The sequence below is a fragment of the Prionailurus viverrinus genome, chromosome C1 (genome assembly GCF_022837055.1).
Source record: "Prionailurus viverrinus isolate Anna chromosome C1, UM_Priviv_1.0, whole genome shotgun sequence".
NCBI classification, from domain to species: Eukaryota; Metazoa; Chordata; class Mammalia; order Carnivora; family Felidae; genus Prionailurus; species Prionailurus viverrinus.
The window spans coordinates 49025322-49094254 of NC_062568.1; the positions used below are offsets into that span (position 1 = coordinate 49025322).

Consider the following 68933-nt stretch of genomic DNA (forward strand, 5'->3'; position numbering starts at 1 on the left):
TCATTCCCACTGACCCATAGGGAGACATAGTGGTCCCCATACCTGCAACTCTGACCTTTTTGGAATCAGAGGTCCTAGTCCCCAAAGGTGCTATATTCTTGCTAGAGGACACAGCAAGAGTCCCATTGAACTGAGCTTCATCTGCTGCATAGGCACTTTGGACTTCTTGAGTTCAGGGAAAAGGAGGCAAAAAGAAGAGTTAACACCTTGGGAGGAAAAGCTAAGTCTTATCATCAGGAGAATGTAGGCTTGATGTTACATAACAGGAACAAGCAAGACAATGTGTGACACTCAGGTGATCTATTTGGACAACTCTTAGTGCTACCTTGCCGAATAGTGAGTGTTAATAGCCAACTGCAGCAGCACCTGCATGAGAAGGTGATTATTACTAAGGGTTCAAATTTCTCAGGAACTAGGGTTTTCACACAACTAGTGTAACTACTAAGACCAGCAGAATTGGTAGCTGAGAGTGTGGGGAATTTAGAATGAATAGTGGAGGACAAAGGCAATGGTTCAGCTGTGGTTCAAAACCAACTGCAAAGATGGGGACTACAGTTTGTCCCACTAACTTCTCTCTACTAAGTTTCTTTTCAGGAAAAGAAGCCACTGGAACCCTAGAGGAATTGTTCTCTGAATGTGTATACAGAGTGGATCTAAATGGTGCAAGGGATTGACTGTGACAGAGAAATTCTGTTCAGATACCCTTTCAAGAAAAGGCTCTTTGCCTAGCTGCTAGGAGTAGTTAGGTAACACCATTCAAATGTTAATACTTCCAACTGTATATCAGGTTTTGAATGGTGGCCACATTTTTCTTGGGGTGGCTCCAGCCAATGACTGAGCAAAACTGTGTTACAAGGGCCTAGCCATTTTTATCCCAGTGTGGGACTCTTCATCCCAGCGTGAGACTCTTCATCTTTGCTCTGAAGTTACCATACCCAAGCCAGTTTCCTCCCTTTTACTTTTACTGTTTTACATTCTTTTTTAAAAAGGTTATTTATTTATTTATTTTTGAGAGAGAGAGAGAGAGAGAGAGAGAGAGAGAGAGAGAGAGAGTGCACATAGGGGAAGGGCAGAAAGAGAGGGAGAGAATTCCAAGCAAGCTCCACACCGTGAACCCACAAACTGTGAAATCATGACCTGACCCAAAATCAGGAGTCAGAGGCTCAACTGACTGAGCCACCAAAGCGCCCCTGTTTTACATTCTTAACCCTATGTCACAGTTTGCTTCCTGGATTCCAAAACGACAAACCTAGTCTTTTCCAGCTCCATCTAACTACCCTAGCTTCAATTCTAACTTTCCTATTGCTACTGATAATTGTAGAGGTGGTATTGTGCTTCTTTTCAGTATGGATACAAATGTTTACCAGATTCATCTCCTATGCCCTGTATTGGTACAACTGAAATCTATTCACTTAAATATTTAAAGACACCAAAATGTGCCTTTATGGTCCAACATGTTAGATAGGAAAAAAAAAGGATGGATAATACTGTTATGTAGTAAGAATTATCTCATATACATCAAGTGTATCAACGAATTCAGTTCTTAAGAGTATTCTAGGGATGGGCACTCGCCCCCCCCCCCCCGCAACATCAGAAAATGGGCACACAGTTAAGTAAACTGCCCTAGAAAAATTACCCATGAGTATATCAATAGATTTAAGAGTTAAACATAAAGAGGACTTCTCCAGTATCTTTATCTGTAATCACTGTACTCTTCTGCCTCAAAGAAAAGGTTACTCGCATGAGTACTCTAAAATCGTAATAGAGAAATGTTTGGATAAACCAGGCCTGGTGTACACAAGGGTGGGGAGAATAAAGATATAGTTGCTTTAGGAAAAGATAGTTTCCAAAACAGTAACAAGCAGTTGAATTTTTTTAGGTTTTGTTACTCTTGAAAAGTAAAGCATAAGAAAACAATTTCATGAATTACCTCTGATCTCTGCACAGTTCGCTATTTCCAAGTTGGCCAGCCAATCTCCTTATCCTCACGATGTCTTGCCAGCTGGTACCTTAAACTCAATTAGAAGCATCATCTTCTCTACAAAATTAGCTTTTCCTCATTATTTCACTTTGTGGTCCAAAATCCTCCCGTTCTCACAGCTTGAAATCTTGGGACATAGTAGGCACTTAACGTTTCCTAACATTTTTCCTTATATAGGCTCTTGATCTAACTACTGCCAAAAGTCTGTCTTCTCCTCTTACAGATTTCCACAGAAAAAAATGACTACTGAGGTCTACTTCTTGCCAACTGCAGAGAAAGAGCTTTAAAGTAAATTTTGAGAAATCCTCATCACTATCAGCTTTCAGATGAGCCGCCTGGATGTGCTCTCGGGAGCCTACTCAGAAGAACTACAATTCCCGTCGTACATTGCGACCTAATAAAAATTACAATTGACGCGTCATTTCCGTCCTTACTGGCGGCGGATGCTGGACTTTGTAGTTTGCATTAACTTCTCTTTTGTCGCCGTCTTGGAAAGAGGAAATTGTGGCCAGACCAACTGCTCTCAACGTGGTATTAAGTTATAGTATTTAAAGTAAATTAATAGTATAACGTTTTAAAGTGAATTTAGCGTCAGGTTTGTATGTATTTCACGTTCCGCCTTCCTCGCACTGCCGGGGCCGGAGAAGGGGAAGTGACGTGCGTCCGGTGTAATGGCGGCGCGGTGGAGCTCCAGGTAATTACCGAACTCCGTAGACTCGCCTCAGGCAGCGAACCAGATTGGGGGTGGCGGGTTGCCGGACCGGGTGGGAATAGAAAGGGGACTAGGGGTGAGCAAGGATTTGCTGGTACCTCCGCGGGCAGCTCGGAGGTGTGCGCGCCGGCCCCCGAGACTGAGGCGTGAGTGCCGGTAGTGCGGAGGAGTCTGAGCGGGTAGGGAAGGGGCCGTGAACTCCGTTCCCGCCTGCGCGGACGGACCTAGCTTCCTGGTGAGGTTGCTGGAGCTGTCTGACCGTGGTGTTTTTGTTGCTGAAGTCTAGCACCAGCGCCTGGGTCTCTGTCTTGTCGGCGCGGATCACTTAGAACTTCTTAAGTCCTTTAGGTTTCCCGAGGCCCCTTTTTTACCGGCCGGGCCCCAGGCCGTGGGAGTGGGATTAAGGAACTGTGGTTAGTTAGAAAATAGTGGAAGTTCCACTGTTGTGCCTCCATCCAGCGTATATCCCTGTGACGGCTTCTTTACATTTTCATTAATCGTTTCTTTTTCATTCATTTGCCCTGTAAATACTAGATGCTTTCTAGTGTTTAGTCCTGGGGGCTCTTTTCTGTCGTCCTTTATCCTTCCATAAGTTGATCTACCTCCAATAAGGTACTGACTCTCCAACTTGGATCTCCAGTATGTCCACCTCTCTGTGGAGCTCCGGATCCTACAACACACTTGTGCATATCGCTATCGTAATAGTTAATTTTATTGAATCTTAACTGCAATAACCGCTTTACCAATTTTCACTTCACCCTCGCAACACCTCTTTGAGATAAATAAGGGGAAAAAAAATGAAGAAAGGATGTTCTAGATGCAAGATATAGGTGATTGAAAGCATACTAACAGTTCCTTTTACGTTTTGATGTGTCCACAGACTAGCAATAGCAGATAGAAAAACAAACTTGGCTTTCAGAAAACTAGTTAGCCTGCCTCCTCATCATGTTTAAACTTGTTTTAGGATTGCCTGTGAATCTGGGAGTTAGCCTCAATTATCCTTCTCTAGAAAAGCGGATTTAGAATTGGCATTAAAAGTGTGACTGTTCTTAGAAGCATTGTGACAAGCAGCATCTGTAGGAGGAGGAGACCTGCTAGGGTGGGTGCTGGGTGATGGACTCCTAAGCCAAAGATTCCAGTCTTGATTCAGGCCTTAGAAACTCTGTCACTTAGGCAGGTTACTTAACATCTCTAGTCTCAGCTTCCTCATCTGAAAAATGTGGATGATAATAATATCTAACTTAGTGGGTTGTTTTGAGGATAAAAATAAATAACAATGCTTATATATAAGGCCTGTGTACAGTGCCCGGCCTACAGTGTTAACTATTATTGTTACTGTTGTAATATAGTTGATGAATCCTCTATGCTTCAGTTCTTGTTCTTTGCTTTTGAATATTGCTCTTCCATGTTTCCGTGCCCATTCCACTTTCGTGGAGCATTTCCCACCCCATTTGACTGGGGTTGTGGTTTGTGTTCTCCCTGATGATTGTACATTGCCAGGTGATCGACAGTAAGTTGTACCTGAGACCATCTAAGAGAACACACTTTTACAGCGCCAGTGCCTTAACAAACATTATTTTCTGTTTACTACCCACTTGTATCTAGACTGAATTTTGTATTACCTGGTATCTCTGTAATGTAAGTTCTAGCTGGCCTAAGAAAGAGGTGGTTATTGATAATATAGCTGACCATACTGATGACTCTGTGGGCTTCCTTGTTGCATTTCTCTTCTGTAATGTTTGAAAATTTTAGCATGGGAGGGTGATGAAACAAAAAGGCCTCTGGCACATTAGTTTCATCATACTTCTGGACTGAACCTGTCACCTAAATATTTTATCTCAGTGTATACATTTCATTTCAGTGCCTACAATAAAGTGCAAATTTTCGAAGCATTTTCTTCCAAAATAATACATCAGGAGAGGAAGCAGTGGACTAAAGCAAGCCTTTGCTATTTGTAGCCAAGCTAGTAAGTGTTTTCCCAGAGAATAGATAACAACAACAGCAACAACAAAAATGGTATAAATTACCTTGGCCTGGAGACATTAAGACTGCTGTGATTATAGAAGCTAATCGGAGGAAGAGACTAAGTGGAGAGTCATGTTTAACTTGACTTTAGGCCTAATTGAAATGGATCAGGATAGACAGAGTTCAGCACTTCCACCTGAAAGGTCCTTTGTGTTCTTCCCTCAATTATTTTATCAAGACGGTTTAATTCTAGACTTGGTGACAGGTGCCTCCGTAATGAAATAAAGTGCTTTGTGTCTAGAGATTACTTCATAAATTTCTCCGTGGAGACCACCACTTCCAAGTTTTCTTTAACACTTAGAACATGGCTGGGTGCCGAGGTGGCTTAGTTGTTTAAGCATCTGGCTCCTCATCTCGGCTCAGGTCATGATAGGGTTTGTCGGATGGAGCCCTATGTCGGGCTCTGTGCTGACAGCACAAAGCCTGCTTGGAATTCTCTCTCTCCCTCTGTCTTTCTGCCCCTCCTGCGTGCATGTGCTCCTTCTTTCTCAAAATAAATAAACTTTCTTTAAAAATCTTAAAACGTGGCTTACTAAATAGCTCTTTAATTAATAATCAGAAAGGCCACTTTCAAAGCTGTGCTGAGTGTTGACAGAATGTATTCAGCCCATATACTTATTTAAGCAAGCTGAGGAACACATTTTGGGGGAGGGGGAATAAAGTGGTATGAGTATTCAAAGACATGAAATAGACTCACTGATTAAACATGGTTTTGTAAGTTGAAGTAACTGCACCTTCAGGATCAGGTTTCCTCTTGCAGTGCCTTTAAAGGAACTGGTATTTTTTTCATCTTCCATAAATTGGAAATTTATTCAGCCCTCCAGGTTAACATGGGGTGAAGACAAGGGATGACCCCTGATAGTGCTGTCTTGATGCAGTTGATGACAAACAGCTCGGGGCTTCCTAGAAGTCAGCGTTGATAGTTAAGACAAGTCTGCTGTGGTATTCCTTGGTAAAAGTTGTCTAGGTATCGTTATAGAGAGTTCTTTGTGGGAAGAAATAGGAATAATCAGGGCACCTAGGTGGCTCAGTCAGTTAAGCATGTGACTTGATTTTGGCTCAGGTCATGATTTAACAGTTAATGGGATCGAGCCCTGCTTCGGACTCTGCGCTGACAGCACAGAGCCTGCTTGGGATTCTCTGTCCCTACCCCACTCGCACGCATGTACACACACTCTCTCAAAATAAACACATTAAAAAAACAAGGTATGGGAATAATCATTAGAAGTCCACACGCCCCCTTTTATGTTTAATTTTAGAATTGGAACCTGTGAAGTGGTAAGTACTGTCCTGGGTTCTCAATGTATAGCAGTGACCAAGAATCTCAAAAATCTTGTTCTCATTCAAGGTGTTTCATGCTTTAGCTTCATGAGTCTCATGTTCCATCTCATTTCTGCTCAATCTTACATTCACACCCTGTACTCAAACAACTGAGAATCCCCTAAACTCTTTTTTTATATCTCAGTCTTTACACATGCTGATCTCATTGCCTGAATGACTTCTTTCCCCTTTCATGCGAGAAGTGATTTTTCCCCCTTTCCTACTTGTACTACAGCATTCAGCTTCTGGACCCACTTTCTTCTGTATGCCCCAGACCCACTTAGTTGCACTTCCTCTCTTCCAGGAATACTGTGTCTATAACATTGCTACAGCACTTTAGACTTTTCTTCTCTCCTGACGTTAGCAACTTTAATTTCTCAGATCCCAGTTCCTTGTGCGCAGCTTAATGTATGTATCGCCTCACTATTAACAGACACTGCCTTTGACCCCCTATTCTTAATTTGTTTCCAAAAAATAGGGGGTAGAGTAAAAAAACAGAAAAAGACCACAACCATACTGTTCTTTCTCTTAACCTTATACTTTCTTATTTTTTCTATGCTACTTTACAACTTCTTAATAGAAGTGTCAGTTTTGGCTTATCCTCATCATTTTTGTTCTAGTTCCATTTACCTGTGTTAGTCCTATACCAAGTGTCTTAATTTTTATGACCTTACAAAAGAGACTCTTCTGCAAAAATTCAAACTTTAACATTAAATGAAAAAGAAAGCATTCAGTGGGTGATAAAGAAGCACTAAAGCTATTTCTTTACTACAAGACTCTTCTTTTACTATCAAGTAAAGTGGTGAGGGTTATGGTATAGATTTGAAATTTAAGGTTTTATCTATTTGTTATTGTGAAAATGGATATAAAACTTAGCTTAATCACTAGACCAAGAAAACCCATAATGTTTGTTCAGTGAATGAAGATGCTGGAGTTAGTGAGGAAAGTTCAGTCCTGTTGCTGTGCAGTTGAATTGTGAACCAAAGGGTGTGTGGAGAAACTAAGGCAAGACGAGGTGGGCTTAGGCTGTAAATACAAGTGACTGAGTGATACAAGTAGTAGCAGCAGACTCCTCCCTTAGGATTTGTTTTTATTCAGTAATTACAGGAAGTACTACTGAAGAACTCTTCTCTTAAAGATTTTTATATGGAAACAGATTGTTGATGCATGAAGCATTGAGACAGAAATTTCCATTTTAAAAGCTTAGAAGGAGGGCACCTGGGTGGCTCATTCATTTAATTATCTGACTCTTGATTTTAGGTCAGGTCATGATCTCATGGTTCATGGGTTCCAGCCCTATGTTGGGCTCCATACCAGCAGTCCAGAGCCTGCTTAGGATTCTCTCCATCCTTCTCTCCCTCTTTCTCTCTCTTTCTCAATTTGCCCCTCCCCAGCTTGCATGTGCTCTCTCTCTCAAAATAAATAAATAAACTTAAAAAAAGTTAAATAGCATATTGAAACGATTATATCACTTTTAATTTCTTTGGTTAAATACAGACCAGTATGGACTGGCTTCATGATATAGGAAATGAATGAGGGATAATACCTCCTCTCAGTTTATAATGAGTAATTTTTGGGGCGCCTGGGTGGCGCAGTCGGTTAAGCGTCCGACTTCAGCCAGGTCACGATCTCGCGGTCTGTGAGTTCGAGCCCCGCGTCAGGCTCTGGGCTGATGGCTCAGAGCCTGGAGCCTGTTTCCGATTCTGGGTCTCCCTCTCTCTCTGCTCCTCCCCCGTTCATGCTCTGTCTCTCTGTCCCCAAAATAAATAAACGTTGAAAAAAAAAATTTATAATGAGTAATTTTTATTAAAATGTTAAGCGCTTTTAGATTTTGTCTTTTTTTTTTTTTTTTTTTTTTTTACTAATCTGTGTCTTTTTACCGTCGTCTTAGGATGTCCCCAAATTGGGGCTGTCTCCCCTGCACAGAGTCAGAGACTAATCAAAGGCCTTTATATTTTGTTTATTCCTCATAAAAAGTCAAATAGTATCCAGGTACTATTTGCACACCTCCCAGCCCTATAATTGAACATGGGAATCTTCAGTCATTCAAATGGTTAGAAGTCAAAGAGCACACCTGGTATATGTATTGACTAGGAAACAATAAGAGTACAGGTCTACAGTTCTTTATTTGTAATCTTAGAGCCAGAACTGTTTCGACATTCAGAATTTTTAAGATTTTAATTTTTTTTTTCAACGTTTATTTATTTTTTGGGACAGAGAGAGACAGAGCATGAATGGGGGAGGGGCAGAGAGAGAGGGAGATACAGAATCAGAAACAGGCTCCAGGCTCTGAGCCATCAGCCCAGAGCCTGACGCGGGGCTCGAACTCACGGGCCGTGAGATCATGACCTGGCTGAAGTCGGCGCTCAACCGACTGCGCCACCCAGGCGCCCCAAGAATTTTTAAGATTTTAAAGAAACACAGTGCACATATGAAATAATAGCCCTTTTGGAATCCCAGGCAATATCTTCCAATCAAACACATTAATATTTCTACAGTTCAACAAATGAAGAGTCACATTTAAGTCTCAGGTTGGTGCAGGTCAGGTTTTGCTGCCAGATGAGTTTCCCACAAACTTAAGAGAAATCTTTGTGGGGCACCTTGGTGGCTTCGTTGTTTGAGCGTCCGACTCTTGATTTTACCTCAGGTCATGATCTCACGGTTCATAAGTTCGAGCCCTGTGTCAGGTGCTGCGCTGATAGGGTGGAGCCTGCTTGGGATTCTCTCTCCCTCTCTGTCTGTCCCTCCCCTGTTTGTGCTCACTCTCTCTCAAAATAAATAAACTGAAAAAAAAATCTTTGTAAGTTGTGCTGAGCATAGCATAACGTATAGAGTTGTCAAATTCCTATGTTGTATACCTGAAACATTGTGTGTCAACTATCCTTCTATAAAAAAAAAAAAAAAAGGAAAGGAAGGAAAAGAAATATTGTATTTTCAGAGCTTTTCAGATTCCATAATTGCAGACAAGGGATCATCACCTGTACCTGGTGACTTTTCCTTATAGTGATAGTAGTGTTCAGATGCTTTTATTTTCTTGAAATTGTGAACCTATGCTGAAATCAGATTACAACATCATTTGTCCTTGTGTGGTATATAATGCAGCATATTTCTCGCCAATATGTATGCATTTTTAAAAATAACAAGAAACAATAGTAGGAAAGCAATTCTCTTAAAAGGATTTTTCCTTCAATACAGATATGTAAAGGCCATAGACATCTTATCATATATTAAGAAATGTGGCCAATCTGTTTTTCGTATCTTTTCCCTGGGAAGGAAAATTGCCTTGTGGAAGGGCCAGGGGCTTGGGTCCTCTTTGGGGATTTTCTTGAGGATCCTACTACTATCTCCTTCCCATTTCAGTTTTGTATTTAGAACATATTTAAACTTGTTTTTCTTTTGAATACTGTGTAATATTACCATTTTCCCTTATTGAGCAACTAAGATTTTTTTTTTTTAACTCTTATCATGTTTGACATTTGTCAAGTGTGCTGTTACTGTGTAGAATGCAGTAGAGCAACCTGAAGGAAAGGGAATGGACTTTGTTGACTTCCTTTTAATTTATGACAGTTACAGCAAGTCACGTTGGTTGAGGATGCCTTGGGGACAACGGGGACAACGGTAGGAGTGCTCAACAGAAATCATTGAGAAAGCAGTGCATTACAGCCATTAGTTGACGTTTTCATCATCTGAACTTTTAAGATAATTACAGAATTTACAATTTCATAGTTTCCAGTTAACAATCTAAAGTGCATTCTACAAACATTATTAAATATTTTGCCTTCTGATGCTTGCTGACACTGATGGGAAAATAATTTTTAAACTACCATCTTCTTATCATAAAATGCCCTCGTTGTTCAGGAGAGCAGGTGTGGTTTTGCTGAGTTGCTTACTTGTGACAAGGAGAGAGAAATTTAATAATTCATCATAAAATCCACATAGTGATACTAAGAAGAGCAGCGAGAGCTATAAACTCTAGATAAATCGCTCTCATTGCAGGAATTTCCAATTAGTCTAAGTATCAAGCATGCACATGTTGAACTCCCAGAATTTCCTTATGGGCGTATTCTGTATAAATCTGGACGATGATAGGACTTTATGCATTTTTTGTTAGAATTGTAGTAGCAGTCTACTTTGTAAAATTGTCAATTTCACAGTTACATTTTGGGACATAGAAATCTAACAGAGTGTGCTTGATTGGCAGAAAATTATTTGGTGATGATGGTTGAAGGGTAGAAAGGAAAAGATGACACACACTGATGAGAAAGAAAACTCATTACATTTAGATAAGTAAGGTAATTTGAAATAAAATACACAGAAAATTGCTGTGTATATGTATGTGTAGGTAAGTTGAGAAGAGAAACCAGGTTTCAGAACCAAGGATAGCCAAGGAAAATGGTGAATCTTGCACAGTGGAGTCAAGTGCCTTATTTGCTTATACTGTACCTGGTCAGAGTGAATTCCGGCTATGCTAATTAAACAAAGGGAACCTTTAAAGTATTATTTTGCATCTTTAAAAAGAAGTGGGTAGGGCTTTATATTAATATCAAAACCTTTGCTATCTGAAACTTCGGAAAAATGGGTCAGTTTAGGATAGGAAGATTTTCTGTATAGTAGAGACTATATCTGTTTACATTTTATAGTTTACCAATATTGTATCCATATATTAATGTTGTCATTTTCATTGGGATGCAATATCAGATGGTTTTGGCATCAGATAAACCATCTAGATTTTAGCTCTGCCATTTACTAGCTATAATTTACTTGGACACATTGTTTCAACTCTTTGAACCTCAGTTCTCCCATTGAAAATATGGCTAAAAAATTAACAAAGCAAGGTAATTGTGAGGATTGAATAAGAATATATAAATGAAATGCCTAGTGTATTTTTGTGGCTGCAGTAATTTATCATTATTTATTGCTATTGTTATCTTAATCTAAATTACACATTTCAGACTTCTAAAGTATATGTAGTTAATTGTTCATCTCTGGGATATCTCAGGAATATCATTGTAATGTGCTATATAGACTGTATTAGTGTCAAGGGTAGATTAGTTTGTTGAAGAGCTACTGTGTACATTGGCAGTTCTCCCATTGGCTGGTTTTGAACAGTGATGGTTAGTCTACATTCACCACTGCACATCAGCTTCAGGACATTCATCATTATATTATTCTAAAATGACTTTTGTATCAATGGAATACATGTTTATAAGTTGAGGAAAATATTAAAGTTCATATATTACTAGCATTAGAGCTTAAAGTATCTCCATTATCAACTTGGGCACAGTATTTAGGTAACAGGTGATTTTGAAATGAGTCTTATTTCAGGTACATACTAAGATAAGTTCTCTTGGATGGAAAATATGTAATAAGGATTTAAGTAATTCTGAGAGTCTGTGTCCCACCGTATTTTCATTCTCCCCCTCCCCGTCCAAAAACCATGATGTAAACATGCTACTAATTTTAGCAAGTTGACAATTGAACTGGATTAGAAAATGTTCTCTTCCATTATTTCATCCCTTATTCAGAAATAAGAACTTCAGCCTACCTCCATTTTAGAAGGAAAGTTGGGTAGAGTTTATTAGTCAGTTGAGTTAGTACTGAATTCAAGTTGGTAAAGTGGGTTCTACTATATAAATACATCCCCTTTTAGAGAAGGGAAAGTGTTCAACTCAGGATCTAAACAAGGGCCACACACTAAATCTGTTGTCTCTTTTGTTCTATAATAGCTATCCTCCTTTTTTTCTTTTTTCTTTTTTTGTCCCCCATGGCATTGAATTATTTGAGAAACTGGATCATTAGGCTTGTATGTGAAAGCTCACTAGTGAATAATCACCAATGACATACCTCATTAGCTGTCAAAGTTTAGTATTAATATGCAGCAAAGGAGACAGTATACTGTGGAGGACCATAGAGCATCTCAAAAAGGTGGTTTAAGAACGGGTACTTACTATCTTTGTGAGACTAGAGGTTAGTTATCAGATCATCTTGGCAGTGATTGGGCAGAATTTGAATTTGTAAACTAGCGAGTTGCTGGGACAGTAAATGGTCATATCTTTAAAACTTATGGGTCCTTGCAGACATCATTTTGTGGTCTTACTTTGGAACAGATGGGTCTAAAGTAACTAGAAATAAGAGTATGACCTTAGCTAATCCATGATAAGTATATTGTGACTTAAACTGGCATAATATTTATGTTTTTCAAGTTAGCAGAATCCATTTTATAAGTAGTAGTTTCTGTTTCATTTGTCAATTCTCCCTTCATAGCTGCCATCAGGGTTATTTTTTAACTTTATTAGTACCTCTGCTTATCAGCCTCAGCTGCAGAACAGGCCATTATCTTCTGGAGATACGATCAATCAATAGTTACACTGTCTTTCAGTGGGTCATGATCATGTATCAAGTTTGTGATTGTCCTAGTATGTCTAGTGCCATGTTTTCTTGACGTTTATGTTAAACTATTGTTTGGCATCATGGTGGATGCACTGCATTTAAGACTGTAGAGATCACACCTTGGTGATTGAAACATAGACAGGCTCTAGGACCAGGATTATTATATTATCCCTTATTTCCCGTAATCTGAACCTTTCGTAGAAAATAACCAAGTGACTTTTCTCACAAGTTGGATATGAGTTATTTTACTTTGTCAGTATCTAAAGAATTAATACCATATCTGGAAATTGTCAAGGACAAGGATTTTGAAGTACCATGATTAAAAGACCTAAGTGTCTACTAATCATTTAGAATTATGTTGCCCAATATGGTAACCACTAGCCAGCCACATATGGCTATTCAAATTAAAAATAAACTTAATTATAAAATTAATAAAATTATAAAATTATAATATTAATTTTCTCAAATCCATTGGGCACATTTGAAGTGCTCAATAGCCACATGTGGCCAGTGGCCATTGTGTTAATGAAGTGGCTACTGACAGTGCAGAATATGAACCTTTCCATTAATGTAGAAAGTTCCATTGTACAGATTTAGAAGCATCAACCAGCAAGGAGAGAAAAAATAAATAACCAAGAGGATAAAAAACAAAAATACACAAAGAAGTGCATTATCATCAGTGGTTTCTATCATCAGGGGAAGGAGGGCCTTATTCTGTAGCCTTGGTCAGAAGTAGTTTTTAGTGTTTTCTGCTTCTGGACCAAAAAAGTCCTTGAAATCAGTCGCAGGTGATGTGTGGTGGTGATGATGGCAGCAGCATCCATCAGGTTATTTCCTGTAAATAGTAAACAGAACTAGGTGGAGTCTTTCACAGATTCTTTTGATGTTCCTTCTGGACAATTCACTTCCTAATGTTTATAGAAGGAGTGTTTAGATGAATGTAGGGAAGCAAAAACTCCTGTATACAATAAGTAACTCTGATTAATTTATATAATAATAATAGAACCCAATGAGAATGGAATCCTCCACTGCAGTATACTATAGTCTCAATTTTATAGGGACTTAGTCACTGGTTATCCTGGAAATAAGAACAAATTAAGGACATTCATAGTTTTCTAGGCTTTTAATTTTTCCATAAAATATATTCCAGATCTCACTAATTAATAAGCTTATTTAAACTTACAGGCAAATATTTTTACAGAAGTTATTTTAGTCTTTATATATGAATGTATATGAAATTTGTGTCCAGTTTACCTAGGAAGGCTTAACTTCTCTGTTGATGTAGGTTTTTTCTCTTCCTTTCTCAATTTGTCATGTTTTATATTAATTTTAAGAATAATAAAAGCATTTTATAAACATATTTTATCATCTGGATGACTCCATTTTAGTGCTTATGTTTGTTTGTGGCCATGTTGCAGTAGGTAATGTTACTTTAATTATCATGGCATATATCTTAAACTCCCACAGAACCTGTGCTGCGGCAATCAGTGCATTACCACTGAGAATTTTCTCCCTATGAATTGTGCCCAAAATTTCTCATTTAAAAATCACTGCTTATTGATATTCTTTTGCACACATATATATGCTTCTTACCAATGAGGTAGTAAGGATTAATACATTTGGAATGTATGTGTTCCTTTCCAAATGATTTTTGACTAAACATTATAAAGGAGGTAGGCTATGAAGTCTCTGTATTTTACCTAAAGTTAAGTACAATTTTACTCTCAATTTATGGCAAATTGAGAACCAAGATTTCTCATCCAAAATTGGAAAGCTGAGGCAACCTGGTGATGAGTTGGATATTGGAAATACATCGGGGATACTTTCATGAAACCAGCATGCCTAGGCATCCCTTTTCCCCTACACATCTGATGTAGTAAGTCAGGTAGGCCCCAATATATGTACTAGTAATTCTATACACAAGTGTTCATAATTTAATTACTTTTAACATAATGAACTAGGGAACCAGTTTTACATTAAGTAATGATTTGAATGAAACTGGCATTTGCAAAAAAAAAAAACTTAACCAGCCACTTTGCTTGAGCAGCTTAGTGCTGTGCTTATCATTATAGATTTACTTTTTAGGACTAGAATATAAGCTCAATGTGGGCAGGGGATTTTGATATGGCTGTTCATTGCTGTCTAGCCAGTGCCTAGAAAGGTGCCTGGCAAAATAACAGAAGTAGTAAATATTATTTGTTCTTGAATGAGTGTATAGATAAATGATGCTGGGTGATAAAGGTGATAAGTATTTGTTAGAAATGATATAATGATTGGGCTAGTGGGGGTAAAAACCATCACCTTTAAGCAAAAGTTAATTGAGTGAAATTTTGAGTTTCATGGCTCTATACGTTTATAGCCATAAATACAGGAATGAGTCATGTCAAAAAAAGTCATGAAATTTGTGTAATACGGCACAGTCATCTTGTCTGAGAAGGCACATGGGACCAAAAACCCAGTGGAGACAAGATCATGCCTTCAGGGTCGGATCCACCTGAGGTGAGAGAGAAGTAGCTTCTGTTTGAGTTGTTTGTTCATTAATATTTAATATAATTAACAGAGTTAGATTTAGGTCTGCCATCTTGTTTTTTTTCCTCCTTCTGTTTTTTGTTCCTTTGCTCTATCTTGCCCTTTTAAGTTAATTTTAATTTTAAATTTTAAATTTAAATATTTTTAAATTCTATTTTACGTTATCTACAGGCTTTTTAGCTATATTTTTTAACATTACTTTTGCAGTCATTGTTCTAGGGGAAACAATATGTATCCTTAACTTTCCATAAGTTTCTTAGATTTGATATTAATTACTACCACTTCACAAAAAACTTAGAAATCTTGGATCATGTAGGTCTATCTTACCTCCTCCTGTATATGCTACCTAATGTGTCTATTTCATCTACATACACTATAACCCCTCAAGATGTTTTTTTTTAATAAGTGCATTTATTTATTTTGAGAGAGGGAGGGTCAGAGAGAGAGAGAGAGAGAGAGAGAGAGAGAGAATCCCAAGCAGGCTCTGCTGCACCAGCAGCATGGAGCCTGACGTGGGGCTCAAACTCATGAACTGTGAAATCATGACCTGAGCCAAAACCAACAGTCAGATGCTTAACTGGCTGAGCCACCCAGGTGACCCTCAAGATGTTATTTTTACTTTAAACAGACCTATGTATTTTAAGTGAAGGAAAAAGTAGTCTTTTATACTTCCTGAAGAAGTCACCATTTCCAGTGTTCTTCATTACTTTCTGAAGTCTCCATTGGTGTCATTTCCCTAAAGCCTGAGGACTGCAGCATTTCTTGGAGAATGGGTCTGCTGGTGCTGCATTCTGTTTCTCTTAGTTTTCTTTTGTTTGTTTTAATTAGTAAATGTCTTTATCTTCATTCTTAATATTATTTTTGTTGGAATCTTAGGGTAGCAGGTTTTTTTTAATCTTTCAGCACTTTAAAGATTGTCTTCTAGTCTCCTTAGTTTCTGATGAGAAGTCAGAAATAACTTGAACAGTTATTTCCCTGTATGACTGTGTGTTTAGGCATGGTTTTCTTTATATTTATCCTATCTAGGATTATCTGTGCTTCATGAATCTGTAAATTTATGCCTTTTGCCAAATTTGGGGGGAAATTTGGCTATTTCGTAAAATATTTTTTTCCTATACCATTTTTTTCCTTCATGAACTTTGATTACATGTAGATTAGGCCTTTTGATAATTGTCCTACATGTCCCTGTTCATTAATTTTTTTGTCTGTTTCTAGATTGGATACTTTTTATCTTTTAGATTATATAATTTCATTGACTTTCTATTATCTCCATTTTGCCTTAGGTTTGGCTAACCAGTGAGTTTTTCACTTCATATATTTTTCAGTTCTAAAATTTCATTTTGGTTCTATTCTTTTCATTGTTGTTTTTGTTTGCTTTTGTTTGTTTCATTTTTGCTGAAATTTCCTGTGTATTCCTTGCAAGCGTGTTTTCCTTTGTGCTTTGGAATATGCTTTAAAAACCTTGTATGCCAATTCCAACATCTGGGCCATCTTAATGTTGGTCTTTGATTATCTTTTTTTTTAAAGATTGGACCACAGTTTTCTGATAACTTTTTTAATTGTATTCTGGTCATTATAACTGTTAGTTAAGACTGTACATTCTGTTACTTTCCTCTGAGGAGTGGTGACTTTTTAGACAATTTACTTGATTAGACTTAAATTGCAAATTCTGTCTCTTAGGCAGCTATTCATATCACAGTTCGGTTCTTTGATCCTGAGTACTGTTTTGTTCATGTGTTGGTTCAGAGGTGGTCAGAGATTTGGGCACATGCGGCTCCTCTTCTCGGGCTCTCTCCCTTCTGAGAGTCCCCTAGCAGCATGCTAATCTAACTGCAGCTACAAATACTTAATTGGTGGTGTGCTTTAGGCTGCAATTATACTTTATACGTTAAGTTTGTAAAGAATCTCATATATATTGCTCTTAATAACCTTGATACCATGCTAACCACTGTAATAGAAACTTTTCTTGATTTAGTGATCTGTGTATATCCCTATCTGCATTAAATGATAGCAACTCTGTGTCACTTTATAGTGTTAGTATTATTTTTGCGTATGTGGTCTAGTGGAAAGAAAATTTAATTGGGTGTCCTTAGGCTAAGTTTCCAGTTATAGGTCTGCCATTAACTGGTAGTATTGCTTAGGACATTGAAATAACTTATCTGACCTTCATTATTTTTATCTATAAAAAGAAGGAATTGGACTAGATAATCTATAAACCTTTCTGGCATTCAAGCTTAAAAATTTTCCTAGTTGTATTCAATTATTTTGGTACTGGCACAGTTCTTTCTCTGTATTTTCCACCTCTTTTAAATCTCTTATTTTCTACTCTTTCATTTGATTTTTGTTGATTCCATTACCTTACACCAAACCATAAACCATTTAGATACATAATTAAAATACTTAAATGACAGTTCTGTGTTAACATAACTAGCAATTCAGCATTTTTCAAAAATTCCTAAAATGTAATTAACAGATAGATATTGGAAAACTTTTATTTTAGCATTTAACATTGGTGACTAGGTTTATTCTGAGCCAAATACTTAGTTCTCATGCCTGAATATATCTGAAGTCATGTACCTTTGATAGATTACATTAAAACTTAATTACTTATATTTTTATGCAGAGCATATTTATTTCTGAGTGATCATTATTACAAGATAATGATAATTGGATATTTCATTCTTAGTCTATATAGAAACATGGGATATTTTGTGCTCGGTTTATATAGACTTTATCTTATATCATTTCCTTTGTTTACTTGTTTAGTGTAATACCACAGCACTGTTTTATGATGTAGGTATAGGTTTCCCTCAATGAAAACGATTTGAATAAAGTTATCTGACATCAGTTATTAAATTAATTTTTGTTCCTTTCCATCATTAGACTAAAATACCTTATGGTGTTTAATAATGTTATTATTTGCTCTCTTATTCAGAGTCTGTTCTACATATGTGTTCTTTATACATTGTTATGTGGAACCATTTAAGGACTTTTTAAATTTTTATATAATTATTGATTATATATCTGTGCCTAGTGATTAAGAAAAATAAGATGGTCAAGTGTTCATTGTGTGGAAATAATATGTTGTTATTTCACATACATTTTATCGATGTTAACAAAAAACTTTCTTTGGTCTATTTCACAGGTAACGTTTGCAGACAGCAAAAGTAAAGTGTCAAGGAATTCATACTGTTTGGTACCGGTTATTTGGACCAACTTAAGGAGTCTTTGATTTATCAGACCACTGTCAACAAAAAATGAAAAGTAGTGTGGCACAGATAAAAGTAAGTGTTTGAAATTTATAATGAAGAACATAAGCTTGTAGTCCATTATCTGTCCTTTAATCAAAAATGCATTTACATAAATAGGACATTAGAAACAGACATTGTACGCATATCTAACTTAGACAATTTCAAATGTAGATCCTTGGTCAGATAGAAGCAATAGTGTGCAAGAGGACAAGTGAGAAGAGAACATGCGGGACGTGTGCGCATGTATGTGTCCATGTACATGTGTGTGTATATCAATGCCTGCATAAATCAAGAAAGTGCATGTGAGTGAGCACATGCAGAAGAAAAGTAAATAACAGGGCAAGAGAATCCACCATTCTTAAAGAGCATACTTTCCTGAATGAGCATGAAATGGGGGACAGGTGTCTGCTTCCTCAGTTGATCATAGTTCCTGCATGTCTATCTACAAGTGAGCCTTTTATTGAATATTTCATATGCATAAATGAGTTCTTTATTCTGTGTCATCCTTTACTTAGACATTATACATTTATTTATTTAACAGATAGTCACTAAATTCTTAATTATGTCCCAGTGACTGTTCTAAGTACTTTAGGTAAAGTGGTAAACAAAACAGAAATCCTTGGTTTTGTGGAGTTTGCATTCTAGTAGGGGAAGACAAAATAAATTATAAAATTAATACATAAGTCATTTCTATCGTATGGTACAGTGTTAAGTGTTAGATTCGGGCTGTAGACAAAAGAAATAGGATAAGGTTGATCGTTAGCATTGGAAGTTGCAATTTTTAATAGGGACCCACTGAAAAAGTAGCTATCTGAGCAAAAACTTGAAGGATATGAAGAAGTCAGCCATGCAGATGACCAGGAGAAGCATGTGCCAGGCAGAGTAAACAACAAGTATGAAGACGGAGTCTAGTGTGGCTGAAGCAGGCTGTAAGAATGGTAGAGTGGTAGATACAGTCAGAGCAGTAACAGAACCAGTAACTCCATCTACTTTCAGAGCTGCTCCTCTGCCTGTTACTGGACTTAGCAGGAGAACAAACCATTCCACTTTTTTTCAGTTTCACAGATCTACAAGCAGGCGCGTCATTTCTTGGGGCTTAGAGTCAGTAAAGGGGAGGGTATATTTTTAATTATAGATCTAGGCACTGCTCCCTTCCTCTCTCCCTCACCACCCCTGCACCCCTAAACTTTCTTCTTTAAAGAGAACCAGTAGACCGAGCTTAACAGTGGACACCAGGCACCGAGGCAGGCTCTGCTGCAATCTTTTCTAAATCCTGTTGACTGTTGTACTGTCGAGCAGAAGGCTAGGTAGACACCCAGCCCGTCCTTGCATCTCTTTTGGTGGGAACTCACTGTCTCAAGCAGACCCATCTGTCAGTAGATACCTTCATATATTGTTCTGGAATCTGCTTCCTTGGGACTTGTACTCGTTGGTCCAGTGGCACTTAAGCAGTTGATTAATTGTGGGCCTAGTAGGTTGCAAACTATACTAAGAGCCGGGGACATAAAGAAAAAGGAGACCTGGTGTGTAACTGGCTCTTGACTGACAAGAGCACTCAGATTTAGCTGGATACTTTTTTCACAGAGGGAGACATGTTTAGTCTTTCTCAGGATCCTCTTCCTGCTCCTCTTATACTGTGCTTCTCCACCTTTGCCTCCTGTGGTCCTGCTGAGTCCTCTGTGGCATCCCCCTAGGCTGAGAGTGGCTATCTTCAGTCACATGCCCTTCAGGCTTGATGGCTCAGCTCTCTCTGCTAGTACTCAATCTAGTCTGCCTCCCTTTTTCCATCCTTTTAGCTACAGGCAGGTCCAAAAGCTGGGTGGGGCCCATTTTTACCTCAGGTAAAGCTCACATCTTCCTTTAATGTTCTGAGGACTTACCTGCTAGGTTCAGGAGGCTTTAGCTGAAGATTCCTTGCTTTTCCATTGAGTTTTACTGCAGCCTCCTTAGCTATCTAGAAGCAAGTTACCCACCTATTGCCAGCCCTTCCTCTCCTTGCTCTTAAAGACTTGTTCCCTGAGGCTAATGGATGCTCAGAGGTCTGGATTCAGGGTTTCTGCTCCACTCACCTTCATATACTGCTGTGTTTATATTGTTAGAGACTATAGGTAACTGCATGATATAAACAGTTGTTTTGCTTAATGAACAACTTAGAGAATTTTTTAAGGTAATTGTGACAATATATTATTTTCAACTGCTACTCTGACTTATAATCTGAACTTTATGATAAAGGAAATAGGAAAATTCAGGTTATTATTTGGATCGCATGTCAAAAATGAGTGAAATCCCGTTCATCTACCAAATCCGGAGTTCAAATCCTCCTCTACCCACTGTCATCCCTCAGTATTCAGTACTGTTCCCTACTCAAGATGTCCTGTCAGCACTTCTATGTGTGCCAGTCACGTTAACTTGATCATATTTACGAAATTCTGATTCACGACTTCAATATTTTTGGTTTCCCCCATGCCTACAACAGATGTTGCGGAGATGTGTTAAAAATCATTAGCAAAGAACTGAGGCCTTTTCCCTAATGTAATCAAAATAATTGCTGTGCCTTATAAAAGAAAAAGTAGACCATGCAGTTTTGTTGAGTTCTCTCTCTCCTCCTCCTGTCCTCCTCTTCTTCCTCCTCTTCATCCTCCTCTTTTTCTTCTCCTTTTTATCTCTGTTGTTCTCTCAGGAACATACAATCTGATATGTTTAATTACGGAAATCTTTACAATCGTCTCTCTCCCATAAGATCCTAAGTTCACTGAGGGTTTTTCCTATCTTGTGTATCCTCCAGAGTATCTACACAGGAAGAGCTGTGTCCTGTAATAAATGATCAGTGAATACTATGTTTGATGTTGCCATGAATCTAATGAATCTTGTGCTCCATTTTAGGTTTAGGATCTTGGTGTCAGGTTTTGTAGAAATCTATGTCCTACATACTGAACAAATGTCCTACTTCATTGTGTTGCTAAAGGAAATAATTTTTAAAACTTTCTTATATGCATTAGAAACATAGAAACAGATTTTAAGATAGTTGTATTCAGTATAAAATAGTAGCCAAACTATGGCTACTGTAAATTATAAATTTTGATCACATGCTAATTCACCTATATACAATAGTTTGTATATACTATTAGAAAAATTCAACAGTTGTGGGGGGAGAAAAATTCAATAGTTAATGAGATTGTTTGGCAATATATTTATGAGAATGTTAGATTCAAACTGCTGTTAATTAGATGTTCATAAAACAAGAAGTTGAAGTTTGTATTTCTGTGCAGATAACTTTCTATTTTTTTTAATTTTTTTTTTTTTACATTTACTCATTTTTGAGAGACAGACAGAGACAGAGCACAAGCAGGGGAGGGGCAGAGAGAGGGAGATACAGAATCTGAATCAGGCTCCAGGCTCCCAGCTATCAGCACAGCGCCCGACATGGGGCTCGAACTCACAAACCGCGAGATCATGACCTGAGCCAAAGTCAGATGCACAACTGACTGAGCCACCCAGGCACCCCATAACTTTCTATTTTGAAATGTATCTTTTTCCTATTAAGGAGGCAAGCATATAAATATGCAGAACAAGTTGCTCATTATTTGATTTACATTTTCTTAGATTTCTAGGTGAAGGTACTTTAAAAAAACATACAATTTTTCTCTTCTTATAATTAGGTAGTTAAAATTATTTTAATTCTAAAAAAAAAAAACAAAAAACTGGTCAACATGAATTTTCACCAGTAATGTAAAAAACTTACCTATTTACAGAGATAAATATTTTGGCTTTTTAACTATATTTGGATTTTTAAATTAGGATGTGTTCTCACTGGATAGTTCATATTTCTGACTCCTGTGACATGTCTCTTCAGTTTCATGTTACAGTGCAGTTACTTATTTGTATGTCTTTTTTTTTTTTCCAAAGGATTTGGCATAGGAGCTATCTCTCACAAATCGTGTTTTTCAAATCTTTAAAGTCTAACATAGTGCTATACATATCAGACTTTCAAATGTTTTCTGAAAATAAAGAATTTTCATAAATATACTAGAGTTGGTTTCTTCTAGCTGTTTATTCAGATTTACTAACCTGGATTAAAGTGGTTTTATAAGTCAAAGTAGATCCAAGGAGGTAAGTGCAGTATTATAAGACTTCGATATTACCACAGAAGTGAGCTCTTTGTGCCAGAAGACCTCTGGCCCTTAGTCATGTTTTTCACCAAGAAAAAACTTTGGTCTTGTTTTTCACCAAGAGAAGGTCTTTATAAAAATGATACTCTAGGGGCGCCTGGGTGGCGCAGTCGGTTAAGCATCCGACTTCAGCCAGGTCATGATCTCGCGGTCTGTGAGTTCGAGCCCCGCGTCAGGCTCTGGGCTGATGGCTCAGAGCCTGGAGCCTGTTTCGGATTCTGTGTCTCCCTCTCTCTCTGCCCCTCCCCCATTCATGCTCTGTCTCCCTCTGTCCCAAAAATAAATAAACGTTGAAAAAAAAATTAAAAAAAAAAATGATACTCTATACATTTATAATTTATTATATAGGAATAAAATATCAACTAAGTAACTTAGCATCACAAATTTGAGAATTACTTTCTTCTACCTTGAATTTTTCTTGTTTCAAAAAAGTGGTTGGTCCATAGTGAAACCAGAGATCTGCCACAGATATTTACCTTGGAGGCCCTGAAAATTTTCTTTTATCTTATGTACTACTTAGATAACATGTATTTTTCTTATGATTTAAAAAAATGTTTTGAAATAATTTGTATGGCACTTCTGTTTTTCTGAAAGACATATTTCATTTTCTGTGTGTTTTTATCATAATTTTTTAAATGTCCCCCCCTCCCTCTTTTTTTTCCCTTTGAAAGCATTCTTCTGGTCATGACAGAAGGGAAAACTATAATTCATATCAGAGGACCTCCTCTCCAGAAGACAGGTAAATAATTTTATGTGCTTCTGCAATTTAAATTTTTTGTAATAAGTTTAAGAAATTATTTAGCTGTTAGGTTCCTAATTTTAGGGTGAACAATTTATTTTTGATGGTTTTCAGTATTATTTGAATAAGCTTGAGGACAAATCATTTTTGAATGACTGTTCTGGTAGTTTCTAGTAAATAATTCTAGATTTTATCTAATTTTGGAGGTGAGAAAGAATAATTTCAGCATATCAAAAAATTAAAGTTTTATAAATTGAAATGGATACTAAATGAAAGTTTATAAAATGGAAAACGGAGTTGAAATTATTTTGAAGTGTTGCTTTTGTTACCACTGTCCTATACATGGCTCTTAATAGATTTCAGAATGCTTTTATGTGTATCATATCTCATAATTGTGTTAAGATCAAAGATCTAGAAATATTACTATTGTTTTAAGTTAACTATTTATTTTGAGAGAGAGCACACAAGTGGGAGAGACACAGAGAGAGAGGGAGAGACAGAGAATCCCATGCAGGTTCCGCCCTGTCAGTGAAGAACCTCATGGGGGGCTCGAATCCACGAAACGTGAGAGCATGACCTGAGCCAAAATCAGGAGTCACATGCTTAACTGAACCACCTAGGCACCCCTACAAATATTACTATTAATGTTCATCAGGCATTCATAGTAGTACTTTGATTATTTCACTTAGTGAACTATGACCATTAAAAATAATTTATGAAGGGAAAAGCATCCTTTAAACCTTCTTTCAGTTGTCTGATCTCTGCCTTACCCCGTATGTACTTTCTTTCTTCTTATGCCACTCTGCTATCTCTAAAAACTTTTGTTTCATTGACATCAAGTTAATTGTGATGGTTTGCAACTACTTAGTACTTTTCATCAATCATCTACTCTGTCTAAAAGAAAAAAAAACAACTCTCTGCATGTACTGATGCACACCTATATCTGTATGTATATAAATTACTTGTAGAGGTATACAGTTGACCCCTAAACAGCCTGGGAGTTAGAGGCAGTGGTGCCCTCTGCAGTCAAAAATCTGCTTATAACTTTTAACTCCCCCAAAAGTGACTACTAATACTTTACTGTTGACCAGAAGCCTTACCAGCAACATAAACAGTCAACTAATATTTTGCATGTGTTATCTGTGTTACATACTGTATTTTTACAATAAAGTAAGCTGGCGAAAAAATGTTATTAATAAAATCATAAGGAAGAGAAACGTATTTATAGTACTATGTTGTATTTATTGGAAAAAAATCATGTATAGGTGAACCCTCACAATTCAAACCTGCAGTTGTTCAAGGGTTAACTATACATGAAATATGAATCACTATAATTACTGTGTATGTTACTATGTATGTTTATTATGTGTGTACGTGTTTAACTTCTCTTAAGGTTCTCTGATTTTATTGTTTTAGGCTTAAGGCAGATCTTATACTGTCATCCTTGTTTGCTAATAATTTCAATCTGTTTGCACTGCTATTCGGTAAAGCAGATTCAAGAATAACAGCTGATGTTTTTTGGATGTCTGTTGGAGTGAGTTAAACTGTTCTTTATGGAGGCCAACCCATGACGTTGGTCTCATTTGTGGTTATTGCTTTGATAAAATGAGTCAACTAGGCAAACGAGTCATTTGCAGGGTGGCCTTTTTCATGCTAACTACATATGATATCCAGATATATAATCCTTTACTTGAGACAGTGTGAATCAGGATGACAGGTTTGGTTACGTGAACTCTAGTAGTTATTTTGTACACAAGCTGAAAGCTTCTATAGTCAAGACTAAATGAATGTCAACCAAATAAGCTGTTTGTTAAAAATAGTTTGATAAGACATTGTTCAGCCATAGAGTTACTTTAGCATTACCAGTATATGACTTTGCTAAGTATTTATAACAGTTGTTTTCATCTTATAACTTTGGTTTTCTTATTTTATGTGTTAGATATGAAGAACAAGACAGATCCCCTCGGGATAGAGATTGCATTGATTACAGCAGGTCGGACTATGAGCGTTCAAGAAGAGGACGATCTCATGATGGTAGCATGGAGTCGCGGTTAGTACTGGAAATTTTAACTATAGAAAAATCACACTCGTTTAAATTTTTTTTTACGCTTCATAATGAAAACAATAATAGCTAATTTTAAACGGATGTTCTTAGGTGCCAGGTTTCTAATAAAGACTTCATGTGGATTAACTCCTTACTGCAGTAAATATATGAAGTAGATACTATTGTGTATTTTGTAGATGAAGAAACTGAGGCATAGAGAATTAAGTCATTTGTTTTTGTTTTAGAAGCAAGTCTGTGGCAAGTCCAGGTCTGTCTGACCCTGAGCCTAAGCTCTTATTCATGATATGATACTGTAGTGCATGAGGATGAGTTTTTGAGGTCCCTTACTGAATGAAAGTCATTGATACTATATGGATAGAGTGATCTCAGTTTACTTTGCTGCATGATGGCACTAGGACAGTGAGAGTGAAGCTGCCCGTCTAGTTTTTATCTAAATATATTCTTTCCTGAGCCTTTGGAGAATTTGAACACCCACCTTATTATTGGTCATCCATGTTCAAAAACTTGTCTACCATATTTTATTGTTCACTGAGGTCTGTATCCTTTTGATATCTCCCTCATATTACCCACTCCATGACTACCAAGACTATACCCCCATTAAAATTTTGATTAAATTCCTCTGCAGTTTGGAGCTAATCACGTTATGTGATATCTGCAGCCAAACTTTCCTTCTCACTACTTACTTTCTAATATACTATAACTAAAACCAAAATGTCAGATTAAATTAACCTCCAAAAGCCAGGCTCATCTGCTATCACCTTAATGACACCCATTAAGAACAACGACTGCCATCATAATTGGTGAGCTGGGCATTCTGCATACTTTGTCAAATACAGTTAAAACACTTAAAACTAGATACTATTTTTCACAGTTTACAAATTCTAAAAAGTGGGTTTGAAGGGATTAAGTAATTTACCTGAGGTTGCAGTTGCCTATCTGGTTGACAATGAAACTGGGATTTGAACTCAATTTTGACTCCAATGCCCATGTTTTTTTCCAAAATCTCTGACTACTGCTTCATTGTAACTGTTTTTGGTCCATTGTATGTACATAAGTCTCATTTGATCCGTACAACAATACTATGAAGTAAGCAGACTGTGTATTATGTAGAAATAAAAGCTAACAGTATGAAAGCATTGGAAGAGATGCTATTTAGTCTCAAAGAAGACTGACTCTATTACTTCTGCACTCCGAAGGTCCAAATATTAAAATTATAAAGATGCAAGTTTATCAGCCAGCTAGCAGTCTTACCTAGTGTTTCTCAGAAGAATCATAACCCTTGCCAGTAAATTCCTGCTGTAGCTGCTCTCTTGGAACATATCACACTCACAATAAGAAGCAACTCAGTTGCAAATCACTGCCTAGATTTCAGTGCACCTGGCTTTGTGACTAATTAACGTGTCTATTTGGAACCACTTTTCTTCCCTTCTGTTCACTGTGTCTCCGTGGATAGTAGTATACTTAAGTTTCAAAGCAGCTTCTCTGCATCTACCTGGCTAGGTGACTGCTTTCTCTTTGTGTGTAAGTTGTATTACTGTTTGTTAAGACAGACCATCTCAAATACACCCTTCCTAGATCTAGCTAAAATCTAGCCAGCAGTTTCCTGGTAATAGTGATAAATGAAACTTGTTTTTATTTACTATACTCATTTAACTCATGGTGCCCAAAGTGTGAGCAGAATGATCTGAGTTTCCCAGGTAGTATAGGTAAAAAATAACTAAGTGGACTGTTATGCCCAGAATTCGTGATCCCCAAAGACCACTAGGGAGCCGAGTCCGATGCAAAAGCAAAGAGCCTTTATTCGAGCTAGCTCAAGCTCAATCCCCTACCTGCACCAACGCAGCGGTGAGATACCAGGGAAAGAGAGCGAGTTTCAAAAGCACAAAGGTTTTATAGGGGTCTAGGGGCAGCCGATTGGCTGGGGAAGTGGCGTGTTTTGATCAGGAAGCTTGAATGGGTGAGCGGGAGGTCACTCAAAGGGAGGAGGCGTGGTGTAGGTGAAGGACACAGAACAAGATGGAGTCGGCTGGCGTAGGCCCGCCCTTTCTGGACAAATTCTTTTCAGAAAAAATAGCAAAAAGCAGGTATTTACTATTTCCCATTAGTTCTTGGTAATTTCAGAGAATAATACCTTGATTGTTTTAAAAATGTTAGCCTAAGAATGGATACTCACTCACTGTTTCCCATTAATTCTTGATCATTTCAGAGAATAATACCTTGACTGTTTTAAAATGTTAGCTTCAGAATGGATACTCAGCTACAAAAATGATAGCTTAAGAATGGGCACTTATAGGTAGAAAATAGTTGATTTTTTTTACACTGTCTCGAATAACCAGATGTTTCTGATATTCTGAGGTTTTAAATGCCACTTCTATGGAGGAATAATTTCAAATGTTACAGTTTTTTAAGATAATTTTACTTCTAAATTGCCATTTGGAGATAAATTCTGGTTTCTTCTTTATACAGTTTATCATGTATGTCAGAGGCTAAATTGTCTTCTTAAAACACTATTTTCACGTCATTATCACACTCAGAAGCTACTAATGATTCCCCGTCAACTCCAGTATAAAAAACTTGAAGTCTGTTCCTTGTCTTTAAAGATTTCATAGTCTGACTCAAATTCATCTTTCCAACTGCCATTATACATGATTCCTTATTGTTTCCTGACTATTCTGCTAATTAGCTTGAACATCCCTGCTCACTTTTCTAGTAGTTACTCTGTCTTCCACTAGTTGCAGAATGCCCTGCTTCCTCCTCCACTTTCCTCTACTTGCCCCAGTGTAAATTCTGTCAAGCTTTGAAGACCTCTTTTAAGTTCTATCTTCTCTGTGAAGCACTTCCTCACCATTCCAAACCACTTTTCCTTATCTGAATTTGTGACCTGCAAATGGTCTTGCTCATTTGGTATGTAGCTCATTTAAGAATGTAATTTATATGGTCTTTTCTCCAAAAAAAAAATTTTTTTTTTAAATATTACAGAAGTAGGGACCGAGAAAAACGCAGAGAAAGAGAAAGAGATGCTGATCGTAAAAGGTCTCGGAAATCCCCATCTCCTGGGAGAAGAAGCCCAGAACCATCAGTAACCCAGAATTCCCCTGCTCAGGATGAACCTACTGCAAAGAAGAAGAAAGATGAACTGGATCCTCTTCTTACTCGTACTGGTGGAGCATATATTCCTCCTGCAAAGCTCAGGATGATGCAAGAGCAGATTACAGATAAAAACAGGCATGTTAATATCACTAAGTGTACAAAGCGATGATACCCTTTCTGAAAAAAAATCAACTGTGGTCTAATTAACCTTGGCTATTGAGAGTTTACATTACCAGTCCAAAATGGTAGGGACCTCAAATTAGACTTCTCTTCTTTATTCCGTAAGCTCCTTTGGAGCTCTGCTTACTATTTGCCCTGACATTAGCTCAACATTTTATTTTTTTGCATGAGTAAATCAAAGAGTTTAAGGAAAGATCTTTTATTTTTACTATTTTCAAGCAATTCCTTTTATAGCTGTATGCATGCCTATTAGTAGTATCCATTTTTCATAGATAGCCAAGAGCATTGATATTTTACAGCTAAAATGGATCTTTCCAGTTATACCAAACCAAGAGTGGCAAACTTTTTCTGTGAAAGGCCAGGTAGTAAATATTTTAGGTTTTATGCATTGTTCTGTCTGTTGCAGCTGCTCGACTCTGGTCTTGAATGCTGTGAATACAGCCATAGGTAATATGTAAACAAATGAATATGGCTTTGTTCTAGTTAGGCTTTATTTATAAAAATGGACTATAGGATGCATTTGGGTCATGGATGTAGTTTGCCAACTCCTATACTAATCTATGACATGAAGTTGACAGTTTTCTCTACCCATACTTTTCTTAGACCATGCCATGTTAGACTATAATTTTTTGCTAAGGCAAACAGTCGAAATTCATATATGAACATACACCCTGAAAATACATATCTTCACTTCCCTTTTCAAAATAATTGAGACGAGAAGAACTATGTATGAAAATACAGCTAAGTTTTCGAGATGTTATTCTCTAGCAGAATGAGGTAATACAATCCAAGATTGAAATGATCACTCAGTTGCCAGTTAGGTAATAAAAAGATGGGATAGAGGGTAGCTACACTTTAAGAAAAACAGATTTCCAGGTGAGCCAGTAGTGTTCCCACATCTTTCATAGGTATTTTAATGGCAACTTGAAAGTACTTGAGAACCTTTTTATAAATGAAATCTAAAGTTACTTCATGAATTGGCTGGAAGTAGAAATGCCATTTATATCAAGTATAAATATTTGAGATAAAATTTGTAAAATTTATGAGCTAGAAAGGGACATTAGATGACATTAAATTTAAAACTAATTAGTAAGTTTCTCTGTATGTGTCATATTCCAGTACTTGCTGGCAATGCCTGCAGTGTTATGTTGGGAAGGGATTTGGAAAGGGCTTCTGTGGTCAGTAGGAGCTTCATGAGCATGTAAGCATTTTGCTCTCTGCTCTCCGAGGCAGTAGTAGCAACATTAGTGAGAAAGAGTCATGGTCCCCAATTCTGTCCAAAGCAATCCTAATTGTAAAAGACCAGAAACATTGTTATTAAGCCAAGTCTTACTTCCTTGTAAATAAAGTGGGTGGAGAAGAGTCCACAGTGTTTGTAATTTTACACAGATTCCTGGAAGATAATTTTATATACATTTTAAGTCTGTTCATAGGGGACAAGGAACAAGAAGTAGAAGTCTCTAAAAGAAGCCTACAGACTTTGCTTTTAGTAGATAATAAGTCAGGTGAATTGTATTCTTAATTAGGCTTCTTAATTAGGAAGTACAGTTGTACTTGATTAGTTTTTTTCCAAGCTTTATATAGAGAGATTGATTGTGTATCAACAATCTTATTAATTAGGCTAGTTTTTAAGCCATTGATCTTCTTTCTCAAATAATAGCATACTAAAGGGATGAGGTTGGGGGCCATTGGGAGTGTTCTGCCCACCTCAGATGTAGGCATTTAGGGGATACATGATCTATACAGAATTTAAAAACAATGTAATTAACTGCAGGTGAGTCCGCTTTTTGTCCTCAGTATCTTCTGAGGACAATGTCAGTGATGAAATAACTCTTCTGCACCAGGGCAGACTGCTCTCACCACCTCTGCCTTGGTAAGCCACTCCAGAACAGGGACTCGTAACCTACAGACCTTCTACCCATGGGTAGAATTTAGGCAATCTGTGAATGTAAATGGAAAGAAAAAAATTGCATCTTTATTATTCCTAATCTCTCACTAAAATTTGGCATTTCTTTATATTAGGAATGTCGGCAGTAGATCATAGTATTAACAGACTATTTGTTGCAAATATCTCAAAATATTGTGTATGGCCATGCTAATTTGGAAATTAAAGAAGTGATTAGGCCCACCACCACCTTGTATTATTTAATGTGTTAAGCACATAGAGGGGCTCCTGAATGTCTCAGTCGGTTAAGCTTCCGACTTCAGCTCAGGTCATGGTCTTGCAGTTCATGAGTTTGAGCCTGGCATCGGGCCCTGTGCTGACACCTCAGAGCCCAGTGCCTGCTTCAGATTCTTTCTCTCTGCCCCTTCCCTACTCGCCTTCTCTCTCCCTCTCCCAAAAATAAATATTTTTAAAAAAGACACACACGGGGCGCCTGGGTGGCACAGTCGGTTAAGCGTCCGACTTCAGCCAGGTCACGATCTCCTGGTCTGTGAGCTCGAGACCCACGTCAGGCTCTGGGCTGATGGCTCAGAGCCTGGAGCCTGTTTCCGATTCTGTGTCTCCCTCTCTCTCTGCCCCTCCCCCGTTCATGCTCTGTCTCTCTCTGTCTCAAAAAAAAAAAAAAAAAAGACACACACATAGAATACTGTATCAAACTTTTTTTCTTTTCATGCTTTGAAAACTATTTAAATATGATTGCTATCCTTTGTAGTCCTATATATTTATATATATTATTCCAAGAAGTCCATCAGCTTCACCAGACTGCCAGAGAAGTATAAGGAAGAAAAAAAAGATATGACTTTCTGCAGGTGAAATCATATTTCACAGAGAAATAAATGTAAAAACCATAAAATTTTAGAACTTTAAAAGAAAATAAACCCAATTAGGCTAAATTATTTGCCTGAGATCTAAGTTAAAAAACAGCCAATATAGCTGTGGGATTACTGCCTAAATGTAGAGATGTTCTTTAAAATACAACAGTCTTTCAGCCCTATGATTTCATGTGACCTTCCCTTTTCCCGTAAATTTTACCATTTCTTTATAGTTTAAAATATTTGCTTTTTTTCATGCTTTTATGAGAAAGGTCATAATAAAAATCTCCTTTTTATGGCTTATATTTGGATACTTCATATTATAATTTAAATTTTTTAAAACTGTCATTTTTAAATATTTTTTAAAGATAATTTAAAGTAAGTGAATGTTATAATGTAAAATAAATATGCATTGAATCTAATAAATGGATATTATGATTTGTAATGTACATGGATATAAGAATAAAACATTATCCTTACACAGTTTTATTATATTATTAAAGAGAAGTGATCTATAGATGAGCATCATATGTACAGAACATCAAATATGGTTTAGGATATAATCTATGTATTTGTAGTCATATAGTCATATATTTTACTGCACTTTGAGGTCATTTGTGAATATAATGTTAAAAACAAAGGAACACTAAGTATTTTTTAAGTTCTTATTATAACCTCTTGTTATTGTAATCATTGTGTAAGTTTTCACTTTATTAAAATCAATTCTTTTTAGCTTAGCATACCAGAGGATGAGTTGGGAGGCCCTAAAGAAGTCAATCAATGGTCTTATCAACAAAGTCAACATTTCTAATATAGGTATTATTATTCAAGAACTTCTTCAAGAAAATATAGTTAGAGGAAGGTAAGCATCAACTATTTTATTTATAGTATCTCATAGCAATTTTTCAAAGGAACATAATATCCACATGGACAATAATCACTGATTCATTGTGCTGCTTTAATAGTAGTTGAGAATAATTATTTAAAATGCAGTTCTTGTAAAAATGTAAACTACTAACAAATAACTTGTGCTTCACTGTTGGAAATTGCATGGAGTTTTTGCTTTTTGAGAAGGTTTGATGTCACATACTGATTTTGGGGCAGATATTTGTTTACTGAATACTTCTAATTTAAACTCATGAGGGATAATGAATATTTTATTTTTATTATATTTATAATATTTATTTATTATTAAAATGTTATTATATAACGTTCATTTCTAATGAAAGCAAAGTGAGAATGGGAAAGAAGTGAGAAAAATCAGTGGTAAATTTTAGAAAAGCAGAAGGGAGTGACAGTCATTTTCTCTGTGGTTTTAAATGGTCATGATTTTAAAAGGGTCAGGAGGGGCGCCTGGGTGGCGCAGTCGGTTAAGCGTCCGACTTCAGCCAGGTCACGATCTCGCAGTCCGTGAGTTCGAGCCCCGCGTCAGGCTCTGGGCTGATGGCTCGGAGCCTGGAGCCTGTTTCCGATTCTGTGTCTCCCTCTCTCTCTGCCCCTCCCCCGTTCATGCTCTGTCTTTCTCTGTCCCAAAAATAAATAAACATTGAAAAAAAAAAATTTTAAAAGGGTCAGGAAATAGAAATATTTCATATGCTATTTTTTATTTTAAAATCTGAGGGATGCTTTCCGATGTCATTTCACATGACCTTGATTTATCATCTCAAAAACATTGTGGGGATGTCATATAAAGTAAGGTGTAGCATGTTGTGGGGATATAAAAGTTGACCAAGAGGCACCCACTGTCCTTAAAAGGTAGGTAGAGCTCTCCTGTTTTAGTCAGAAAGCAGCAGAAGCTTTATGGGTTGCTTAAGATCTCACAGTTTATAAGCTGGGTGTTCTTTTCTCATTTTCTACTCTGGTGATTCAGTTGTCAAAGTTAAACCTAATAACTGTTAAGATATTGTTTTCCTGCCTTTTGGCAATCCGGTAATTATTTGTCATTACATTGCTAAAAATAACTCTTCAGTTAGCTCACTTTGCATTTCTCCCCTTATCAAATGCGTATACAACCATGCTCACTTCGGAATGAGTTAGAAGTGGAACCTTATATTTTCCTGTCATTGTTTTAGCATTATTATTGCAATGCTTTAACTGTGTCTGTCTCATAGCAGTATTCCAAATCTTCATTTTACTAACATAGGCTTAAAGATGGAAACCATCCAAATTTGTCTTTAATCACAGAATTAATTTTATATAAATGATGGGCTCACAGTGGAAATTCAACTTCAAAATTAGTTTTTGATGCAGATCTTTTTTTACCTTCACTTTTTTGAAGATGTAAAACATATTAGTATAAAATGCTTTAAAAACTCAAATTCATGATTAGATCGAAGAGACATAAGCAAGGAAAAGAGGAATTTAGAGAAAAAAAAATTTTGAAGAAAATAATTGTAGACAAAGCTGTTTTAAAAAAAGCACAGATCCGAAGTTTTGTTTTTCAAAAGTTTTTGTTTATCAGTAAGACTAGATAAGGTGAGGAAGATTTAGTCCAGTTTTAGCTATTGTGTTTATTTACAGATGAGTCATATTGCTGGATTTTAAATGTTTTTTTTCTTTTAATTAATTTGGTGATTATTGACTCTTTTTTTTCTTTTTTAAACAGAGGCCTGCTGTCCAGATCTGTTTTGCAAGCACAGAGTGCTTCTCCGATCTTCACCCATGTTTATGCAGCATTAGTGGCAATTATCAACTCAAAATTTCCACAAATCGGAGAATTAATCCTCAAGAGGTTAATTCTTAATTTTCGAAAAGGCTATCGAAGAAATGATAAGGTATATATTATGGGCTTGTAAATTGCCTGCCACATAGGGACAGACTAATCTGTTATCAACAGTGGTAAGCAATATTGATTGCTACATAGGAATTCCTTGCATTCCTTTCATGAGAACATTTTTTTGTTTTATTAAATATCCCTGGCGACTAATGATGAGCCACAGACACAATGGCAATAACTGCAGAATTGTAATTATTTAGCCAGAAACGGCACTATTTCACATGTAATAGTTTTTATCTTGTAACTTTCTGTACTATAAAAATTACGTTTGTGTGCTACATATTTTAAGTAGAGTGTGTAAGTGAGCTGGAGATTCAGTAGTTAACTGAAAATTGGTTTTAGTTTATAGATTTACTTTGTCTCTGTTCACTTTTCAGCAACTTTGTTTGACTGCTTCAAAATTTGTGGCACATCTTATTAACCAAAACGTGGTAAGTAATTTTTAATACTTGATGCCGTTCAGTGGCATTAGACCACATGCTTGATGCCACTTCATTGACACATCTCTATTTTTGTTTCGCCTTGTAGTCTTTCAGAGAAGTATCTTGGATGATATTTTAGTTTTAAAACTATAATAAACGTGTTTAACATTCTTAAATAAAAAGAGGAACACAGAACAGTATTTTATCACATTGATAATACTGTATGTGGTTATTCAACTATAAATTATTCCTTCAAAGAATATAATTTAATCATATTTATAAGACAATAAAGTTGATATTTCTTCTACTCTTTTCTCCTGTACCCGTTGTTTTGAGAACCTCGTGCTGATATTCTATTCTATAAGAAATTCTTTTCTCTGCAACTACATAGTATATAAAGTCATATATTCTTAGAATCAGTTTATAAAATATAAATTTTAAGTAATTCTAAGTAATTTTAATCTGTTTTAAATGTAAATAGTTTTGTCTTTTTATTGTTCAGGTTTTATGATTATTTTGTATTCATCCATTGATCTATTTGAGAGGGTTTTTTTTTTTAATTTAATTTCTGTTTAAACTTGAAAATAATAAAATTGCTCTTACTAGCACTCAAAGGTTTCTTTCTACATATAAGATGAAGAATTTTGAAGTCACACTTAATCTTATTTATCTACCATTAATATTTTAATTCTTTCCTACATGAAATGCTTTCCAGTGTTCACTCTTAGAAATCTATTAGATTTTAACCTAATGAGTTAAATTACTACAATGCTAACCTGCTTCTTAAGACCATAGAGACTTAATTTCACGTGCCTATAACAGAACAGATAGTAAGTTTTAGTTTTGAATGTATATTAACTACACTCATTTTGAAGATATTTTTGGCATTGCTACAAAACAGTTAAAATGTTAAATATTTTAGATTCTCAATTATGGTACAGGGCAATATTTTCTAATCACTGATATAAGACTGTTAAGACGTGTTTTTGATATTGTGCTCAATGGAAAGAATATTTTCCTAAGAGTTAGACTGTTTCCCTCCCCATCTCAAAGAAGGATCCAACCTTAGAAAGGCATATAGACAGTGTCTTAAAAGTGCCTCCCGGTACATTTTCTTTTTACAGCAAAGCTTCTCAGGAGAATTTTATTCCCACCCTTCCTGGCATTATTTAGAAGTACTAAGTTTCAAACGTGACCAGTGTAAATAACTTGATTTAGTTAAAAAAAAAAAAAAATAGAGGGAAGTATTTCAAAAGTGTCCTTGAGTACCAGAAACAGTTAAGATATTTTTGGATAAAATTATTCATATAATTTATGAACTATTTGCTAAATAACAGAGTGGCTGATAGAATCACCTAGGAAATGGCTGTAAAGACTTATGGTTGTGAAGAAGGGTATTAGAAAAAATAATAGTATTACTATTCTTCACATAGTGATTGTAAAAAATTAGTACATAATTTTTAGCTTATATTTGGAAGTTAATTATGGCATTTCCTATAAACATATCATTTGATAAATGTAGTGTGTAAGAAGAATTATTTCTTCTGGAGATAAATCAAATAGTTGTATTCAGTATAATTCAGATTTTTGGAACAATCATCTGGAAATTTTTAACAGATGCCTAATGAAAGTAAAAAAAATTGTATCCCATATTTGGAGTATTTCTATATGCATTATAAAACTTTGCTCATCAAATGTATAATATTATTGCTGCAAAAACAAGATTTGCTAATTTTTTAAATTACTGGTAATAGTAGGTTAATGTATTTAAAAGTATTTTCTCTATTCCATATGTCTTCATTCTGTTTAAGGCACATGAAGTTTTATGCCTAGAGATGCTCACTTTGCTCCTGGAAAGACCAACTGACGATAGTGTTGAAGTAGCTATTGGTTTTCTCAAGGAATGTGGCCTTAAATTAACACAGGTGTCACCAAGAGGAATCAATGGCAAGTATATGCTCTCAGTTTGATATCGAGCTTTGGCTTGAGTATTATATTTTTTGCTTATTTTCCTGTTTTTTTCTTTGATTTTAACTTTAGCTATATTTGAGCGCCTCCGAAATATTCTCCATGAGTCTGAAATTGATAAAAGAGTTCAGTATATGATTGAAGTGATGTTTGCTGTACGGAAGGATGGATTTAAGGACCACCCTGTTATCCTAGAAGGACTTGATTTAGTAGAAGAAGATGATCAGTTCACTCATATGCTTCCTCTGGAGGATGACTATAATCCAGAAGATGTTCTTAGTGAGTCAGGGGTTGGGGGAGATTTGGGACGTGGGACACCAACAAATGTAAGTATAGAAAATAAACACTATTTTTTAATTTCTTTTTTTAAGATGTTTTCAAGATGGATCCTAATTTCATGGAGAATGAAGAGAAGTACAAAGCTATTAAGAAAGGTAGGTAGAATTTTATAGTCTATTTTGGATTAGTAGAAGCAATTCATGTAGCTCTATAATACTAATAGAAAGGTTTAGACCACTGACCTGATGAAATCTCTGCTCTTATGAAGCCATTTTCTTCACTTTTTTCCCCATGCATTAGTATTCTGCCTAGTGCTTGTTGGTGGTATTACTTCATTCTAAATTATTTACCTCTTTGTCCCTCTCCTCTTTCCCTGTGTTTAAATTATACAGCCCTTAAGTCTTATTCCTCTTAAGAAATATCCATATATTACTAATGGCCTTTATTTTATTTACTACCACTTAAGAATTACTGGTGGCTTTCATTTTAACTTCACTGCCACCTAAGAATTAGTACTTAAGTTTACCCCTGATTTAATGATCAACTGAATGCTATTCTTTTATTATAAAGTGCTGTACTTTATTATTTCTTGAGAGCAGATTGATATCCTGATAAAATCAATAATTCCAGACAGGGTATCAATGGTCAATAAATTGATAAATTGATTATTATTATCATTTGTATGTTGCCGATGTATTGTAAACACTAACTTTGGACAGACTTTGGTTTGTATTTTGTCTGCCTTTACAAGCTAAGTGACCTAGAACAAGTTACAAAACTTGTTTGATGTAAATGTTACTTGTTTAAGGATAAATAAAGTGTAGAGCCAGTATTTAGGCAATGTTTTTTTTTTTTTTCACATTTGTTATCATTTTTCTTCTAAAGCTAATATTCAGAATTACCTATATAATTATATTATAATTACAATTTTATGAGTTCCATTTCCCTCAAGCTGTGATTTTGTGTGAGAAGTACTTACTGTTCTGAAATCTCTCAGGAAGCAAGCAGACAGCCTAGAGCTCTGTCGCTGCCTGCATTTCCTATTTTAGTCATTTGGAAGTAGAGTGAAATAGCAAGTAAAGTGTAAGCAGCTTCACATTTCTATACGCTATTCTACAAATCTGGTTCAATAAATAGATTTCTCTTCTTAGGTACCAGGTTCCTAGGGGCATTTCACTGCAACGGCCAGATTCTTTTTGCTATTATAATTTAGTTTCTAAACATGGAGAATTCCTTGGGCCCATTTTGCCTTCTTTTCTTATGAACTTGCTTTTCTACAGTATCCCTCAAAGATGCTAAATGGATTTATGGAATTTTTACCATACCTGTTGTTTTTTTTGTTATTCTTTGTTTTTTTTAACTTGGGAACTCTCCATCCGTTTCTTTACGATATCAGCAGTTGGGCAGTGCCAGGAAAGTGGTACTTTCTTTAATTGTAGCACTTTCTTAAACTCTTTGAACTCAAGATCCCTTTCTACTCTTAATGACTACTTTATGAGACAAAAGAAATTTAAGAAAAATGGCATGTTTCATATATTTTGTACAATTTAATATCTGACTTAATAGGAAATGGATTTTCATATTGTTTGTGTTCAGTCTATTGCAATAGGTTGTTTGGATGTATAGGAAAAAAGTTTCGCCTCACAGATAATATGTGGTAGGAAAAGAGAGAAGTATTTTAATAGCCTTTTCAGATAATGTGTATATTCTTCCTTAAGAGTATGCCTGTATTTAAAAGCTAATAGTTTTGGGTAGTTTTGTTTTTTTTTTAATGTTTATTTATTTTGAGAGAGAGAGAGAGAGAGAGTGTGCAAGATGGGGAGGAGCAGAGAGAGAAGGAGAAATAGAAGGAGAGAATTCCAAGCAGGCTCCATGCTGTGGGCACAGAACCCAAAGTGGGGCTCAGTCACATGAACCATAAGATCATGACCTGACCCGAAATCGAGAATCGGACACTTAATTGAGTAAGTTATCCAGGTGCCCCCAAAAGCTGATAGTTTCTTAAAGATTAATTGAAATGTGAAACCTGAAACAGTATTCATGAATTTTCATACTCTATTACATTAAAATCCCCTGGCATATCACTTTGAATGGATCTTTTACCCATGCATGATTTCGTAACATGCTCCACTGATCATTTGGGAAATAGCAATTCACGCAGTTATGCATATCTTCCAAGTGTTAACATGTTAACATTATCAAAATTAAATTAGCACAGTATCAAGAAATCACATTTATTAATATTGCCACCTGTCTTACCAGAGAACTCTGAGTATTGGGAAACTGTCAAGCTCACAAGAATGGATACGAGTTTTCTAAAACTCTAATTTTCTCTTGAGAATTCTGATTTTATCATGGGGGTAAATATTTTTAATTGTTTTCCTTGAAGTGACAGTCTCACTTTGTTTATATTTGAGAAAATGTCTGACAAAATGCCTAACAACTAACGTCAGCCATTCTGTCAAGTAAAAATGAAAAATGTAGCGAATTCCCATGGCAGGTCAAGCAGTCACATAGGTGCTTTTCTCTAAGATAACCATCACCATTGTGCATCTGTCTTTAACAGAAGGGCCGTACGTGAACTTCATGTTTTGTTGTTCATGCCTATATATGCCTACACATAAGGACTGAGATTTAATGAAATGAAATGCCCTTCCTCTTCAAGGGCATTCTTAAGTCAGACTGACTTTTTAAAACCTCCTGCAAGAGCATGGCAGTAAAGAGCACAGTGACTGGTGCAGTTTGGTGCCTTGATTTGTGCTCAGGTTGCAGTGGTTTCAACCCCCATTGCTTTTGGACCACTGTAGATGTCAGCACAGTGAAAAGGCAGATAATGTCTTTGTATTGTTATGAAAACAATTTTGACCTCGCAGACCACCTGACAGGCCTCACTGACCCCTGAGGGACTCACAGAGCATACTTTGAAACCACTGCTTCATTCAGTTAATGAAATCCAATTGTCATTGCCTAAGTGATTTCAGTAAGTAGATTCTAAAGTGGAGAGATGAGGAGAGGATGATGTAAACGACTAGACAATTCATTTGACCTTCATTCTTTCATAAAATGTTCTAGAACTGGCATAAAAAAAATGGCCACAGCAGGAAGTGGGCACAGCTTTAGTAATTAGCACCTTAGAGTGACCCAGGTGCACTTGTGTTTTAGGTCTTACAGCATTTGGGAAAACAGCAGGAGTGCCTGTCTTCCTACTATTGAATGCTAAATAGTTTCCTCTCTTAAAAGTCTGTCTAAGCCACATTATGTAATAGGAAACTAGACACATTAGATTATTACTTGAAGTCACATTTGTTAGAAGTATTCTTGGGATTTGTGTGTCAGCTAAGGATTGAATGACACCTCTTCATTTTAATAAAATGATTTATTTTTTAAGATAGGAAGTTTTCTGCTAACATTAAGTGTTATATGTAGCTCCTGATTTATAGTGCTCAGTTAAATATAAGAAAGTAGAATTTTCCTAAAAATAAGTTCACCCCAAAACTTTATATTAAAATCTCTGATTGTACTAGAAATGCAAAAGTGAAGTATTAGCCAGGTTTGTAAAATCTTTTATCTGATTAATAGAGGACACCATTGGGCAAAATACAATTTTAGTTTTTGTCATTTGTTAACTATTAATATGGTGACTGGACCCACGTATTGTCTGATTTACATCACTGTTTTCATTTCCTTCTGAAGGTGAGTTGTATTTTAAGATGCAATTTTCCAGTGAAGCGCTTATCTTACTAGTTGTTTTTTTTTTAAGGCTTTTAAACTTCTGTTTCTGTTTACATATGGAAAGTCTTTAGATTAATTGTAATGTTCTATTTAAGTATACATAAGAATAAAAATCTCATCACTGTTTATTTAAAGTAAACACTAAATTATGCAATTATTTTTTCTTCGTTCTTCATCTTTCACAAAACATTCTTACCCTAAATTCTTTTTTTCTAGATCTAGCCTTAGCTTTTTATAGTAGACGATCTCTTTTTTGATGCTGAACTATTATTTTGACTCCAGTGTACCTGTTTCCATTCATAATTTATTTTTCCAGTGGTCTTGCTGTTTTGGAAAACCTTCATCTACTATTTCTTTGTTCTTTTCATCCCTTCCTTATCTTATGACCATTTTCTAGCTGGCAGAAGAATGATACATACGGCTCTCTGACCACCTAGGCAATAACATAGGCCTGCGTGATCATCTTTGTTGGGTGGTAAACTGGAACAACACTATGGATTTCGGCCAACTGAGAATTATCTTCTCAGAATGAGATTCATGTGTATCACTTGCTCACTGATATTTTCCTATACTTTGTTCTGGTAGAAATTCTTGATGAAGGAGATAGTGACTCAAACACAGACCAAGATGCTGGAAGTAGTGAAGAGGAAGAGGAAGAAGAGGAGGAAGAGGGAGAAGAAGATGAAGAAGGTAAAAGTGTAGCTCATTCAAATAATATTGTAAAATATTCTGAAATTAAATTAATTTTAATGTAATCCTCTAAAATAAATTAGGATTTTTCATTAAATTTATTTATTATTTATGTATTATATTATTTAATTTATTAAACTAACATTATCCTCTAAAATTAATTAATAAATTAATTCTAATGTAATCTCTAAAATAAAATCTGTGGAGGCCTGGGAATTGCTACTGGCATCTGGTAGCTGGAGGCTAGGGATGCTGTTAACAAGTCATAAGACTGCCCCCCAGGACAGATTATTATCTAGCCAGTAATGTCAGTATTACTAAGGTTGAAAACTCTGCTCTAAAAGTATTAAACAAGGAAATCATTTTTTTAATATCAGCATAATTTTAATTTGACATTTTATGCATGTGACTATAAACTGTGAAAAAGATGCATTCATGTTGAGTGCATGTGATTTCTGCAACCCTGGCATGAATGTGACACATGAAAGTGATGAGATATTTTCTATTCATTTTGGCAAAATAGAGTGGGGAGGCCAGAAGCTGTGTTTGCACAGAGCAGGCATGATCTTCTTTAGCTTTGATTGCTTTATTTCACAGAAAAGTAAGCTCAGAACTTTAGTTTGGTTAAGTCTCAGTTAAAACATCAGAACGTACATACACTGGTCATTATTTACTTATATTACATACTTGAAAATATTAAAAGTATGTCTTTTCCTTCTAAGACACAATGCATTTTAGCTCTGTCTTGAAGTGTAATTAGTTTTCTACAACATATTTTATAAAAGTAAATTCAATTTTTCCAGTGTCTTTCTTATTTAAAATGTTTCCTAACTACCTGTGTACTACATTTACTTCAGAATTTTTGCTTCATGTGAAAATACTGTTCAGATAAAAAGAAATATTTCTAAGAGAAGTTTCCATGAATTAGATGAGAAAATTTTGATAAATACACATATTTAAAATGGACCCATCCAGTCTGTCATGATAATCCAGTGTTCTCTGAAACTGAATTTCTACCTGTAAATTACAGTTCTTCCAAATTGTCATGTTTATAACTCTAGAAATAGTATCTTAGCAAACAATACCATGAGCGCTGCCTTTTATAGTGTCTAAATGAGCAAGTGGCACAGAAACAAAAATAATATTTCTGGCTTGATTCTGGACTTCTTTGAACTGACACAAGTTATTAAAATACTCTAAGATATGACAAAAGACTAGAAATGGTTACTTTGAACTCCGCAGAAGAGAGTAGTATTATTATTAAACTAGATTCTAAATATTTATGAAAAATTATTATGTAGAGATACATGCACATTTCTTCACATTTATTTTTGTAGTTTTGTAATTGGTTATGTTTAATTTCTTTCAGGACAAAAAGTGACTATTCATGACAAAACAGAAATCAATCTAGTCTCATTTCGTCGTACAATTTATCTTGCTATTCAGTCAAGGTAAGATACTGTAGCTCTGTTGATCCTTGCTTTTCACAGGAGATGGAAAAGAAGATGAAATTTTTAGTATCTGATAACAGAAAACTAGATACCATTTCAGGGATTCTCAAACTACCTGCCCAACTTCATAGATCCCTACTGTTGGTTCTTTGATTCAAAAGAAAATTATCTTTTCTTATTTGGAAGGTCTATTCATGTTACATAATTAAACAGAGTTCTTTTAACTGTCATTCCTCATAGTTAAATATAACTAATAAAAACCTGAAAACAACTCTATATTATAGAGCTGGCACAGTATATAATTGTGTAGTAGAAATTTAGTACTTTTTAAATTTGGTTTCTAATTCTGATTCTAAGCAGAGAAACACTGTTATGATAACTTTTGGATACTGACTTGCCGTGCAGATGGAAATGAATATAAATGGAAATAGGAATTAGGAGGTTTTGAGGACCCTTTGAAGTAATGTTAAGTAAGAACTACTATGATGTCATACGAATATCCTATTCCCTTTGAAGGCTGAGTTTGGTTTTGAAGAGAAATAAATGAAATATGAAATGCTTAGTACATCTGTCGTTTTTTATGCGAATCAACCTATTGATTTAATGGGCACAGTGTTTACATTTTACACTGGAGGATGAATGTTTTCTCAGTTTTGTTTTCTTACTAGGTTTTGTATATTTCCATTTCATATGATGTAATAGCAAAAATGATTCATACGTAGGAGTCATCCTGTTTTTATTCTGTCTGAAAACTTTTTGGCTTAGATTCATCTTCAGAAAGAAAAATGTTAAAAAGCAAAACATTGGCTAGAAATATTTTTGGTTTATCCTTACCTATTTCTTTGCCTCTCAAATGAAAGAAAAACTATTAAATATTTTTTCATACAAACTTAAAATAGAAAATGAGGAGTTTTTGTTACAGATAAAAATTCTTAGAGTTTGACCTTTCATTTATCCTTTTTTACAAATTCAACAGTAATCACTTGTAAACAGTAGATTCACTGCTTTAATATTGCTGTTAACATTAATTTTGAAAGAGTTACAGTGGAGCTCTTTGAATAATTATTTAAATAAAACTGTTTTTTTTAGCTTACCAAACCTTGATAATCCTTGAATCACATGAAATATTTGAACAAGGAAGCATTAGGTCACAGTCACAATTACAGAGTGGTAAGAACTCTAGTAACAGCAATACTGTATTATATGTTAGTATTTGTTAAGAGTTTTGAGCCCCCAAATGCCAAGTAAAAATAATTTATTTATAACAAAATTTGCGTATAACAAAATGTACTTAATTAAAAGCTCATACAAATTTTAGGAAAGAACCACACAGACTTCAGCAGAAAGGTGTTTAAAGGACATGGTTGAGGGATTCATGTAATGGGATCCTGAAACATAAAGTTATCAAATAAATATCACTCTAGAACAATAAATGCTATTGTTGGTCATTAAAACAGCAAAGCGATTTACTTTGGTTTTTTTCCCAAAGGAACAGTACTCAGTACTAATGATTTTAGTGAGATACATATAAACATCGGTGGGAATTTAAAGGGATACACTGTCTGCGGAAAGCCTTTTGGTAACGTGAATCAAGGGCTTAGTGTCCATGCCGTTAGACAATCCTTTTTCATAAAAGGATGTTTTTCTTAAAGATATACATACTGACAGAGAATTACAGAGAGAATTGTTCAATATGGAAAAAAAAAGAGACCATCTTGTCCAATATAAATAACAAAATGTCCAGTTTATGCCACCATTGAAAATCAGGCTAGTGGGGAATTGTTGCTGATTTGGGCAAGTGGTCTGACTTAATGTTCAGTGGGGAAAAAACTGTATACTGTATAGTACTGTACCAGTAGTATTTTCTTCACTGTTTCAATAGGTAGGCAGATTCTAGAAGTAGTATATAACATCTCAACAGTGGTTGTCTTGAGAGGCAATTGGATTGTAGACTTTTTGTGTCTACTTTTTCCAGTTTTTTTTAGTCTTACATTGATAGTAAACCAATCTATACAAAATATAAATTAAGAATGGAATATAACTCATCAAGTCAGATGGCAGTGAGGGCATCATACAGTTTGCTTTCGGAAATCTTGTAAACAAAACTAAGGTCGGACAGCTGAACTGTGTGGTGATTTTATTGTTTTTATTTCTTTCCTTTTAGACTTGTTGACTGATCTCACCAGTACTCTTTTTATCATCTTGTTACTATCCTGGTTCCTAAATGACCCTCTCTCATTGACACAAAACATAAAACAACACCATTGGTTTTGTTATTGAAAAGTAGACATTCCTGTTTATTCTTGCTTTCAAATGATGTTCCACTCTGATTTTGCATTTGTGAAGCTGTAGCATTAGAAGGAGGTGGGACTGTCGTTGCCCATCAGAGTTTCTTAGGTTGGAAACATCAACAAAACCATTTGTAAACACAGCTTGAAAACTAGTATCATGTGAAATCTTTTTTTCAACGTTTATTTATTTTTGGGACAGAGAGAGACAGAGCATGAACGGGGGAGGGGCAGAGAGAGAGGGAGACACAGTATCGGAAACAGGCTCCAGGCTCTGAGCCATCAGCCCAGAGCCCGACGCGGGGCTCGAACTCACGGACCGCGAGATCGTGACCTGGCTGAAGTCGGACGTTTAACCGACTGCGCCACCCAGGCGCCCCTGAAATCTTTTTTTCTGTACCCTTCCCTCAATACTTATTTGTGTTAAACCTGAAATTCATTTGATTTAGCAACCTAAGATAACTGAAATATCAAACTTAGTTCATTTAATATTCACATTTAGTGTAACTTCAAAACAATCTTGATATGGGGAGTCACCAAATACTTTTAAAATAAAGCAAGAAGGAAAAGAGTCTATCATACAGTTAATTTTCTCCCTGGTACTTACTAGATAAAAGGACAGTTGTAAAATATTTTCCTTGACTACTTATTTTTCAGAAATTTCATAGGTTTATTCCTGCATACTAATTCTGTTTCTTGAGGAAAATTAAAACTAGAAAAGAAAACAGTGTCTTTCAAAATACTTTTTGGTAATACTGCTATATTCATGAAGTTTATCAACTGTAGTTTAATGTTTTTTAAAAATTTTTTTTTTTCAACATTTATTTATTTTTGGGACAGAGACAGAGCATGAACGGGGGAGGGGCAGAGAGAGAGGGAGACGCAGAATTGGAAACAGGCTCCAGGCTCTGAGCCATCAGCCCAGAGCCCGACGCGGGGCTCGAACTCACGGACCGCGAGATCGTGACCTGGCTGAAGTCGGACGCTTAACCGACTGCGCCACCCAGGCGCCCCGATTAATGTTTTAATCTTAGTGCTAGATATTTAATATTTCCCATTGCAAAAGCTCTTTTTGATATATTTCTTTTTTCTTTATAGTTTTTTTCTTAATTCCATTACATTGTACCATACACAGTTATTACTCTGTTGTGCTTATGAAGCTCAATAAGTATCAGAAACTAAGGAATACAAAGGAATTATAAAACTAAATTCATAATCATTCTGATTATTTTATCCTGATGTTATCAAAAGAATAAAGGTTGAACATTCTGCAAAAAGTACAAATACATTAGCATTATTCCTAAATTGAATTCACATTTGAATTTGATAATTCTCTTAAGCATATTAGAATTATTTTTACTGCAACTTATATGGCATAAAAGCAGTTTTTTTCCTTGTAAGTGATTCTGGTTATTTACTATTTTTATACTTAGTTTTTGAAAATGTAACACAAAAGCACTGTGTTTGAGTATGAATCAAGATAACTTGTAAATGTGGTGATTAAGCCCTAGATGTCATGATGGGCTCTGGAGCATCTTTATCTCTTCCTGACTTGGGTCAGAGATAAGTGCAACTAGTTAGCAGTGTAATAAAATTTGTCCACTTTCTATCTATATGTTTGCCTGTTCTGGGCATTTTATATAAATGGAATCCTACTGTATGTGGTCTTTTATATCTGACTTTTTCCACTTAGCATAATTCAGAGTTCATCCATGTTGTAGTATGTCTCAATACTTCATTCTTTGTAGAATTAAGAGCTATGTCTTTTGTTTATACACAATAGAGTACTGTGAAGTTACTGTAAAAAACTTATTTAAAACAATTATTAAAGTAAGATCCTTTTTTATAAAACATAGTTCAACTATGCTGCAAGTTTTTAACCTATTGTGTCTGTTTTATCTCTACAGCTTAGATTTTGAAGAATGTGCTCACAAATTGCTGAAAATGGAGTTTCCTGAAAGCCAAACAGTAAGTTGATGTTTTTTTCTTCTATTAGGAAATAATATAGTTTATAAAAATGTTTAAAGCAGTTCATAGGTTTTATGAATTGAAATAACTCAGTATTGGATATTCTGTTCTTAATGTAGTTATTCTAAAATTTTAAAGTAACTTGAAACTTAGTCCTAGGGTGTTTCATAAGTGCTACTCATTGCAATGAATTAAATGGGCTGCTTAAATGGGATGTGGGGGGAAAAGGAAGAAGTCTGTCAGAACCACTACACATTACATGGTTTCTGAGTGGTTGCCTATAAATCAAATAGGTGGCCTAAATACAATAAGAAATTTGTTCCTTAGTGAATTGCTTAGCCCATCTACTTAATGTGCTCAAGCATTCTTTTGTGGTAGAAATTATAAAGGTCACCATACATGTTATTACATTACTTTAATTGTATATGGAAGAATCTGTGTCATTTTTTTTCATTCATTAATTCAGCAGTCTATGTTTACCATATACTACATGTCAGACACTCTACAAGGTCAGGGATTCAGTGGTCCATAAAGTACATATTAGCCCCCTCTTAGTCCATGGGACTCATAGTCTTATAACTCCCTATACTTCACTGTTCAAAGTATCATGGAACCCTAATGCCAAAGATAGTAAAGACTGGATTGAGTAGATTATCTTGGGTTTTTTTGCTAGTTGCATTCTTGTGTATGTTGCTCCCTGCCCATCTGCATTTTAAATCCTTGGAACCTGAGCCAAGGCTTTTAGGGTTTTGTTCTTCACATCTTGCTTTACATGTGGTAGACCCAGCAGAGATGCCAGAGTGAATATATCAACTGTAGGCAGTTTTGTTTCTAGTTCTAAAAGATCTTGTCTATCTGAGCTGTTACCATTAGGTGTGAGTGCTTTGTCTTAAGGCTTTAAATATGGTCTGTTATGGGGATTGGCAGACTGTAGCCCAGGCCCACTGCCCATTTTTGTAAATAAAATTTTAGTGGAATACAGCCATGCCCATTGGTTGGTGGATCATGTATAGTTGTTTTCACCCTATAGCAGCAGAATTCACTAGTTGCAACAGCGACCGTATGGCCTCTAAAGCCTAAAATATTTACTATTTGGCCTATGATAGAAAAAGTTTACCAACCTTTGTTCTAGATTATAGATTTCTTCTTGAAATGCCATGGTACGTAATTTTGAGATGAAATTATTTTTTTCAAATTTAAAAACTTCTTTTTTCCCTCTTAAAGTTTATTTTTTGGTATATTTTTTTTATTTTTTTTTTTTTTTTTTTTTTTAATTTTTTTTTTCAACGTTTATTTATTTTTGGGACAGAGAGAGACAGAGCATGAACGGGGGAGGGGCAGAGAGAGAGGGAGACACAGAATCGGAAACAGGCTCCAGGCTCTGAGCCATCAGCCCAGAGCCCGACGCGGGGCTCGAACCCACAGACCGCGAGATCATGACCTGGCTGAAGTCGGACGCTTAACCGACTGCGCCACCCAGGCGCCCCTATTTTTTGGTATATTAATAACAGTATACCTATTTGTACCCTGGGTGTACCTGATGTGTCACCATTGAAAGGAAATAAATTAGGGAATTAACCTTTAAAATTATAATTGAAAATGAAATTACTATATGATCTTGTCACATTATTTGAGGAGTATAATTAAGTCTTTATACGTTTTATTAATACTAATTCAGAGGATAGTTGTTCTAGAACTAACCTCAACATATTTTGATAGCATTTGGAAGAATGTCTTAGTACATCTATTTTCATGCACTCAAAAGACTCTCCTGAAATTGCTATAATATTTAATTAAAATGTTAAAATATTTAATTATTCTAAGCCACAGGGAATAACTCTTATAATTGCATTTAGTCTAGGGAAGAAAGTAATTTGTTTTGTAAGTAGCACTGGCTTTATTAGCAATGCTATCAGTGTATTACTATGTTATATTGTTTAAAACCTGATTAACTGTTATGTTACTGTAAAATACAATGTTGGTAGAAAGAGTTGAAAATGCATTTTAATATCAAATTAACATAATATGGCAGAACTCAGAAAAGCCTTATTTTAACTTTTTACTACTATATTAAAATTTTGACGAAGTACATCTTTTCAGAACTTACACATTGAGAAGCATTTTATTTAATTGAGGTAACTTCTGAGTAATCATAAAAAATAATAATTTAGCAATGTAATGACATCTAAAAATATCCTCATATTGTGAATTAAGGCCTTTGAGTAGAGTGTTTTATAAGTAGACTATCAACTTCTAGAGCAGCGTGGTCCAATAGAACTTTCTGCAATGATGAAAATATTTATATTCTACACTGTCTAGTACAGTAGCCACTAGTCACATACGGATTTTGAGTACTTGAAAATGTGACTAGTGTGACCGAAGAATGGAAATTTTATGTAATGTTAAGTAATGCAACTAATTAGCTACATACCGCTAAGGGCTACCATGCTAGTTGAAAATATAAAGGTAAAATTAAATAGAAGTAAAAATGAACTGAATGGGTATATGTTATATTTTGTAGGCTGGCTTTCCATTTATAGAAAGCAGGTATATTACAGTTACTATATTTGGAAAAAATAATTTTTAACTTTTTGATAAATGTCTTGTAGAAAAAGATACTTAATCACTACTACAACAGTGGTCAGAGAATGAATATATGCCTATTTTCATTTTGTCTCCAATGATGTGTCCATGTTGTCTGAGTTTCATCATCAGTGAAATTGATACAGTTTGAATATTTGGATATTTCATTTGAGTATTTTAAAATTATAAATCATTTGTGATGATGGTATTTCCGGTCCTGGATTTACTCTTGCATTTATTAGTTCAAGAGAATTTTTTTTTCCCCCAAATAATTTTTTTTAACGTTTATTCATTTTTTGAAAGCTAGAGAGAGAAAGAATGCTAGTGAGGGAGGGACAGAGAGAGAGGGAGACACACAATCTGAAGCAGGCTTCAGGCTCTGAACTGTCAGCACAGAGCCCAATGCAAATCCCGAACCCACGAACCAAGAGATCATGACCTGAGCCAAAGTTGGATGCTTAACTGTCTGAGCCACCCAGGCACCCATAGTTCAACAGAATTTTTATACAGGAATTTTCAAAGCACAAAAATAGCTGATAGGCAATATATTATTCCAGCAGTTATGGAATGATTTGATCTATTTGTATAGATTTGTCAATAGATCTGTATGTATAACATTTATTTTGAGGCTAGCAAATCCAACCACAGAGGTGTTTTTTTCTTTATTCTTTTAAATACATTTCTTGTTGGGGCGCCTGGGTGACTCAGCCAGTTAAGCGTCCAACTTCAGCTCAGGTCATGATCTCACAGCTTGCGAGTTCGAGCCCCGCGTCGGGCTCTGTGCTGACAGCTCAGAGCCTGGAGCCTGCTTCAGATTCTGTGTCTCCCTCTCTCGTTGCCCCTCCTCTGCTCACATTCTGTCTCTCCCTCTCTCTCAAAAAAATAAACATAAAAAAAATTAAATACATTTTTTCTTTATTAACCAAAATGTCATTTAAGTTAATGTTGTAGCTATACTTATTTATGCCTAAATAAAGACTCATCTTCTACCTTTTCCATACTAATTAAATATATTCTTAAGAATTGAGTTTAAAGGTATGTAACTAAACCTGTCAGGTGGTATATTGATGATCTGTATTTTAAAAAATTTTGTGTAGAATCTTTTTAGAATATAGTCTATTCAATCTTTTCTTGGTGTATCTTTTTCATATAGTAGATTTTATTGAAGTGGTTCATACTTAATTTGAATTGAGAATTTTATAATCTAATTAGCATAGATGACCTTGGAAACTGTCAGCCAGACTGAAGGCTTTGAAAAACTATAGGCCTGACATAGATTGAATTTTTTATTTTGTCTTAATAACTTAAGCTCACAAAGCTTAGGAAATTTTGTGTGTTTAAAATCTTATTTAAAAATTCAGGCTGTCTCTATCATATTGATAAATTATAGCATGGATTCATTGTATTTTGAATCATTAATGAATTTTTTTTCCAAATAGAAAGAACTCTGCAACATGATACTTGATTGTTGTGCCCAACAAAGGACCTATGAAAAATTTTTTGGCTTATTAGCTGGGGTGAGTTCCAGCCTCATTTTTCTTGTTGGAATTTAATAGCATCACTAAGGGAATCCTTAACATGAATATTGTGAATTACTGTGTCTTCTTTGTGGTCTGGTCTAATACAATAGCATATCTCTGATAAAATCTCGTTGCTCTTCCCTTCCTCAGGTTTCCTACCCTGTGTAGTTTCCTCCTTTCCTACTTCATTTTGTGGTGCCTTAACATTGCATAGGTCTCTTCCAGAACTTTTTGAGATTCTATATGCTTTGTAACAATTTCCCAAAGAGGACAATTAAATGTTGCCTTTTCAAAATCTCAAAGCTGTTTTTGAAGTCAAGTGCATGTTCAGGCAGCACAAATAGATCATGAGTTAAAATAAGTTTTTAAATCTAAACTCTACCCACAGAGAAATATATTTGTATACTATGCAAATGTATGTGTCTATGATAAGATACTTGTATAATTTTGTTTTAGCATATAAATCCCAAGTAAATAGGGATGATATATATTATCCTTTTTTTTTTTTGAGCATTCTGTCATACAGCACAAAAAGATTGTGTAATGTGATGTATAAAAGATTTACTAATTTTTGATTCAATAAATTTAGGAGGATCTGATATACTCATAATGGTATTGACAGTCAACTTTTAGTAGTACTGACATTCAATTTTTTTTTATTTATTAGCGATTTTGCATGCTAAAAAAAGAATACATGGAATCCTTTGAAAGTATATTCAAAGAACAATATGATACCATCCATCGCTTGGAAACAAACAAATTGAGAAATGTTGCTAAGATGTTTGCTCACCTTTTATACACTGATTCACTTCCATGGAGTGTAAGTAGATGGATCGATATTTATACTTCCTTCCTAATCCTGTTATTCTCAAGTAGGTATTAAGTATAGTATAGCCGTACTTTTCCTATGTAGGAAATGTACTTTAAAATGAAATGTATAGTTGGGGTGCCTGGGTGGCTTAGTCGGATAGGCATCCGACTTCAGCTCAGATCATGATCTCACGGTTAGTGAGTTCAAGCCCTGCGTCGGGCTCTGTGCTGACAGCTCAGAGCCTGGAGCCTGCTTTGGATTCTGTGTCTCCCTCTCTCTTTCTGCCCCTCCCCCAGCTCATGCTCTGTCTCTCTCTCAAGAGTAAATAAACATTAAAAAAAAAAAAAAATTTTAAATGAAATATATACCAAACTTTTACTGTAATGGCACTCTTTGAGGCTATATTCAGATAACATGAGATCGAGAAGCTAAGTAAATAACATGAGTGTTAAGAAATACAACCCAGGGTGATATTAACAGTCCAAACATCACGGTGCTTTTTAAAAGTGATAGCTAGTGGTGTTTTCAGGGAAAACAATAGATTTTTGTCTTCTCTGTGTGTGCACACATGCATGCACACTCATATACCACATACATCTTACTTTGGTGGTCATGTATCAGGTAGCCATAGTTATTTAGAACAAGATAAGATATTCTTGATACAGAAATGTACACTGGATTGGAATTTGAAATGCATTCATGAAGCTGGCATTTATTGTACAACCTCTGTTCATCCAACAACCATTCATTTAGTTACTAGATAAGAGCCTAGTCACTTGAGAGAGATAGTGGGCATCCAGAGTGAATTATTTATGGTCTCTGCTTTCATAAGAAATATATAAGGTAAGGTATGCCCATAGTGCTAATATAAAATAAAAAGTGATAGGTTATGAGAAAAGTGAAATTGAAAGAAGGAAATTACATCCAAGAGGAAAGAAAGAAAAGGATCACACTGTGGAATATGACAACCTGATGATAGAATGAAGCAACAAAGTGAGCTCATAAACATTGGATGGACTGTTGTAATACTGTAGGTACTAAACATGTCTAGCTGTACTAATAGGCATTTTGTGAGCAGACGTAGGAGCCTGATCATAATAATTTTTTTACTTCTTTCTTTTCCCTCTGGGAATGAAAATGAAATCAAGTTTTTAAACAATCGAAGCAAATGGGTTTCTGGAACACAGAACTCATAAAAACTGGAGGTTACTTTTATTTTTATTTGTCCTAAAACCTCTCTCCATGAACTTCCGTTTTTAAGCCTCGATCTTAATATTCAGAACAAGCCATCACTCTTTCTGTCTTTACTCTTGTTGTATATGTCCTATACAAAACTATAGCCTAATGCTCTAAGTGGCAGTTTGCCCCAAACCCTTATACATCCATGTTTTGATGAGTGAGTTTTAGGAGCTAGTAATCTTTGCTTCAGCATTATATACTCATGGCAGAATATATCTCTGCTATAAAAAGCACATTACTCAAGAAAGAAAGAACTCTATTTCTGTAGCATCTTAGCATTATGAAAATTAGCATAGAGAGGTAGTCTTAAACTTTGCCAAGAAGTAATACTTACTAGGACAAAGAAAGATATTCACAGATAATTCTTTAGAGACACTTCAAGTTATCAGTGTTGGTCATTTTATCTTTTGAACAAAATAAACTTGTCTTTTTTAATTTTAATTTTCAGGTTCTTGAATGTATAAAGCTGAGTGAGGAAACCACTACATCATCCAGTAGAATTTTTGTTAAAATATTTTTCCAAGAATTGTGTGAATATATGGGTCTTCCTAAACTTAATGCAAGATTAAAGGATGAGTAAGTTTATCGTTATGCACTTTTTATTCTTACTGTACTCAGGAATTTTCCTCCATTTTAGCGACATAAGTCCACCCTTAGTCGTAAAAACAAGAGGTAAGCCCCTAGGACTTTCTTCATCCATTAGTTACTACTCTGAATCTCATGTTCTGTGGCACAGGACAACATGTAATTTTAGTGATGGATTTTAGTCCCAGTAGAGACAGCACAGAATTAATGCCTCTTTGAATTTAGTTACAACACACAGGATTATTTTGCATGCCCACTGGAGTTTTCCAATAATGAGTGCTTACAGTTTTATTTTCATTTTTAATGCTAATTTTGAACCTTAGAATATTAATTTTTGTGTTATCAGTGGACAATTGTGAATATATACAGATGATTCAGTCATGTAATTGTCCACATTATTACACTGAATTAGGGCCTTATTCCAGGACTGTCGTGTAATCCCTATCCCAGTTTTCTTATTTCCTGTATATTCACATTGCCTCCTGCCACTCGCATCAGCTTCTACTGCATTCACACTACTGAAATCATCCTTTCAGATTTCTTAGTGACTATCTGCCAAATCAAGTACTTTTTCTCAGCCCTCACAGCCCTCACTTCCCAGCCTCCCTTAGACAGTTGACCACTTCCTCACTGTGGCTCCTCACTTTCTTGTCATTCTGCCTTACTCTTCATGGTCTCTGCTCTTCAGCCTCCCTCTCCTCTTCGACACAGTTTCTATTCTGGGCTCAACATGCCCTCTCTGTGCTATTCTGTCTACTCCCCTTGACTTCAGAGACTTACTTATTGGTCTCCATCTACTTCACCAGGTTTATCTCCCCCCTCTCCACAGCCTGCACCAACATTGCTCCACTCGTTCGTACTTCCTTACCTCCAGAGCTAGAAATATACACTCTTGGTCTATCCATCAGACTCTTCCTCGTTCTTATTTGTCAGTTTTTTCTATGAAACAGTTTGTCCTGACTCTGCTGGTTAGTCATTCGGTGTAGCACTCCAAAGGACATGTCCAAACCACCTTGTACTGTTAATGTTTTCTGTTTGTTCCCCTCCATAGAAATAGTAATTACATGCAGTCTTCATCCATCACTTCTTCCTTTTGTTGACGATTTTTCCCCAACCCCCAATGCCATGCATAGTGCTGTGCATGCATCCATGTGGATATATGTATACAACAGAGATTTGTTTTTACTTTGCATTATATACATTCACATACTGTGTGTGTGTGCGTGTGTTTGTATATGTTGCACAATATGTGTGTGGTGTATAAAAATGTTTTTAAATCCTCTGTTGTATATTTATAGAAATCAAGTACAGTAAATTATGACTTGACCCTATTCATTTAGATAGCATGTAGTCTAACCTAATAAATGATATAAATCACCTCCTTGATTGTATTTCATTTATTAATTTCGTAATACATAGAAAATCTGAAAAATGACTGTATATGAACTTTGCCTTTTAATCTTCAAGCAATGTGTTCTCTTTTGTTCATTTTTTTCTTCTTTTAGAACCCTACAGCCATTTTTTGAAGGGTTATTACCCCGAGATAATCCAAGAAACACTCGGTTTGCCATCAACTTCTTTACTTCTATAGGACTTGGAGGTTTAACGTAAGGATAATTTTCAAGATTTTTTTTTCATCTTATAAAGCTATCCCACAGTTGCCTTTGGAGCAAAAACTAACAGAGGTTGTATCTTTAATTAGGGATGAATTGCGCGAGCATCTCAAAAATACACCAAAGGTCATTGTGGCACAGAAACCAGACGTTGAGCCAAATAAATCCTCTCCTTCCTCTTCCTCTTCCGCATCCTCATCTTCAGAGTCTGACTCCTCTGCCTCTGAATCGGACAGCAGTGATAGCAGTTCGGAGTCTTCCAGTGAGGAAAGCGATTCTTCATCCAGCAGTAGTCAGAGCTCTGCCTCAGGTACTGAAACTCATTTATAATTGATTGAGCTCTTTTCTAACAAGTATATTGCTGGTGATGTTTATACAGTGAGGGAAGAAAATAAGTTGATTGCTTAATTATTTTAGAGTTCAGTTGTTTAAAAGCCACGATTAATAATATAAATAATCATCTGTCACTGCTGGAGTCTGTAGTGAATTACATCATTTATAATGCTAAGATTGGCTGTTGGAATCTTTTTCATAGAAATGAAGATATTTCATTGGTAAATATTTATTTGAATGATGACTGAAATACCATACATTCATAATGCCTGCAGTCCAGCTTACAGCTTTCCTGGTGTTTATATTTTAAATAAATTATAGTTTTTTACTTTAATTAGTGAGGGTTTGTGTTAGTTACTGACACGTGCCATGCATCAAATGCATACATACTTCGCAAGTGTACAGCTCTAGAAATTTTCATGAGAAGAACATATCCATGTGCTAGCTACCCATAACAAGAGTTAATAGCTATTGCCACTCCCCTGTCCACTGCCTCATGTTAGCTACTACTCTCATTTGTGATTCCATAAATTAGTTGTGCCTATTTTTAACTTTATCACTATGTTTTGTGAACTCCTTTGTCTGGCTTATCTTTCACAATCACTTTTGTGAGCTTCATCTGTAATATTGCATTTAATTATAGTTCGTTCTTTTTGCTGTATAGTTTTCCACTATATGAGTATGCTGCAGTTAGTTTAACATCTCTTTTACTCAGTAACAATTTAGATTTAGAAATATTCCCATGAATACTCTTATTTACATTTAGTATGTGTATATATACATATACATATACATGTGTATATATACATATACATATGTATACATATGTATACACATACATATACATATACATATACATATACATATACATATACATATACATATGTATATATACACATATGCATTGCAGTTGGGTGTGTACTTAGAGATTCACTGCGAATTCCTGGGTTGTAGGTTGTGTGTACGTTTAGCTTCAGTAGATACGGCCAGTTTTGCAAGTGGTTATTTCAGTTTATGCCCCCATCAGCTGTGTATGAGAGCTCTAGTTGACCCCAACCTTGCAACACTTCACTTGGCTATCTTTTTCATTTTAACCATTCTGGTAGATATGTCATGGTATTGCATTGTGGTTTTAATTTGCATTTTCTTGATCGCTAATGAAATTGAGCACTATTTTATATTATTATTGGCCATTTGGGTAGTTTCCTTTTGTTAAATGGCTATTCAAGTCCTTTGCTACCCACTCTTTTTGTTTGTTTTATTGTTATCTTTTTATATAGATTTGTAGGAGTTCTTTAGGTTTTCTGGACATGTATCTTTGGTTGCACATATATATTGCAAATAGTTCCGTTCCATTCTTGTATGTCCAGCCCTGTGCAGCTGCCAGAGCTCTGCTGGTCTCTCTGTCCCTCAGCAGCAGCCCTGAATCAGCAGACAACCTGCAGGGAGCAAGTGGCTATATTATGTCAGCTTACCTCTCTATGGTTCTGCCTTCTCTTGAATCTTGGTCCTTATTCTACGTAAAGAAAGTTGAAAAAATAGTACAGAAAATTCCCATATAGCCTTCACCCAACTTCGCCTGGTGTTAGCATTTTACATAATCATAGTTCAATGATCAAAGCCAGGTAATTAACATTGAAACAACACGTTAAACAAACAACAGATCTTATTTGAATTTCACCAGTTTTTCCATTAATGTCCTTTTTCTTGTTCCAGTATCCTACATGCATTTAACTGTATTTCTCCTAAGTCCTCTATAACCTGTTGATAGTTCTTCACAGGCTTTCCTTGTTTTTAAAGGCTTTGATACTTTTGAAGTCCTCTGGTCACTTATTTTTTAGAATGCCCTTCAATATGGAGATCTGTCTGATGTTTTTACATGATTAGATTGAGGTTATGCATTTTTGGACAGAATGTCATAGAAATGATATGTTCTTAGTGCATGTTATCTGGGAGTTCATAATACTGGCATGGCATTAACTGATCACTTGGTTAAGTTGATATCTTCTGGATTTCTTTCCGGAAACTCCTTTTCTCTGTAAATTAATGTGTTGTAGAGAGATAATTTGTTCAATTTTAGCATCTATCTTTGGACCTTGTCTGCAATACTTAACTGCCGTGGTGTTTGCCGAATGTGATGTTTATGTTTGTCTTTTTTCTTCTACGCTTAGTAATTGAATTTCTTCTGTAAGTAAGAGTTGTCCCTCAATCCCCATTTATCTATTAACTGTATATTTCATCAGTCTGGACTCATGGATATTTATCTTATTCTATGAGTTAAAATCCAGTACTATCATTTATTTTGTTCAGATCATTTCAGCTTTGGCAGTTAAGAGTTCCTTCAGGTTAACCCCTGTGTTCTTTCAACATACCCCCATCCTTTTTTTTGAGCACCACCCATCTTTATAACATCTCAAGTTGTTTAAGATCTTTATTGCCTCTAAACAGAAGATTTTACATTTTTATCTGGCACTTCTAGTTGTTTTCAGCAGGAGCCCTGGTCTTCCACAGCTTTCTCCATTCTCCCTGGAAGCGGAAATGCTGTAGTAAAGGATTTTCAAATGTGCCATTTTCTGAGGAGGTCTCTGTTGTTTTCCCCAGGGTCATCTCTGCTTTCTTCCATTGTAGCATCTTAGGCTGAATAAGACGTAGTCTGATTGTCCAAAATGCATGTCATTTCTTCTTAACTTCTTAATGCATATTTCAGAGAAGCAGCACTTTTCCCCATAGTCTTAGTAGGTTGGAAGGTTGATCTTTACACTCTGGTTCTCTGGCTTGTGGCACTTGAAAGTGTGTCACGTAATGTGTGGCAGCCAGAATTGTGGGACTCTTGGTGTTTTAAATTATCAGAGTAAGATTCCATTTGTCCACAGGAAGTCTTATTCTTGAATTAAAATATATTAACATTGTTCATTTAATATTCACCTCTTTTAATTCTAAAGAATTTGTTATTTCACGGTTATCTGTTTTGAGAACAGATGAGAACACAGCATGAATTACTGCAATAAGGGATCTTGCTGATTCAAAATTAATTTGCCTCATCATACAATTTCAGTAGAGAGTTTTCAGTTTTATTAGTAAAATATTAAACAGCATAAAAGCGGTATGAACTATCCCCAAATTAGAAAATTGTAAGGCAAATGCCAGAGACGGGAGATTGCACGTTGTGGTGGAGCTCGGGTTCTCATGTCAGCAAAGCCCTGAGAGTAGCATAGAGTAGGGTCAGAGAGACGTTGATGGAGCACACAGCCAGATGGTTTCTGCTTGGCGAGCTGCTGCTCAGCTGAGCTGCTTGATAGGAGCCAGAGAAATAAATCCTTAGTGGCAAACCAATGGACTGTGCCAAGGGTAGGCATTTGGCAGAAGAAATACAGGTTGGTACGGTGAGATTTGGGTGGAGATAGGACGAAAGTGGACACTTCTCTTCCATATTTTCTTCTTTCTGTATGTATATGAATTTGACAGAAATTTTGGTCATCTCAGCACCTTTGATTTATGTACCCAAAAGAAATCACACAGATAAAGTGATTAAATTTGTTTTATACCTTAAAATTTCACTGTGATTATTTAACATTTATATTTGTGATTCTATCAGATTAAATTGTTCTAGGCCTTTTCAGAAGAGTTTTCTCAGAAATCAAGCCTTCATGGCTCTCATAAAGCCTGTGATTATGTCATAACATCACTTCTCTTTCTGGTGCAGGTAGTGCTTCTCTGATAGCAGAACTGTTGTTTTTTGTAGGAAGAGGTTTTTATTTGAAAAATATATATTCATGCTGTTAAGCAAACTAGTCATCCCTTTCCCCTTTAAGGGGGATATTGCTGGCATGTATTTTGATTATTAACGTAACCAGATCTGACACAGTACTTTACTTTATATGACATAATGCACATGGGCTGAAATTTCTGTTTTTGAATAAAATTTGTAATGGAAATATACCATGCTAGTCACCTTATAAAAAAAATTTACATTTGCTGTAGTTCATTTAAAGTTTCCGTTTACTGCTTTGAGTCTAAGGATCAAAACAGTACTTTGGTAACTAGTGGTGATATGTCGTATATTCTTAAAATTATGCATCTCGTGAAATATTGTCAGTAGACTTTCCGTTCAATCAATTTACTTTTGCATCCAGTTTATCTGAATTAACAAGCCTGCAATGGACCAATAAATGTCATTGTTAAATTATGAAATTAAAGATTAAAATAAAAGCTAACTATTTCATTTTACATGTGCAGCTAAAGATAAAAGAAAAAAGGGACAAGGGAACACCAGAAGTAAAGAAGTAGATAAATTGATCAGGAAACAACACACACATGATAGGAAACAAGAAGAAAGAAGACTGGAGCAAAGGCATCAGGAAATAAGGACTGAAAGAGAAAGGAGGTCAGAAAAACATAAAGTTAAAAATTCAAGAGAGCCAAACTGGAGAAATCCCGTAACAAAATACAGTGCAGACAGAGGTGTCCCTGCTGAACGAAATAGTTACAGTAGAATCATGAATGACAGAGACCAAGAAATGCACACAGATTTGGAAAATAAGCATGGTGATCCCAAAAAGAAGAGAGGAGAGAGAAGAAATTCTTTTTCCGAAAATGAGCACAGGCACCGAAATAAGGACAGTGAACATTTTACAAGAAGAGATAGGTCAAAGTCAAGAGAAAAGAACAGAAAACATTCGGGTTCTAGAAGTGATGAGGATAGATGTCAGAATGGTGCTGAGAAGCGATGGGAAAAATCGAGCAGACGCTCTGAACCCTCCAGAGAATCCAGGAAACATCCGGACTGGCGAAGAGAAAAGTCTCCAACAAAGCAAAAAAAGTAATGCTACAAAATTACAGAAACTGAACTTGCCTTATATTCAGTTGAAACAAATTATTTTTTACATTAACGAACTTTATAGAGAATTCTTGTATAAAGTACTGGGTTGTATTTGTACATTTAAAATTTTTTCATTTTAAACATGTTTTATAATTGATACATCTCAAGGCCCTCCACATAAAATTATTTGAAAAGTTTCACCAGAGAGGGATGTAATCTTGCTTATATTTTGTTAATAAAATGATCAAATGCTCATTGAATCAGTGATTTTTTTTCATTGACAAAATTTTTTTTCCTGATGTTTCCAATTGTTTACAGAACTATTATATGAATTAGTAGTGGCTTTTTTTAATAGATATAACTAGAGACCAAAATAGGTGAACCATTTCCATGTAACATTTTTGCTTTGTTATGAGATGCTATGAACCTCTTTTAGGGGTCACCCTTTTTTAAAAACAAATTATTTCAAGTCTCATATTACATCTTGAACAAGATAGGTATGTGTAATTTTTTTTAACAGGTGTTTTCATGAAGCTATGGGTATGTTAGTCTTTTAAACAGATACACAGTTATTTATAATTAGGACTTCTCTGTTTAATAACATTTCTTCTCTCTGGACTGCTAGATTAACATTTAATTGAAATTCTTTGTGATTAGTGCATTTTCTGAGCCTTGACATTATATTGTTGTTGGTGAGTTAACGTGTATTTAACTTTTAATTTAGATTAACGGGTTGTTGGAAAACATAGTCATGAGAAATGTGAACAGCTTAACTGAAATAATTCCACTTTTTTATAAGAATTTTAAAGGTTTCCATCATTGTAACTCTCACCAATTAATATGTGGCCATATTATTTATTACTTTTGGAATAAAATACTGCCTCTGAAATTTTAGATTTACCTGCATTTAACCCTACTTACCAAATAGACAACTTGTGCTTGTTCACTTTTAAAGTACATGAAATCCATTTTAGCTGATGTCTGGTTTCAAGAGTAATGGGACCACCATCTTTAATGTTTGACTTTCAGGCATTTTCTGATTCAAAATGTTTTCTATTTTGTTCAAAAACTGGAGTATGAGTAACAATAAAGTCCATGTAAATAAATAAATATTATCCTCTCCTCCTCCTATCCTCCTGCCCCGCAAAAACAAAACAAAACAAAAAAAGTATTAATTGACTATGGCAGCCTGGAAAAATTCTTTTTAGCACTTTCTCCTCCTGTGGTGGTTAGAAGATGCTGAGTTGTCATTAGAAGGTACTGTCATGGACACCGTGCATTTTACAGAACTATGAAGCTCAGCAAATTGGATTTAAGGAACACATAGCACTGTGAGCCCTAAAGGAAATAAATGAGGGTTTATTTTTGTAACTGAACCCTAAACTTGGGGGATGGTAAAAAGGAAAAAAAAATGGACTAAAAATTTTAGCTTTTTTTTCTTCACTTTAAGTTTAAAATTTCTAAATGTAAAAACAGGAAACCATTCTTTTAATTGAGTAGTAAGGACCTTGAAGAGTTATTAAAGTAGATAATTTTTTAAACATCATATTTATTGGGCTTCTATTATGTGCCCAGCCCTGTTCTAGGAACTAGAAATAAAGCCATGAGGAAAACAAAGTCTCAGTTCTCACTGGGGTTCGGACTATAGTTGGTAGGGAGAAGAGGTCATGATACTAGCCGGTGGTTGGTAATTTTCCATAGGAAAGTCATAGATCTCTGATAGGGTGACTTTGCCCAGATTGTTAAAGGAAGAAGGTATGTGTAGATTGCTATGGGGAGGAACATAAGCAAAAAGAACTGCTTGGGTATAGATGTTTCTTTATAACAAATATTGTCTGGAAATTTATGTTAACATTTCCTATTCAACTAGTTGGATTTTTTTTCCTCTTCACTATTTTATTTACTTTTTTTATATATATATATATTTATTTTTGAGGGGGAGAGTGCGCAAGCAAGGGAGGGACAGAGAGAGAGAGAGACAGGATCTCAGGGCAGGGCCCAATGCAGGGCTTGAACCCATGAACCACAAGATCATAACCTGAGCCAAAGTTGGTCACTTAACTGAGCCACCCAGGCACCCCTATTTTATTTACTTTTAACAAAAGCAGTGAACAGAATACCTAACTATCTTTAAGCAGATGTATTTGAGTGTAACTGAGTCCCATCAGGGCACAGTGAATGGGAGTCAAGGGGACAGAACGGTACTGTTGTCTTCACAGTGCATTTCTACAGCATCAAATACGGTATGCTTACATGCAAACTCTGCCATTCACTCTTGTTCCTTTAATATGTGGACAAGAAACATGTTGACTATGTTTGCCATTTCTGACTTTTTACTTCTTAGGATTAGCTTTTTTTTTTTTTTTTTTTTTTTTTTTTTTTTAAGGATCGTCTATGACCTATATATTTTGCATGCACTGCTCACTGTTTTTCTGTTTCTCAATTTGTTGCATCCAGGGTTTCTCTGTCGCTAGTATGTCCCTAACGACCTACGCCCATAGTCATCCCCTTTATGTTACTTCAGAATCCATACCATCTCTCAATCTCTTCTTCAAGCATCACACTTTGACCACTGCCCATCCCGCTCACCTGCTTTACTAGTGCTCTTCTAGGAATCTTTTCATTTCATCAAAACTTCAGATGTATTGACTTTGTGAAAATTTCTCATTGCCCTTCCAGTTTTTCACTTGCTTGTAGGAAAAGATTCAGGTTCATATTGAGTAACTTATTACCATTTCACTTGAAAACTGGCTAACTGCACGTTTCAGTCTCACTAGGCTTTTATCTGACCTATGCCACCTGCTGGCTGTTGACTTTTGTGCAGGTCCTTTGACCCTTGTGTCTCCATTTTCTCATTTGTACAACAGTGTAATAGTGCCTCCCTTAAGTAATGAAGATCTCTGTGACATGAACAGGGCATAGACCTAAGTGCTCGGTGTTACTATCTTTATTGTTATTTTTGTCACTAATGCTGACATAGTACCACTAGACCAGGAATTGCCAACTCAACACAAACAAGACCAGTCAGATTGGGGAGTGGAGCCCCTTAAAGGCAGCAACGGTTACTCTGTTCCAGTTGTGCTTTTAAAAAAGAAGTCCAGGGGCGCCTGGGTGGCGCAGTCGATTAAGCGTCGGACTTCAGCCAGGTCATGATCTCGCGGTCCGGGAGTTCGAGCCCCGCGTCGGGCTCTGGCCTGATGGCTCAGAGCCTGGAGCCTGTTTCCGATTCTGTGTCTCCCTCTCTCTCTGCCCCTCCCCCGTTCATGCTCTGTCTCTTTCTGTCCCAAAAATAAATAAAAAACGTTGAAAAAAAAATTTAAAAAAAAAAAAAAAAGAAGAAGTCCAGGGACACCTGGGTGGCTCAGTCAGTTAAGCGTCTGACTTCGGCTCAGGTCGTGATCTCATGGTTTCTGAGTTCGAGCCCCATGTCGGGCTCTGTGCTAACAGCTCATAGCCTGGAGACTGCTTCGAATTCTGTGTCTCCCTCCCTCTCTATCCCTCCCTGACTAGTGCTCTGTCTCTCTCTGTCTTTCAAAAATAAATAAATGTAAAAAGAAAAAAAAAATCTTTTAAAAAGAAGTCCAGGGCGCCTGGGTGGCTCAGTTGGTTAAGCGTTGGACTTCAACTCAGGTCATGATCTCACAGTTGGTGAGTTCAAGCCCCCTGTCGGGCTCTGTGCTGATAGCTCAGCCTGGAGCCAGCTTTGGATTCTGTGTCTCCTTATCTCTCTGCCCCTCTCCCACTTGCACTGTTTCTGTCTCTGTCTCTCTCTCAAAAATAAACATTAAAAAAAATTTTTTTAAGAAGTCCAAAGACTGACAAATCTGCCAGATTCTCAAGAGAATTAAAGAATTAAGATTTTTACATAGCTTCTGATTTTTAAATGTTGAAAATGATTTATTTTTAAGTTTAAAACAGCCCAAAGTTATTTTATTAAAACTCCACACATTATGATCCCTTTGGGTGAATTAGCTTTTGAGTAGCTAGTTTGTAACTCTAGACCCTCAAAAGCTATTATTTAATCTTGAAATGACACTATTTGTTACACCAACCTCATCACTTTTACTTTCTGCTCATAATAGTGGGAGAAGTCTTCTGTCATCTTTCGTGAGAAAACTCATTTACTTTGCTAACCTCAGCAGTCCCGTCTTGCTCTAAAACTTTAGCTGAGTTTTAGTTCTGCACTTCATTGGCCTACTCCTCATATTTCATGGATCCAAAATACAATTCATTTTTCCTCAGAGCCACATCTTTTCTCACTTAGCTGCAGTCAATTCCACAGATCTCCCATTTTTGAATTTTCAAAGCTGGTCCCCTCTCCCCAGATCACCAAATTCTATCAGTATTGCTTTTGGAAATCTTTGGCATATGTCACTGTCTTCCCACCCAGAATGCCACCACCACCATAGCTCTGGCCCTTTGTATGTTGTGGCCTGACTTAGTTTATTTATTCATCATCCTACTGTGCTCCAAGTACTGTTCTGAGGAGATAGCAAAGAGCAAACAGGACCTGTTTTCAATTGAGCCTAAGTCCTTGCAGGGGAAAACAAAGTTTAAAAAGTAAAAACTCACACTTTGAAAAATGTTAGCTATTCAGAAAGGCCAAAAGAATAGTACAGTTTGACCACCTATGTGCTATCTACCTCAATTCTGAATTCAATAATCTAAAGTATTATTTCCATCCTGTCACTTCTTTGTACTTTGAAGTTCAATGACTCCTCTAGCCTAGAGGATAAATGTAAATTCCCAGCCTGTTACTCTGTCTGGTTTCTTTAAAGTTCAAGTTCAACCTGTCTTTCTTAATGTGTGTTCTAGAAGCTGCCATCCTTTGAGCACTACTTTGGGGCAGGCAGTTTAGAATCCCTAAGTTTCACATCAACAACTGTAAGGTAAGAAGATATCCCAATTTTACAGCTTGCACACTGGTGTCTACCCAGCTAAAGTGTGGCAAGGCCAGGACTCCACCCATCGCTTTATCTCACATGACTGGTGAAAGATTTTTTTCTTAAGGCTACCCTACCACACAAACCCTGCAATAGCTGGGCTGCTTATTTACTGTCCTGAAAAGACACTGCTATTTCTCTCATTTCTGAATTTTTGCCTCCTTCCTACCCTCCACCTGAAATTGATCCTTCTTCTATTCAGCTACCCAAGATTCAACACACATCCACCTTGCTGTTGATGTGAAAGTTGCTCTGATGTAGAACCCAACAATGGCTTTTCCTTCTATATCGTTTGATGCAATTCAAGGCACATGCAGTAACGAGCGTGTGATTAGCACCTGTATATTGTACTTCGAGATCACTTTTATTTTTTATCTTACCCCCTTAGGTAGATAATACATTAATCAGCCATGAGTTTTGTGTTAAATATTGCCTTTCTGTCTGCACCTTGTATAGACCAGAGCTTCTTAACCTCAGTAGTATTGACATTTGGGGTCACTTAATTATTGTGGGGGCTGTCCTGCACATTGTACAATGTTTACCAGTATCCCTGGCCTTAGCTGCTAGATGCCAGTAACACCAATCTCCCAGTCAATAACAATCAAAAATGTTTCCAGACACTGCCAAAATGCCCTCGAAGGTAATGTCGTCCCTAGCTGACCACCACAGCCATAGACCTAGCACTTAGGAACTACCCTTCAGTGGATCACAATAATAGTGCTTATTCTGGGAACATCACTGTTCCCAGTCATATGAAGCTGTGTCTTACTATTCTGTCCTCTACTTTTTGTAAGGGTAAGATTTGTTTTAAATGAGTATTTAATACTCATTTAATAGAGTAATGGACAGCAATGTTCCAATTGTTTTTGTTTGAGCAAAATACCATATCATTTTAGGGAAGACATTCTTGTTGACATTTTAAGAGGGAGTTTTTTTTTTTTGCAAATGGATGCATGATTCTTAGCCTGTTAATAAGATTGTCTCCTATAGGTTCTGGTTTCTCACTGTAACTGTTTTTTATAACCAATACATTTTAGGAATGGAAAATAACCAGCTGTGACCATTGCATTATTTTTAATCCTATAATAGAGAATTAGATTATCCAATAACCAAACACCTCAATTTTTGATCAAACACTTCAGTGACCATCAAATGGTTGCTAAAGTGAATTAACTAGTCATTTAATCAGTAATTTCATGCATCATAAGACCTAAAAGATTGGAAAAATGGGATTTAATCTCCTACGAGTTAGAGTCCCTCCAGGAAAAGATCCTGAAACAAGTATCTGGTATGAATTAAGAGTCCTTATGAGTCCCATACTTTATATAACACCTTGTTTTGTTTAACCAGAGATTGTCCCTTCCCCAACAGTTTTTATGACGAATACATGTGAAGTCCCTTTGAAGGCTGTACTCAGCATTTGCAATTTTTGTCTGAGGATTATTCCTTCTCTCTGATCAGATAATTCTGAGAACCTGCCAATAAAAGCACCCCTTTGCCTGGCCATACAGAGGACCCAATCCCCTGAGCAACGTAATGGTTTCAGGAATGAGCATGTGACCTGAGCTGATCTACCCAGAATCCTTCCCGAGTAGTTTTGCAGTTTGGGGCGTGAAACACAGGGCCATGTCTAAAGGCACACAGAGCAAGAAGGCTGTTTATTGAAGCTGGAGCATCCATGGTCCTGGGGAAACAGCCAATCTGCAGTAGAAAGGAGCAGTGCATCTCAAAAGCAAGCAGCCCCCAGATGGAGGCGGAGACAATTCTGTTTGAGTCCCTAATTAATTGAAATGTGGCTGAAGCTAAACTCTCAGTTTTATGAGCCAATGAATCCTTTTTCTATTTAAGCTACTTGATCTGGATTTATACCACTTGCACTAGAAACATCTGTATTAAATCAGGGTGATTCCTGTTGATGAACAGGATGGAATCATTTGGACGGTAAAGGCAGCTATTCCCACCTCACCATATTTGTGCTTACCTACTTTTACTCGAAGAAAGATAGAAGGAAATAAATATATACCCAATAAAGATGTCCTGTGGAAAAAATACAACAAAGTGCCTTTGGGTGGCTCTTAGTACTTTATAGAAACATCTAAGTGAGTGATTTAAATTAGGTTAATTTTATTACTAGTGATTTTAAATGAGGTTAATTTTAAATGAGGTTAATTTTATTACTGATGATCTATTTTTGTCGATAACAGAACCTCACTTTTCCCATAACACTCTTTGTGGGCTCTGAAATGTATTGTACAGATGTAACAATTCAATTCACAAACAAAAATTGGTTTCATATTACCAATGAAAAGGACTAACTGCAGCTATTTTGAGAGCTATAATACCTCCTTTAAGCCACAAAGATACTTTACCTTAACAACTAATGTATTCTTCTGATCATTTACAGTATGAAATACTGAACAGTAAGGACACTGCAAACACTTGCAATCCTCTTACACAATATAAAGGCAGTCTGAAAATCCCATTATATACAAATACCTGCAGACTCTTCCTTCAAATACAAAATGCGAAAGTAAATATTGCCACCATTCCTCAAGTTTTGAGAATAATTTTGTTTGTGTCCTTAACAGTATTTTTTGTCTAAAAAGGGAGAAAAGGAAATTCTTATGGGTAGTTTTCCGAAGAGAGAAAAGAGAAGAGGATAAATTGTATTTGTGGCTCATGAAAGATCCCGCATTGCTCACCTTGGCTAGCGGCAAGTATTGGAGAAGTGGTAAGAGAGGTGAGAGGCGCCGGGGAGGAGCCGGGAGTTGCCGATAAAAAAGTCCTCTACTGTACATACTTCTCAGAGGTCAGAAGTTCAATTATACATTCCTTTGTAGCCCCAGGTTCAAATCTAAAAATCTCTTGCAGATGCTCAATGATTAACAAACAGGGAAACAGAATATTTTGGTTTATTTGCTAGGCAGAATAATTTGATAAACTTTAGGATTCCTGCGATTTTGTGAAGTTTTAAATGAAGAATCAACTACTGTTAGCCCAATTGGAGTCCAAACATAACTATTTTAGAGTAGAGCAAGAGAAAGTAGGAGACAAGAACATATTAGCTTAAAACCTAGGACACCAAAATGAAGGTAAAATTTATGCATAACATCAAATTAAAGGAAAAATGCACAGAGGCAAAGGGAGTATAAATGAGTAAAAATTACTTTAGAAAATTGTTTGACAGCATCCGCTAAACTTGAACGTACATGCTTCCTGTCAGCCGGCAATGCCACTACTAGGCATTCAATAATGCATAGTAGAACACTACCCGTTAAATGAGGGGAAGTTGGTAAAAGGGTACAACCTTTCCATTATAAGATGAATAAGGGGAAGATCTAATATATAATATGGTGACTATAGTTGATAACACTGTATTCTATCATTGAAATTTGTAAAAAACAGAACATAAATGTTCTCACACAAAAAAGTGAGAAGTGAGGTGATAGATGGGAGAAAACTCACAATGTATATATACATCAAATCATCATTTTGTGTACTTTAAATATCTTACCATTTTATTTGTCAATTATACTTCAATTAAGCTGGGAAAAAAAAACACTGCATGTTGGGTACCTACTTACACAAACAGTAAGAACAGTGAACTTTTTAAATCTTTTTTCTTCCCAACAGAAATATGTACATATGTGCACCAAAAGATGTGTAAAAGAATGTTCAGAATAGCATTATTCTTAATGCAAAAAA

General features: G+C 35.9%; 1 protein-coding gene across 1 annotated transcript; it reads left to right on the top strand.

The window, feature by feature from the left end:
• Positions 1-2454: 2454 nt before the first annotated feature.
• On the top strand, positions 2455-60540 carry CWC22 (CWC22 spliceosome associated protein homolog). Its single transcript, XM_047872123.1, has 20 exons — positions 2455-2675; positions 18103-18241; positions 23049-23116; positions 25056-25166; positions 28161-28406; positions 31942-32070; positions 33814-33982; positions 34362-34415; positions 36218-36353; positions 36447-36653; positions 36746-36808; positions 40971-41075; positions 42445-42526; positions 46722-46782; positions 50805-50882; positions 51553-51705; positions 53384-53511; positions 55026-55127; positions 55223-55443; positions 59703-60540. The coding sequence occupies exons 2-20, from the start codon at positions 18215-18217 to the stop codon at positions 60287-60289; spliced, it is 2727 nt and encodes a 908-aa protein (XP_047728079.1). The 5' UTR covers positions 2455-2675; positions 18103-18214; the 3' UTR covers positions 60290-60540.
• Positions 60541-68933: the final 8393 nt, after the last annotated feature.

Excerpts from the sequence above, each read along its gene's own strand:
- CWC22 (XM_047872123.1), top strand. The coding sequence starts at position 18,215 with ATGAAAAGTAGTGTGGCACAGATAAAA. Across the intron at positions 46,783-50,804 it reads AGTTTCCTGAAAGCCAAACA|AAAGAACTCTGCAACATGAT; the intron begins GTAAGTTGATGT and ends TTTTCCAAATAG. Across the intron at positions 55,444-59,702 it reads TAGTCAGAGCTCTGCCTCAG|CTAAAGATAAAAGAAAAAAG; the intron begins GTACTGAAACTC and ends TTACATGTGCAG.